The following is a 72,089-nucleotide window of genomic DNA, read 5'->3' as shown; positions in this document are numbered from 1 at the left end:
TTCCATCGAACTGTCGCTCGGCTGCTATCGGATCGCTGTCTGACGCCTACCGAGGTGAATCAGATCACCGAAAAGGGGGCGTTGGACAGCACGGTCGGTCGGTATGTGGAAACCGTGAGGGACGCTTGCGAGTTGGTCCTGCCGAAGGTCTCCAAGCGGAAGAGGACGGAATTGCCCTGGTGGTCCGAACAGCTCTCTCTCCTCAAGGCGGATGTCTTGAGGAAGAAGAGAAGGATCAGGGCCGCGAGGCCGGCTCGTAAGGAGCTGGTCTGGCGCGAGTACTGCGACGCGAAGGAGGCATACCGCCTTGAGGCGAGGCGCGCTCAGACCCATAGCTGGAAGCGTTTCTGTGAGAGACAGGATCGCGAGACCATGTGGGACGGGATCCACCGTGTGATGCGTCGCACGGAGGTGAGGCGAGAGGACGTCCCCCTCGTCCAGTCAGGTAAAGTGCTGGACGCAGCGGGATCAGCCAGGTTGCTGGCGGAGGTTTTCTTCCCGGAGGACGACCCCGGGAAGGACAATGCGGACCACAGAACTGTAAGAGCTAAAGCCGATGAAGTCAATTCGGGGGACCATGATGGAACATGCGACCCCCCGTTTACGATGGAGGAGCTCCGATGGTCCGTATCGACCTTCAACGCCAAGAAGGCACCTGGCTCTGACGGACTCACCGCGGACATCTGCCGTGCGGCCGTCGCCGTGGACCCCGTTCTGTACCTCGCGCTCTCCAACCGGTGTCTCGCGCTTTCCCACTTCCCCACGAGATGGAAGGAGGCAGTGGTCGTAGCGTTGCGGAAGCCGGACAAGGAGGACTACACGCACCCGAAATCCTACAGGCCCATCGGACTCTTGCCGATTCTCGGCAAGGTCCTTGAGAAAATGATGGTCCGTAGGATCCGGTGGTACACTGCGCCGTATATCAGTAGCCACCAATACGGCTTCATGCCGCAGAGGTGTACCGAAGACTCCCTGTATGACCTGATCCAGCATCTGCGAACCCGGCTGAAGGAGAAGGAGATCGCAGTGCTGGTATCATTGGACATAGAGGGAGCCTTCGATAACGCCTGGTGGCCTGCTATACGGTGCAGACTGGCAGAGACTCGCTGCCCCGCGAATCTGCGGCGTCTTGTTGACAGCTATTTTAGCGATCGCAAGGTGTCCGTACGGTACGCGGGGGCAGAGTGGGCCAGAGAGACCACCAAGGGGTGCGTGCAGGGATCCGTAGGCGGCCCAACCTTCTGGACCCTCCTCATCAACCCTCTCCTGGAGGAGGTGGCAAAGACCGGGACACACTGCCAGGCGTTCGCAGATGACGTCGTGCTGGTCTTCTCGGGGCAGAAGGCCCAGGACATCTCGAGTCGGGCCAACGCCGTTCTCGCCCATGTTCATGAGTGGGGGGTCAGGAACAAGCTGAGGTTCGCACCACACAAAACCAAGGTGATGGTGCTAACCAACAAGCTAAAGTTCGACTACCCATTACTGAGCATGGGAGGTGAGCCGCTTGGCCGGACTGGGGAGGTCCGGATACTAGGCCTCACAGTTGACGATAGGCTCACGTTCAACAGTCACGTGAAGAACGTGAGCAAGAAGGCACAGGGCCTCTATCGTCAGCTGTGCAGGGCTGCGAAGGTATCTTGGGGTCTGAACTCGGAGGTGATCAGAACGATGTATCTGGCGGTGCTGGAGCCGACGATTTTGTATGCAGCGAGTGCATGGGCGCCGGCGGCTAGGAAGCTGCTGGTCCGCAGGCAGTTGGGCGCGGTCCAGCGGGGCTTCGCGCAGAAGATCGCGAGGACCCACAGGACCGCGTCCCTGCACTCGGCCCTTATACTTGCCGGGTTGCTTCCCCTGGACCTTCGGGTCCAAGAAGCAGCCCGCTTATTTGAAATAAGAAAGGGTCATTCCCGGCAGGTGGTAAAGGACCGAGACCTGGAGGTACCGGTCAGCTACCTGAGACTACCGCACCCGTCTGGTCAAGTTGGTGTGGAGTTCTCCTGTCTGGGGGAAAGTGCGGAGGAAGTCCGACTTGCCACCGCGGCTGCCGATCTGGTAATTTATACCGACGGCAGCCGCATAGAGGATAAGGTGGGTGCGGCGTTCTGCGTCAAGCGGGGCGCCGTAGAGTCATACACAAAGAAACTCAAGTTGGGCAACTTCTGCACCGTATACCAGGCAGAGCTGCTGGCTCTAGCTGAGGCAACAGGGTACGCGGCCGGCGAGTCGGCGCAAGTCTGCGCCGTACTGAGCGACTCGCGGTCCGCTCTCGAAACTGTCGCAAGATCGGACACCCTCCATCCCTTAGCGTTAAGAGTGAAGGAGAATGTAATGAAAGCGAGAGAGAAAGGGAAGGATGTAAGGTTGTTCTGGGTGAAAGCGCACGCGGGGATGGAGGGGAACGAGAGGGCGGACCAGCTGGCCAAGGAAGCGGCCCTGAAGAGTAAAAGACGACCAGAGTACGAGAGATGCCCTGTTTCATTCGTCAAGCGGCAACTGAGACTGGAGTCGCTCGACGAATGGAACAGGAGGTATGTGGAAGGAACGACGGCTTCGGTAACGAGGATGTTTTTCCCGGACGCCGTCTCAGCCTACCGCGTGCTCCGCAGCATCGAGGTGGACGCGGTCTCGGCCCAGCTCTTCACGGGGCACGGGGGGTTCTCTGAGTACCTTCATAGGTTCAAGCTCAAGGAGGACCCCTCGTGCTTCTGTGAACCGGGCGTGGGCCAGACCGTGATCCACCTTGTGGCCCGGTGTCCCGCATTCGGGGGACTCCGGCTCGACTTCGAGTGCCGGTCTGGTGTTCAGGTCAAAGAAGACACGATACCCTCCCTGATAGGCGATAAAGCTACTAGGCAGGATTTTGTATATTATTGTAAAACAATAGTTAAAAAGATTATAGAAATAAATAAAACCTAGGTATAAGATAAAAGACTGTTATAAAATAAATAATAAATGTGCAAATATGTGATACCTAGAAAATAAGATATACAAAATAAAAAAAGGGATGAAAGAAGAGTAGTATAGAAGGGCACAAAAGAAAGAAATATAGCATGAAAGACAGACTAAAAGAATATGTGATGAAAGACTGATGAGTATGAAAATAAAAAAAAATATATGTGAAAAAATTACTGTAACAAAAGACCCTGTCCCACAAAAAGATAGGGGTACGAGAGACCCCCAATAGCGGGGGTCATATAAAAAAAAAAAAAAAAAAAAAAAAAAACCATAACGTTTGGTACTTGCTTACATGTAGTAACTTCTATAAAATCGTACATCTAGTTTATTTTATTATATATAATTAAATGTAATAAAATAGTATAGTGAATCAAATAAAAAACCCTTTTTCTAATAATTCTGTTTCCTTTTATTTATTCTACGAAATAAGTAATGTTTCGTGCTACCAAAACCGCTGTACGTAGGCCAAGGATGAGCGCCTCTGTCGCGAGCATCGACGGAATAGAGAAGCCTTTATTTCCGATATTCGAGATATTCATTAATTTATTCAAGTAATAGCTTTGTATAGCTATCATGGTTATTCGAGGCCACTTCAATCCTTTATCAGCCACTAGAATCACTCAAGCCGCAACTCCGAAGGCTCGATTACTGGTATCTGACACCACACTAAGGAGGAACGTCAAGAGGGAAGCCAAATCGCTGACAACGTCGTCTCCCAGCGGAACACAAATAGAATTTCTTTAATTGTATGTAACTCGTTTACGTATATTTCTAGGTTTTGTGACACCAATACAGAAATCTATTCGGTCAATTTTCTCTCCAACATTGTACCATCCATATAATTTTTGTATTAAAAAAGAAATACTTATAATGTCCTTTTTGTTTAACAGAATTTATCTCGAGGTTATCGGGCTATATTCGATTTGTGCCGTGCGCTCTTTCTGGCTTTTACAGCTGACTCAAAGCTCACGGTACCATAATACGCGAACTAATAAATTAAAAAAAAACATCTACGTCAGATGCGACGCCTGACGTATTATTATTTATAAATTATATAAAACGAGATAAAATATTTTTCGATAACAAAATAAAAGTTAAATATTGCTTTAATAGTTCATAAAATATTTGGTAAAATAATAATATCGATACATCATTCACGTTAGTGTCACAACACTAGCTCGTAGGATGCTCAATACTGATATAATGAAGTGTTGTCACGGTGCACGCCACACGCTATTATGATTCGCCGGCATTGTATACCGTGTGCACTCACCCTTACGCCGACAATCGACAACGGATTATGTAAGCACCCTTATTATACTCGCTATTAGTTTAGTTGGCGCGTGTTTTTTCTATAATCACTTGCGGCCAATTAATTAGATAGATTTTTTTTGCCTGTAAAAGTGCAACACAAATGGACGGTACACGTGATACTAATTAATCACCGTGGTATATATGCAATAGAAAAAAATAAAAGTTAGGTTAGATCATCATCAACAAACAAAAACAAAAACAAAAAGATAAGTAAAAATAAATAATATTAAACCGTGATAAAGATAAAGATAAAAATGTGATACAACAAAACAAGAAATTAAGAAAATGTAAAATGAAAAGAGGATGAAAGAATGGTAAAACAGAGCAAAAGGGAAAGAAGAAAGAATTGTGGTATAAAAGAACAGAATGAAAGATTATGTGAAGAATGAAAGAGAAGATAATGAAAATAAAATAATTAAGTGAATAAATTAAATGCTAATAAAGTCCCTATCCCACCATAAATAGGGGTACGAGAGGCCCCCAATAGCGGGGGTCATAAAAAAAATCACCGTGGTATATATTATCTACCGCAATGGTCTATATCTATCACACAACTATTAAGAAATTAAGTTTATATATTAAATTACTTTTAAAACATAAAGATATGTTTTTTATTATGCTATTATAGCCTGTAAGTACCACGCGGCGTGGAAAGGCCCCACATTAGGTATACCAACGACATTGTCAAGGCCTCGAGAAGTGACTAGATAGTAACAGCATAAGACTGGTCATTGTGACGAACTTTCAGGGAGATCTATGCCTTGAAGTGAACGTTTATTAGTGATAATAATATTGTTGAACTAAACTATCTTAAACAGGATTGTCAAACGTACATCCCGCGGGTCGTATACGCCACTAGATGAATATTTTTGCGAGCCAGTCAATATATCCATTGAGTTAATTTAAAGTATTTTAAAGTATTGTCGGTCAATAAAATCTCTTCCCAAAATAGGATAGAATAGAAGAGCTTAGGACGTAAATAATAATTTAACTTTATGTATATCTAGTAGAGTCTCTTTGTCAAAATAAAAAAAATTATTTCCATGAACACTGATATTCTATGCAGCCCATTTAAAGTTAAGTATTGTTTATTTGGCCCAAGTTAGCTTTTGAGTTTGACACCCCTGTTCCAAAAAAAAAAATACAAAAAAAAGTAAATACGGTTCGAAATAGACAACACAAGGTCAAAGCGAAAGGTGGATATTGCGTGTCATTTCAATTTTCACTTCTAGAACTTTTCAGTTACTTGCAAAATTTTCGATTGTATTGATTAATAAAAATAATAAATTCAGAGTATCGCGCCTGAGGATCGAATGATCGTACTATCATTGTAAATCAAAGTACTTCACTGGCCAACTACATCTTCTCTTTAATATCTGTATGTATAAAAGTTAAATAATGTTTGTTAGCAAAGCTGACATCGCTACCATATTTTAGGCGGCTATATCAAACTTATGCGACACATTTTCGGAGAGTTTTTTACTAACAGCGTAACTATCTTATAAGAGATCTATACGCTACGACTGTTTAAGCGACAACTCTTGTGTCTGTACTGTTGGCGTGTCGGTATTTATCTAATAGGTTCAGGCGTTACTTTGCGGAAGTCCATCCTAAGTAAGAAAAGGACTAATATATAGCTACTTCCGCTATGCCTCGTAGTTAGACTCGGTGTTTAGCACTAATCGGTGTAAAATTACTCTTGAAGATGCCCCGTGGAGGGGTGAAACACGTGTTGAGTGATTTAACGGTGGTAGTTGTGTAATTCGCATTGTTGGCCGCATGCGCATTTATCAGCGGGCTGGCGGGAGGTGCACTTTATTGCACGACTACTGCTACATATCGGAAGTAGCTATATATAAGTCCTTTTCTTACTAATGTCGGTATTTATATCCACCAAAAAGACTTATAAATATTCATCTGTCGTCTTTAACTAACTTTCAACAAACAGGCCGTAAAAAGGGTTTTGTCTTCATCAATTCAGCTATAGAACGACCGCTGCTAGGCATTAACTTCTTTTAGATATGAGGAGATTGGTAAATGAACTGAAGTAACCAATCTAGTGTTGTAGTTTGAAAAATTGAAGGGGTACTGTAGGGTACTGTAAAATTAAATTTATGTTTGTAATAATGTAAGTGTGCCAACGTGATTTTTGTTGCATCCCACATTCAGCAAGGCCTATACCGCAAGGAATAAATATTTTATTCTGGTTAGAATATTAAGAAACAAACTCTACGTATAAAAAAACCCTATTTTCAGTTTCATCATATAATAGTGATAATAGGTCTTAAAAAAATTTAAATTTGAAAAAAATAATTAATGATGTGGTGTTATAAATATATTTTTAAAAGTACTTCAAATCTGATTTGTAACGCTTTGAAACGATTGATCGCCGGCTCTATTGTTTCTTGATTTAAAAATCTTACAAATGTTCGTTTACCCTCAACAATTATTTTTTAATAATCAGATGCTAACAAAATATGTTTACTCTACAATTTCAACAATCGAATTAACAATGTTACAACGCGGACATGCCTACATGTACGTAATAACAATTTATTTGCCCGCTACCCATACTTAACCGTTCAAGGGGCGATCATTAAAAAGTAAATGTTAAAAATCGTGCGAGTAAATCTCCATTAATTGATGTAGAAGATTTATCTCTACCGAATAAATAACGAATTTCGTTTTTGTGAAGGACGAGTGGTGTGTAAATTAAAATTTGAATATTAAATACTCATATTGAATAAACAACAATACAAGTTAATCGGAGAACAAAATTTCTATAATATTGTTAAAAACCAAGAGTTACAGAACCCTCTAAACAATAAACACGAAACCTTAGGATCAAGATGTGCCATAAACACACGTGACCTTCAAGTTATTTAAAGATTTCTGTGTACGGTTCTCGGAAATTTTAACCGAGTACTATCACGAACTTATTAGAATCTTCTCCGTATATAGGTGTACTCCTCATGTCGTAAGTTCAGTGTTGTTTTTTGAGTTATAAGATTAAGATCTACGATCAGTGATGCAAAGTCACTATTTGGTAAGTTATTTGAACAGTGTATTTCTTGAGCAATTTGGAAGCGTAGATTGGATTAGGCGAAAATACACTTTGTGTAAAGTAGGGTGACCATCTGATAAGTGGATAGAGGACACCTTGTGCACCAGTGATGTTTCATTCCGAGTCAGAACCCACAGTACGTAACAATATTAAAATACTATTTAAAAAAAAAGAGTAAAACAGTTCAAATTATCAGACGATTTCAAATAATGACCAGGGCGAATCTCATGGGCTAAAGGTCCCAGGTTTTCTTTTAGGATACGCGTCAAATAGATGTTAGTGCTATATCAATTTCTCCGTGTTTTGTTCAATACTTCGACTTTATTCCTTCATTGCTTGTATTGCTTGTATCGTAAGAATCTTTCTCAGATTTTTTTTGTCACAACCAGAGGGAGATTCATTGTATCTATCTATAGTTTGCTGACTTACTATTAACCAGTGGATGCAGAGTTTAATATCGAAGACAAGGAAGCAAAACCAACGTTCCTGAAAATGTGCAGAACGATTACGGAAAACGTGATAAAAAGAAACAAGAGATGATGTAAAATTAAAAAAATGTATATAAAATTGTTAAAATAGGCAAGTAAATAAATAAAATAATACATGTAAAAATATATACATAGAATGTGCTATAGAATAAAAACAAAGAAATTGTAATAGTTAAGGTATGAGGAGAAGAAAGAATGGTATTGAATAAATGGAAAAATGGATATGAAAGGGAAAGAAAGAAGAATTGCAGAAAGAAACAAAATATATTAATGAAAGATCATAGGAAGAACAATAGAAGAGCGCGAAAAAAAATATTGAATAAAAAGTCCCTGTCCCACAATAGATAGGGGAGTACGAGGGGTCCCCAAAGAAGGGGCCAAAAAAAGTCTGCCTACAACTATACTCTTCTCCTTTTTTATCTGTGTAACGATATACATATAATATAATACAATAATTACTTTCTTAAGTTAGATCAAAGTATATTCGTAAATAGATTTATTGTTGATACAATTTTTATTTTCAAAGATTCTTTTTTAATTTTTGTCGTTTTTGATTTAAACATCTTTTTTGTTAACCTACCGCTTGTTATGGTTGTCTGTCATTAAAACTTCAATTAGTCTTGTAATTTTGTTGGCAATCCTTAATAAATAAAATTAAGAATTAAAATATGCCAGAAACACTGGTTAACGATGATTTAGTTCCGTATCGTGAATTCTGTGGCTACTTTCCACGTCTCACACACGTGTAGCACTGGTGTTATTTTGGATCTGACTATTCTTAGTTTAAACCTATAACTTAGTTTATGTGACTGCCATTCAGAACGAAGTTGCGTGAAAATCACTATGGCTTTGTTTATCCTAAAAGCGATGTTTTCAACCTGAAGTTTTTAATACGACAATGCCTATAAATCATTTTAAAGATATTGCTATTTCTTACTACGAATCCAAGCATTTAATTTGTTTTTTTTTTTTAATTGTATATTTTATATATGAAATAACTGTAGTGTTTTCATCAAATATAACTACATGGTTTTTATTATTCTGTATCTTAAATAATTACTTATTTTTGTGGTGTGGATAATGACTACTAAAAAAAGTTTACGAAATAACAGAGTTTCGCTAAAATTTATAACCATTATCCTTCGTTTTTTTACACAAAGCGAACATTCTTGTGGTATAAATAGTTCAAAATCGTCTCTTTCAGAGTGACCATGTATTTCGTGACTAATTTTTGTGATGATCCTACCTACTGTTTTTATTAATTGATAATTTAATTGAATATATTAAAATTCGATTTAGGTTTTAGTACACTGCACCAAAAAGAGAACGCTAAAACAGGTTAATCAACAAGACTGTTTAAAAGGACAATCAACTAATTATGCAAAATAGTTTTATAAACAACTCTTACCAAGATATGTATTGTATTTATATAATTTAAAGTATTAGTACATAAGAACAGAGAGTTTACCGCGGAGCCATTGAGCGCATAATTACTTTGTCAGGAATCCACGCCCGTCCGCAACCCGAAACCGCTGGTTAGGTCACTTCATTAACTAATCTGTTAGCTGACGGTATTAGCGTAATTCAGTCCGCGGACTGTAACACGTCGTGTGGTCACCGTGGTGCGGAGGTAAATATGAAGAAACTTGCATTATTAAAATATATAAATCAATTTATAGTAAGTAGTTCATACTGCATACCCACTGTAAAACTTAGGCCTGTCTAGGGCTTACAATACCGAACTAAAATCTTAATACCGGTATATGATATTTGAAATACCGGAATACCAGTATTAAAACCGGTATTATTAATATAAAATAATTAGTTATATTTTATACTAACCTCAGTTGTTATATTGATTGTCACACTTTATGTATTTGTATAAACGAGACCTATTCATTGGGCAAGTAGACTTAAAACTTAAACAATCGCTTTGTTTTGCCAACATCGCCACTTCTCAATGGTGCCATACTCGGCTCATCGGCTCGGTATATGTAACAAATGTGCTTAATATAGATTTTAATATGATCAAATTGTTCGTACATCTTAAAAATTTTGGAAATAATTGATATTATTTTAAATTAGATTTATATTGTGCATAAATTCAATTTTTTCAACTAATGTGTATATACTATGTACCGGTATTTTTAAACAAATACCGGTTTTTAGTAACGGACAGAAATCGTCCGAGATTCCGGTATTCGGGATTCCGGAATCCCGGTACTGTAAAAAATAAATCATCGCACTAATAAAATTTTTATAACGGCAATTTTTTTTAATGCTACCAACAGTTGTTTTGTAATTTTCCTAATAGGACTTATATATACTTATGTCAAAAACATTAATTCCTTATTATCCTCTTCCTCCTCCATCGTTTTTTATTATTGCCGTGAGTCATGATCTCCTAGTCATGGAACTATCTTCATCTTCGCTATGCTACGCTTTCTGTTCAAATGGCATCATAAAGCACAGCATGAAATTAAGCATTCAATAACTATCCATAGAATGAATTTTCTAAGGTTGGAACACGTGGTGGTCACTGGTTTCCTACCATGGCTAAAGTTTTAAGAGAGATTTAGACCCTTGTGACTATGAAACCGGTTCATGTTCACCAGACAAATTTAACCAAGTACACTGTATTACCCGAGCACTGGTTTATGGAGGATTCTTTAAGAACAATCTTCTTTTGGCCAATACGGTTATACTGCAGCATGAAGAGTCCCGAGCCGAAGCGCCCTAGGGAATCCTTAACCTTCTTTAACAGTTAAAGAAGTTTTAGACTAAGCATCGACTACTCAAACTCGCGGTATCTGAAAATGCAACTTGGGCGGTAGAGTTTGTCGAGTCAAAAAAAAATTGTTTTCCTAAAGTCATGGATATCGCTCAAGGTATTAAAGAAGAAATAAGGTACAACGTATCACAAAACCTTCACAAACAATGATTTGAAAGCAAACCAATTACCTAATTTACCTACCAGATGGATAATAAGAACATTTAATAATAGCAACCAAATATTTTCTGATAGTACAACTGGTCTTTGCCGCACTATAACTTTAAAAATGCAGTTGTTTCTTAATCACCTTAGTTATACTATTTAATAACCATCGGATTATTTGTTGAGTTATGTTAAAAATATAGCCTATATACATAGTCAACAAGATCGATAGCAGCCTTGAACCTTTAAGTCGTTATTAACGAAATAGATTGTAATTATCAAAATGTGATTGTAACATTTAAAATAACATCGTAGTAGTGGACATTTGATGATTATCATTTTCTATATTTTTCAAACTGTATTCTTTCCAGTACAATATAAAGTTGAATGATTTTTAAATAAACTCTATGTATTTGAATTTGCAAAAATATCTTATACAGTCACGTACTTTTTTATACAGTTTGATTAGTTATAGGTGTAAAAGTTTTAAAGAGGTGAATATTTACTGCCAATTAATGTAGGGCGTATACACCACCAAAAACCAAAGATTTTTAGAAATAATAAATAACGTAATGGTGAGAAACAATGTTTCTAAAATCCGTATTACTACATATTAAAATTAAACGAGCAGTGGTAGCGCAGTGGAAAAAGACCGAGGCTTCGTAAATCGCGGGTTCGATTCTCTGGTTGCTATCTTATGTTATTCACATTTTGTGTATTTATTACATAGAATTCCAGTTTCCAGAAGATGGTTTGCGTCATCTGCGTATAATAATACCACAAAGTGATCGCCTATCCGTCTGCTAAGAGTGGAGATTATAGTGTATCCATAGAAATCTATAGGAGAGGCATATGCCTCGCAGTGGACTTGTATGGGCTGAAACTCCAACGACGACATTTTATAATTAATTATTGTTTATCCTTGCAGATTATGTACTGCTAGAAACTACATGTCTATCGAATTCTAGTATAGTTCCAGGGCGGCGAGGATACAGGGTGATTAAAAACATGTGTGCTGTACATTAACTTCATACTTCATACAAGCTTTTAACGAATTACCCTGTATAACATAATGATATTATTAATAATTGACGCTATGTGGAATTATATCTTTATTTCTCTTCTATATACGAGTGTCCGAAAATAGGAACATATTCCAGTGTGTACATACGGAAATAAAGTTGCGCGTATGGCTTCAGCGCCGCATAACAAGCAACAAACAAAGCGATCTGCTGCCGGGGCACCGCAGCCGGCCGGCCTGCCGTCGGCACACATAACTAAAAGTGCGGAGGCACTACTACAACGGAGCTCCAGTTAATTGAATACCGCACCCCTAACACTGGTTCTCGAACGAAATTATAACTATCGAATTAGACGACAAAATCATTAATCTAAATCGAAACCTAAAGAAGATTGTTGGCGTTGGCGTGACCACTTGCGTACGTCATGAGAAGAATGTCAGAAGAGCGTAATTTGGTAGAAATCAAAATCAGATTGAACTCACGTTTAACGCACACGCACCCATATGTGAAAAGAGGTCACAACAAATTCTAACGAGTTGTTTTTACAATACCCTTATACAGTAGTTAGATAAATTCATTCATAAGCTTTATTATCGCATAAAAATCAATCACACAGGATCATTTTACAAGGTTTTTTTAATGCACTTTTTAAATTTACTAGTGAATTTAGAGGCATCACGTGAACCCAAAGAGTTACTGATTTTATTAAGGCTTTAGAAGGACATAACAATCTTTTATTTATTTCTAATGTTAACTTTATGCACATCTCTATTTTTCTTAAACTTATTAATATTGTTATGTACAAAGACCAGTTTGTCATGTATATCGCCTATGTATATTTAGTAATAATCATTTGTTATTAATATAACAAATGATTATTACTAAATACATACACACATATATACATACATATATATATATATATATATATAATTAGACATATATATATATATATGTATATATGTGTGTGTAATGCGTTGTTGTCGAATCTTCTTAGTTAGTGTATTCCACTAAGCGGTGACCCTTTCATCTGCTTTAACGGAAAACAACTAGCGCCATCTGTCGACGCCGGAGAAACTACAAAATAGTGACAAACTGTACACTCGCCTATTAATAAAAAAAGGTAAATAATAAAAGGCTGTTACGTTACTCGCAATTGGGAAAAGAAAGATCCTTGTCTGCTCGGCAATCCCTCTTCCAACTGTTGTAAATGTGAAGTGTATTAAATGCATGAATAAAAAAAATACATTGTTAGCAAAACAATCTATCAATATATATTAGGATTAAAATAAAAATAAAAAACCGTCGTAATATTTTTGGTCAGCGCCACAAAGTTATACAAGTGAGACCACAAAGTTATACAAAAATATACAAAATTAAGTAATTTTAAAACTTGAAAATAATTTCTTCTTATCAATATTATGGGCATTATTTATGAAGACATGAGACAGGTAGACTGCTTTATTGTACCAGTACGATAGGAAGTTTTATTCGTTCTCCTGGTAGCCAAAACCTCGTTTATGTGACATAGCTCAAGGGTTCCGGAAACCTCGGTAATACTCGTCATACTTTATTTTCATCTATCAGATGTACTTCGCCATGACAGAGGGTCATGGTCTAGCAGGTCAGATATCGCTACCATCTTACTCCGAGTGTTCTATTTGGAGAAAGTTTTAAAAATCCGTGTATGATAGTGCTGCACGCTTTTGAAATAGCGTAAGTACAGGAAGTATGTGTCCATCTTCTGGCCTTTTTACTTTATTAGCTTCTTCAGATTATCCTCCTCCGTGCAATACCAGAAAGAAATAGATGGTGGATTAAGAGCAGTGGTAGCCCATCGGTTGAGAAATGAGATTTACGATCATAAATTGTCAGTTCGATTCCCGGGATGCAATCTTACATAATTTACACTTTGTATAATTACATAGGATTGCCACAGTTCACAAAAAAAGGTAAGCAGCGTCCTCTGCGTACCATAATACCACAAAGTGATCGCCTACCAGGCGGGTTGGCGATGGGAGTGTGGTATTTATGTCAATGGCGATTATCGTATATCCCGTCATAAATAGCATAGTGAGAGGCCTTGCACTGGACGCTCATTGTTTTTATTCTTAACTTTGTAGACGAATTAGTGCGGTGTGGTTCGCTGTCCACGGAATTCTCAATATCACACTCCAACACCACATCCCAAATGTAGATGCATTCGGGATGTGGTGTTTCGGTTTGTGGTGTATGAGATCTAGCGTTTTGATTTCGCATGCGTACAGAATTATGGAGAAGAAAGAAGCAAGAATAATGCGAATTTCTAATTACTCAAAATATTTGTTAATAACTTAAAAAAACAATGCGCTGTTATGAACTGTAATCTCAATAAGTGCAAAAATTTTTGTTTAATTGCGTAATGTGTATATCCCTTAAATTGTATGTTTTAAATAACCTAACAATGTTTTAAATTTGCACAATAAACAACCATGTGGATTTTATTATATTTTTTTAATGATCCTTATTAAAAGTTAAGCATATGTTTAAATTAAAAATGCAAAAAAGTTATTTCCAATTCTGTCTTGAAATTTCTAAATCAGTATTCAATTATAAATAACATGCCCATGTGTACACTAATACATATATATGTATGGCGACATTTTTCTTTGCATTTTATTGATAAAAATAAACTTTTCTTTAATGTTATAAATATACGCGAAATCTTTGATTAATTTTACTTATTAATTATTGATATTTTATATTTAAGGTCTCCTAAATAGATTACACGAAAAATTATTACAAGTTTTGGTTTTTTCTACTTGGTAATGCAGTACGAAATAATGTGTATATTAACTCAAAGAGTACGAGTACACTGCTTGCAATACGTAAAAAATTAAGATTGCAAATATACTATGATATATTAAAGTACAAAACATTGAAAATGAACAGACATTTGCCACCATTTTACGTAAACCTATCCACTTATCTTGATCACTGGTTATGAGTGAGTCAAGTTATATTGGTAAAGAAAAAACACGAGTTAGTTCTGAATGTACAATAGTAGAGGCTGTCGAGGTGGTAGCATCGGCGCGGAAAGTTAAAACGAGATGCCTCCACCCCACCATCCCCGTATTGTGCACGCCCTGCCCCCACCACCACCGGCTCAGACAATGCGGGGATTGAAAATTTTGCCGGAATTAATTAAGGCACGCCGTACCTTGTTATTTAAAATTATATTTTAATAAATTGGATAATCTTGCTTTTATATTAATTGTAACAACTATATGACTTAAAAGTTATAAATACTTTACAGTTATCCTTAGGAACAGCGCCTTTATTAAAAAAATTATATCTTATGTCGTTTCAACTCATAGATGACATAATCCCCTCAAAGATGTCCATAATCGCCACGCTTAGCAGGCGGTTTGGCGATCACAATGTGTTATGTACGCAGAGGACATTATCCTTTTGAAACTTCTTGTGAACATTGTCAATCCTATATAATTAATGCACAAAGTGTGAATTATATATAAGACCGTATTCCGAGAATTGAACCCGCGACCTGATCGCAATTCCCAGTCCTTTACCGCTCGGCTACCGCTGTTCGCACCGCATATCTTCAGCATCTTTATAGGTTCCGCGGGTTAGAGGTGCTAGGGCGCAGGGTTCGCCTAAATTAAGGCTTCGTTTACAGAAGCCTTAGCTCGGGCTGACACTCCTCGATAATTGTCTTATTGGAAATTTTAACTTAGTGTAACAATTTTAAAGCAACTATAAATTAATTGCTATGTTTACTTCTACGAGTTGAGTTTGTTTAAATAATTTAAAACATAACGACATCATGAATGTTTACAATCAAAATGATAATAATATAAATTGCAGTATTGCAATAAATATATAAATAGTAAACTATTGGCTAATTTCGGCTTCGTGGAGCGTTATCTCTGTCGCACAACTGACAAAATGTCACATAGTTTGTGTGGGACAAAGATAATGCTCTACGAAGCCGAAATTAGGCAATTGTCTCTTTCCAAAGGTCGATGTGCAATATTTATCGCCAGGTACTGTATAATATTACAAAAATACTTTAAAAAGACAACTTGAATAAGAACCTATATAAATGTTCTATCTAGATTCCTATATTCCGTAATAAGCGTGTATATTATAAAAGTAATTTAGTGAAATTAAACAAAGGCTCTAAAAATGTAGTATTCATCGAGATAAATGTATCACAGCATTTATTAAGCGACATTCGGTTTATCTGGTAATGTTTTCACGCAAAGGCACGAAGAAGGTCTCGGCGCGGTGAGAAGACGGGAGGAGGTTAGGTCGTTTATCAAAATAACCGACGGCGCGGAATAACAGGGCGGCGTAAACAACCGACTATAGTTGGCAACCCATCGTGCCGACCTCATACATTTTTATGACCTTCCCATTTTATCCACCCATGTCTTGCCCGCCGTCTCCTGTGGCTACAGATTTGCACACAGCGCTAAATATAGTCTTTGTTACGTTACTTGTTGGCGAAGTAAAATATACAGGATGATTGATTATAATTATATACATAAATAATAAATAACGTAATTATAATATAGCGAAAAAGCGTTTCCAAATTCGAATTATATCGATTGTCTCCTACTGAATATATGCATCCCTCATAGATCTAAAAAGGCATCCAGTGTCTTTTGGCGACGTTAAGGTCGTCAGATCACATCTTGTACTGTAACACAAAACGTAAATTAATAAACGTATGTTATCATAAGAGTTGTAAAAAAAACTATGTATAGACATGCGAACAAACTATCCAAATGATTGTGAACTTAACAAATAATTGTCATAGTTATGACGTCACTGCAGCCGTACGACGAAAACACAGCACGTGCCGAACGAAAGAGGTTAAGCGAAATGGCCATTGTGCAAAAGTACCGACGGTTGTACAAATATGGCTGATTCGAGGAATTTCCGAGCGAGCCGCTTAAAATTTGCAGAAAAAAACATCACGCTCCGCTGGAGCTATTTCGTCGTGCGCAGGGCGCGGTAGGGTTACCCGCAAACTTATCTAGATTAATAATAATGGTGTTTGATTGCAGTTTTTATTACGTAAATTCTATTCGTTGCCAATTAACTGAATTCTATTGACAGCTGCCAAAAAATATGTCATCGCACTGCATTGAAGCTCAAATTGATTTTAATCTGTGCACTTTTACACAGATTATATATTTGACGGGTGACAGATTTAATTGGTATTAAATAAACAATGATTTTTTAGTTGTTTTAGATTTAATTTAGAATCTCGATATTGTAACAAACATAACAATTTTAATAACAATGTTTTTTTACAGTTAAAGTTAATTTAATTTAAAAACAAAAAGGTATCGAATAAAATGAACAGCTTATTCTGTACAAAATTATGTAACTTTGTAGAAGATTCTTATCGGCAAAAATTAAAAAATTGCGTAGAAAATTAAAAGAAATCGAGAATATAATGACCGTTGAACATATGTAGTACTGTTTCCATTTAATGGAAAAGATTACACTAACTTGTTCATAGATTTAATTTATTTATTTCACATATTTGACGTAACATATATACACATTTAGATAACATTAATTTATTTTAATAACCGACATAATCCAGTGATCTGGCAAGTTGAAGTGGCAGTGGTCACACAGCGCGCAAAACAGATGGCCAGCTGATGGATAGATGAGAAGGGTAGACAACCTTTTTAAGGTAATCATAAGAGGCAGGACGCTGGCTATCTTAAAGTGATCCTATTTTAAATCTTCAGGGAGGTCTATGTCCAACAGGGGACGTCTTTTAGATGAAATCATGATGATGCGATAGACCAAAATCTTCTAGCAATATAGTCTGTCTTATATTTTAATATAATCGTAAAATTTGAAAAGTTAGGTTATGAGTTTCTGATTTATATTCGAATTTCGAAGCTGCAAATGTTTCAGCTGCCAACCCTAGGGGTCCGTTGTTATTAATAACGGTGGCGTATTACAATTCAATTTGTGCGGGCCGACGGGCGTCTATAATCCCCGCCCGTAATCCTGCAACAGATAAACTACCTACAATTATATTAAAAGAGAACATGAAAATTTCACGGAATCACTCGACAATCGGTTTTTAAATCGCCTCCCCGGCCGAGTCAGCTTGTTCTGTAATGAATCGATTTAACTCGACTTACGCACTGCGAATATAGACATCATCGACTACTACTCTCATGTCTCCAATTAATGGACTTTATACTTCTGTCACCAAATACGCGATTTTCGGAGACCTCTTTTGTCACCCTGACAATGTGTTGTCGCTTGGTAAAAAAGATGAAGGCCAAGCTTTATTGAAAGAAAACGATATGCATTTTGGAGAGGAATGTATTAGTGGAAGTGGAGCCATGGGAGACTGTTGTGCTGTGACCTATTGGTAAGACAGTCACAGGCCTCACGCGGTAAAGTTCTTGCACGAAGATGGTTGGGTAATACTTACCATTATATACAAACCATTGGTAGATTGATTGTTATCATATGGTGATGTATATTGAAAGATAGCTTAAAGACTATGTTATAATGATTTTCTTTATTTAATGGTCCCTTTTATGGGGACTCCTCATACCTCCCTATCTATTGCGGGACAGGGACTTTGTTTTTATTTAATATGCATTTTCGCGCACTTCTATTGTTCCTCCTATGATCTTTCATTAATTTATTTTCTTTCTTTCTGCAATTCTTCTTTCTTTCCCTTTCATATTTATATTTCCTTTTATTCGATACCATTCTTTCTTGTCCTCATACCATAACTATTACAATTTCTTTGTTTTTATTCTATCTCACATTTTTGATCTATTCTAGATATACATTTTGATATGTATTGTTTTATTTACTAATTAATTTACTCGCCTGTTTTTACAATTTTATTTACAATATGTTATGATGATTGTGGTTGTGGTTGGTCTGTAGGAACGAGGGTGGAGGACTTTTTCGGATACGAGTCCGTCTTTGTTTGCTAATAGCCTAGTACAGTGGTTCTCAACCTTTTTTCACCTGCGGCACATTTTTAACTATTCTGAAATCTGGCGGCACATAAAGAAAAAAAACCAACAGAAGTTTTATTGTTGGCATGACAAACTGAATAAAAAGAACCATAAAAATTGTATTATATGTAAATAATCTAAAAATACAACAAAATGGCCAGTTTTCTTAACGATATAAAATTAAAAGCTAATTAACTAAACTACTTTAATGAGAAATTTGAGCTTGATGTTTTTCGATAATTTCATTTATATTTGGTCGTAAAAATGACAATGCTACTCTCATATCGTCTTCTACATTTAACAACCTTGATCTTTTTTTAGTTTTAATATTGGCTAATGCTGAAAATCCGAATTCGCACAAATAAGATGTGGAAAATTGTAATAGAATATTTAAAGCTTTTCTAGATAAAAGTGGATAGATGCATCTGATTTTTATCCAAAATGTATTAAGTGATTCTTCAGAATGTTTTAAAATTAAATCTCGATTAGTTGAAAGCAAAATAAGCTCTTCTTCTTCATTTAAAGTTAACTCAAATACAGCAGTGTCCGTAATTAGAAATGGGTTACGAACCCAATCAAACTTATTAATATCCAATTCCGGGAAATAATAAACAATTCTCTCCTCTAATGTTGTCAAATGATCAAGAACAATTTGTTTAATAATTTTATACCCGTCTTTAGGAACTGATTCGAACTTTTCTAAATTACCTTCTTGGGCTTTCTTTTTCCATAAAGAAATTTGTCTTTTTAACCCCACCAACTTATCAGTTGAATTTAAAATATTTTCATTTGAACCTTGCATACTTGAATTAATACTGTTAAAAATGACAAAAATATCTGACAAATAAGCAAGTTTCGTTGTCCATGTTAAATCTTCTAATATTTCAACAAATTCAATATTATTATTTTGTTCAAAAAAAGCTTTCATTTCCTTTTTTAATTTTAAAACCCGAGATAAGACTTTTCCTCTGGATAGCCATCTTACTTCAGTATGGAGTAGCAAAGATTCATACTTGGACTCCATTGCTTTACATAGTTCCTTGAATAATCTGTTTTTCAATGGTCTTGATTTTATGTAATTTACCATTTTAACACATTGCTCCAAAACTATCTTTAAATCTGGTGACAGGAACTTTGTTATAAGAGCTTCTCTATGCAAAAAACAATGTGTAACTATTATATTTTGATTCAATTCTTTTACATAAGATACAAATCCTTTAATATGCCCGGTCATTGAGGGTGCACCATCTGTGCAAATTCCAATACAAAAATTCCAAGAGACATTTGTTTTTTCTAGATATGAATTAATTACTTCAAAAATATTTTTCCCGGTTGTAAAATTTGACAGCTCCCGACAACATAAAAATTGATTTATAATATCATCTTCATAGATAAATCTAACAAATGCAATTAACTGAGAATTTCCTGTGATGTCGGTGGTTTCATCTATTTGTATTGCAAAAAAGGAATTTTGAAGATTTTTTGTAGTATTCTGCTCGATATTTTCTGATAGATCTTTTATCCTGCGATGTATAGTGTCATTAGAAAGGGGTATTTTGGAAATTTCAACATCGGCTGATTCACCAATCATCGTTTTGACTATTTTACGGCAAGCAGGTAATATAATTTCTTCTGCTAAATTATGGGGCTTCAATTTTACTGCGATCAATTCCGCGATTTCATAAGAAGCAAACTGAGCTTTTTCGGACACACAAAATTGTTTTTTAAAATTTTTTCCTTGTTTTACTTTTGTTGAAAGATACGTTTTAAAATAGTTCTTATCTTTGGTTGATAAAGAGGGATGATTGGTAACCAAGTGACGAAGAAGTTTGCTAGGAACCATAGCACTATTTGATAATTTTAAATTGCATATAATACATTCTGGGACTACTATGTTATTTTCTAACGATGAGGTGAATCCAAATCTTAAAAAATTGTCGTTATATTTTCTAGGAATTATATACTTTTTTAAAATAGAACTATTTTCACTTAAAACAGAGGAACACTCATTACTTTGGTCGTATATGTCATCATTATTGTTACTTGCATCATCATCATCATTATTCTTTTTTTTCTTTATCCATTTGTCCATTTTTAAGGGGTCTGAAAAAAACAAAAAAAATACTGTCAAAAAAATCGAAGAATATATAAATTTAAATTTATAAATATACAAATTCTGTAACCATTTGTAATTTATGAAAATGAAAAATATAACCCTTATGAAGTTATATAACTTTCACACAAATACAATTTTTAATGCATAAAATCGAATTTTATTTAAATAATTGCTGCCATTGTATTCGTGAAACAATTTAGCAGCAAACCTCGGGATTTTTTTAGATATAAACAGCAAACTTTTTTAATTACAGAAATATTCATCGAATGGAATAAAATCTGAAAAGTCTTAGATATTGTAAATCAAAGAATACGTGCATTGCAAAGTCAATATACCTCCTATTTTTTTATCGAAACTACATGCCAACAAATTAATAAGGATACGAATCAAATACTTTTCTAATTTTACAAAGGGTAGATTAGTATTACAATGGAAAATCATGTAAATTTAAAATATCACACAAACAACATGCTCATTTGGAAAAAGACAAGTGTGGTAGACTTGAGACAATTTTTAATACATAAACATGACTTTATCATAATTAGGGATTAAGAAAAGCGTTTTGTAAATTAAATATAATTAGCTGGTTCAATATATAAATATTTACGTTGAATATTTTTTTTTGTATATGTGTTATATATATTTTAAATTTTTCGCGGCACATTTTTAAAATCTCGCGGCACACAAAAGTGCCGCGGCACATGGGTTGAGAATCACTGGCCTAGTACAACGAGTCTACCTGTTTTACATGGGAGTCGTGCCCTAGTTTCTGGGATTCCTGGGTTAGAATAGGTGTCCTGTGGCAGAGGACACCTATTCCTTGGTTTCGATGTGCTTGGAATAGTGGGTTTTCCTTTTTTACATGGGAGCTATGCCCGGGGTTCTGGAACTCCTGGGTGGATCTAGGTGTTTCAAGATCGGTGTTACACTGTAGTGGTGTGAATTGGTAGACATCAGTGACTGGGGCGTATCTGGCTGCGGGCGTGCCCGTCCTTTGGTACCCGTGCACCGTTTGGTGACTTCCTGGTGCCTCCGCGAGTCAGTGCGGGTTCAGTTACATGTGTTGGGTCTTGATTTCTCAGTATACATCAAGGTGGTTTGCTATTGTCGACAAATTGATTTTCTATTTGAACGTAAACTTAATATGCGAAGCAGATTGTAGTTCACACTCTTTTTGTCGATAGTCTTAGTGTAGTTTCCTTATACAGTATAATATGTAAGGCGGCGACAACTTCGTGATTAACATGTCTTGGTGATATTTATATTTTTAAAGTTTTTAGATTGAAGGCGGTAGAACACCAAAGACGCTAAGCTTACACTTATTGTTTAGTAACCTAGTTGAAGTGCTATCCCGCAGCTATAGCCAATGCTTATATAAATCACTAGATTGTGCCCTCAAGGTCCTGGTGCAAGGACCACGGAGCAGCAAGCGCCGAGTAGGACATTCAAGCACAAGCCGGACATCCCTCATACATTTACAATATAGTCCTATAGGAAGCTTATATTCAGCAGTGGATGAAATTAAGATGATGATGATTACCAAAGACAGTCGAAATCTTAAGTTACATGGTCAGACTTTCTATGAAATAAATAAGAAAAAGGTTAACAGTTTTAAATGAAAATGCTAATGTTTTATATTGAAAATGTTTGAAAGTACGTTTTTATCCGAAGTCAATGTCTATACAAATAGCCTAAAACATTTTTTTTTAATTCTTATGCTAATTAAGTTACGTTTTGATCCTCAAAGACCTCAACATGAAGTAGTGATTATCGTAGACTGGATATACCACAAGTTTTTTGAACTTGTCATCCGTAATAAAGAATCAATGGAGCGTTTGGTGGTGCAAGGCAGAGTGAAAGGCAAGCATATATCATCAAGTGCCACTATAAACTCAATAAAAGTTCAGAGCAACATGGCGACGCATAGCGAGCAGAAGAACAGACCGGGACATGACCAAGACCACTCTGACAAGAGTGCACGACTGCGAAGAACTTAGGTTGGAATAATGACTATTTTTTATTATATAAAAACTTATTAAATACATAAATTGGTTGTTTACACAGATTTTTGCTTTAAGGATGAAATTTATTACCGAACATATAATTATAGCATCGGGCAGCGCCTAATCTCTTTTAACGAGTACGTAATGCTATTTGTTGGTCCGTCGGATTTCCTCGTAGAACCTCCCCGCCCCCATCCGCTTGTAGGTAATTAGAACATCGATTCGGTGGCATCCGGAAAAACTTCTGCAAAGAGGATTACTGTAAATTACAGTTGTCAGTGATCGTACATCCTTATTACAGGCGGTGCAAAAGTAATGTCATAATTTGAACCGGCAGTCATATTCTTATAAATTAAAAAAAATCACTTTTGTTAAAGTTTATCTGAAAGTGTAAGATTGAGAACATTAATTAAATATTCATATATATCGCCCAAGAGATCGCCTTCTGAGTTGATATATAATTGCACTAGTTTTACGGCATTTTGAATTGTTGTTCGCAAAACATCAGTCTCCGAATAGGCAATGTATTCTTCAATGTTAGCTTAGAAGGCTTGTAAGGTGCGTGGTTTGAAATTAAAATTCACGCTGCGTTAAAACAACAGACAGGAAATTGGTCAAATAAGCAATATTATTAATTTACACTCTTGAATGGAAATAATAGGAATATATATAGTAGAAGTATTTTTGAATGTCGTGGTACGGTCCAAAAATATCCAGGTCAAGCCTTGAAACAGTACCAATATACCACTAATACCAACACCATAATTTCAAAATATGATAACTTGTTAAATCTTCAAATCGTTATCTAAAAGGATTACAAAATCAGTCAGGAGTGAATCCATGGCATGGACCTAAAAGTGCAGCCACTTACTTTCACCCACGAGGTAGAAATACGGTAGATCAATAAACATTAAAAAATATCAGAAAAAGTTTGGTCTGCAGTGGGGCAGTAAAACGCAGTATTTCGCGACGTGGTTGTGGTGGGGCCTTTAAGATTTTGTCCATTTTGGTAACCTTCATTATAATCTCTAAATGAAAACCTACACTCTGTAGACGCTAGAAAAATTTTATAGAGAAAGAAGCTTAATGTAGAAAGTGATATAATTATTAACATTCTAAGTGACCACAACTTGATTTTTTTTAAAAAAGGCATCTGGTAAATAAAATAAGTAACATAAGATTGTTATTTATTATACTTGCGGTTAGTAAACACACTCAGTCATTAGAGTGTAGGCGTATACATAATTTACTTTTAAATACAAATTCAAGATTGAAACTAACCTAGATGCCCAAAGGAAGTCAACAACTTATCTACTTTGCGTCACTACCTAAACAGAATGGATATTTAAATGAAGGTAGCGCCATCTATAGTCAATAAAAAACCGTACCAATCAAAAAATTAATAAGTTATCCAACAGATGGCAGAGTGTATCTTTAATTTAACAAATTTTGATAATTCAATAACATAAAAATATTACATATAAATATATTGTGATATGATGAATTTATTTACTATAAAAGCCCTTAAATTCTGTCACGTTAAAATTGAAAAAGTATTTACACCTATGGCAATTATTCAACGGGACTACCCGGATGTAATAAACATTAGCGTATAAAGTTTGATTCCTTCCAATGTCCATTGTCTTAACTACGTTCAATAGTGACTAGTTAGTAATTTCTTAAACAGTGTCAGATTATTCACGAGTGTTTTGTGTTCATCTTGTATAGTTTACATGTACAAAGGTATCAAAATCATTAATTTAAATCTATTTTATTTATATGTTATTTATTTTCGTCTGTGATAAAAATGTTTTATGCTTGCAAAATGATTCAATTATCACAATGACCGCTACTTATTACATGAATACTTATATTAAAATATACACAATTTTGGCATCCTGTGCTGTGTGTTCTTCTGTGTGTTTTTTTCAACTGTCTGTAAAATTATAACGAAGTATTTAAATTACAGTGCCCAAATGATAAAATTTGCTTCTCTGAATAAGAAGTTGGTATCCTTCCTACTCTGTTTTATTTAATAAGTAGTAGTTTTTATCTCCCCACATACTACATATAGGACATTAAAAATTTAAATATTTGCTTTGTGTAATGTATCATCTGCACATTGATGTATAATTTTGTTTTCTTTAAAATTGTCTGCTTCGTTATAATCGTTACAATGAAATATTCAACTCGGAAGGATCAAAAAATGTTATTACATTCAAATATCTTTTATTATTTGACTTGTGTAAAACTTAGATTGAAAGTAATTTTTTTTAACAAATGATTACTATTACAGACTAAACTATGGAAAAGTTTCAATTTTCTTCCACTGGTGGGACAACAAACCGAAAAATCGTTCCTTTTTCTGGTCGAGTATTCTTTGGTGTTTACAAGGAAGCAGAATTTTTGAGACACAGCGACAATATAGAGACAATACTGTCTAAAGGTTATGAACTAAGACAGAAGCTCAAAAATGTTAAGCCTGGCCAATATGTTAAAATTGATGGGATATGGCTTGAGAAAAAGTAAGTTAAAGGTTTTTTATTAAAAATGGTACATACAAATTAGTCCGGGTTAAGCAAAAATTTGCCAAATATATCATTTCCATTTCTTACATTAATAAAGAGTCTTTGTTTATACTCATGTGCTGTTTTTTTTAATTTATTCAAAAAAAAGTACATTTTCTTTTTTCACCTCAATTTTTGTTAAAAAATTTAAATTTCAATTTATAAAATGTCTCTTTTAGGAGAAAGACATTGGCAAGGCAAAACTGCAATCTATCAATCAAATCTTTAAGAATAGGTAGTCAACTTTTTAATCATTCAGAAAGTTCTTTTTTAAAAACTATTTTAATCACTGTTGAACTTATTAGGGGGCGATTTTGGTACACTTTCTAATGGATAGTGATTCTCCATGAGTTTCGGGATTGAGTCTAAGCTATAACTTTGAGCAGTAATTCTGCTCGAGCCTAAGTTGGAACTGACTCTCTTTTCATCCGTAGTCCTTCACATTGTTGAGTTGTTTTTGGCTTTGAGATATTAACATTGTCTTCTTGACACCTTACCAGCCAAACGAAAATCTAAGAAGTACATGTTATCATTTGCCTATTGATCTTCGAAAAACCAACTGCTGTTTATAACTAGTTTATAATCAACGTCACGATGTTGACCAAACCGCACCAATTATCTTATTTGCATGTTTAAGAAAACTTTTTTTTTCAGTACACCTTTACTGGTGAAGAAGACAGGACCAAATGTCGAGGTAGATGATTATGAGTTTACTGCAAATCGTCTAAGTGGTTTAGTAGCGGCATATGCTTTTGAAAACCGCCACAGGTTTCCCATTGTGAATTCCTCTGAAGCCATTAGTCTAGGACTCAAATGGGATAATGACAGCATTGAGAAATGTAAGCTTTATCTGTCAGCTGTCAGTGGAACAGAACATTTTTATGACCAATTTACATACTGGCCATTAATTTGTGCACTGAGAAAGTTGTATTTGAAAAAAATAACTCTGGAGCCAGTTTTAAAGGTGGCAAAGATTAAAAACAGTGATGGTTTGATAATGGCTCATGATCTGATGAACAATCGTGCAACTGTCCACCGTCTCTGGCTGCATTTTCCGGGTACTACCAGCATTGATTTAAAAAGCCTTTTGGAAACTGCACCTGAACCTTTAGCAAAAATTTTAAAAACATTTTAAACCTAACATGCCTTTATTATTTAATCAATTTTTAGTATGTGCGCATAGTGCAATTTGACATTTTGGCCATTATGACAAGTTACTAGCCAAATTTTCTTATAAATTCAATGCTATTACTAACCAACTGCTCCTATTGGATATGTATGAATAAGGCTTATATCCAGCTGTGGATATCTTACAGCTAGTGTTATGACGATATAACTTTCCTATTAAATATGAAAATATATCTTGCAATGGCATAAATATAATATCTATGAGTAAAATGTTACTTATATTTTAAGATTTGTGTAATTATTTAAAAAAATGTTACATAAAGAAGTATTTATTTTCTGTGAGTAATTCAAGCATTGTAATAAAGGATTACTATGATTTTTAATGACACACTCACACTATTTTTAAGTAAAAATTCTAAATTTAGGATGGCTGTTTATAAGTACAAATCATTGGCTCGTTAAATTTTAATCAGGCCCAGCAAAGAAACACACACATCATTACTAAAATTGACAATAGATAAACATTATCTGTATACATATATATAGTTAATGTTTATATTTAATCATAATCCAACAATTTTTTTTATATATAACAAATATTGTTTTTAGTGTGTTACTAATTTATGTGTAAAAAAAATGTTTAAATGATTTTTGTGTTTTTGGATGTCTTCATTGGGAACAGGAAAACAAATATTAATATTATAATGGTGACGAATTTATAAATTAAAACAACAATTATTTTAAAGCGTTTTTATTAATTTCAAAAATATCTAGTACACAAGGTTTGCAGTACTATATGCAAAAAATCAATGACAAAATACACAAGATGTTACTGATAGCAAACTGCATAAGGACATTACAAGGACTAATATTTTGTTAACCAACTCAGTTCCTATAGTACACTTTGTAATTTATCCTAATGAAACCTAATATTATCTAACTACTTAATAGTCTAATAATTTTACAATGGTATCATTAAATGGACATTGCCTTATTTCACTCTATATTCCTTCACCGCCACGTTCTTCAACCAAGTCCGGCTTGACTTGAATGTCTTTCAAAGACATCAGATGCCAACTTTTGTGGTACAATGGGCGGAATCTTAAATCAAAGTGAATGGTACTCCATTGTAAAATCTTGAGAGAGTAAATAATGAAAACTTAATTATCCCAGAATATGCTAATGCACGGACTAGTCAATATTTAATATATAATCAGAGTATCAAACGAATGGATCATATCAAAAGTACATAATTGCATATGAATCTAAATGTTGACAATTGTACTCCTTTGCAATAAATATGTAAACAGTATGCACCGTTGAAGTCATCATGTATTCAATACAATTTGATGAACATCAAATGGATTCAATTAGTCTATATTCATTAAAAAAAATAGTTTTCAATCATCCGTGTTCATAAAGCACAACTTCATTTGAACTTTCCTTACCTATCATCACATAAAATTAAGAATTTTTATTTATATATACTTTATAGTGGTGGCTCTATCGTAATATATACATATATTTTGATCACTTGTAACCAAAACACATTGTATTAATATAAATATACTATATGTTTTTAAGTTCCACATTAATTTAATTTAATGATTAACGAAGTCAAATTTAAATTTCTTCCTAAATGCAACGAGAATAGAAACTGTCACTTTGTGCAGTCCAAGGATATGTTCAGGTTTGGCAATAAGCATCTAATTTTATATCTGAAACGATCACAGAGTATCAAATTACCTAAGAAATGTTGGAATTGAAGCGTCATTTTGAAATAGGAGTTGGTTTTGAGCGTATAAAAATATTTTTAAAGTATTTTCATTCACTAACTAAAATGTCGAATAAGATTTTTTTTATTGAAAATAGACGTAATAGTGGTAGGGAGAGTGTAATATTTCCACCGGTCTCAGTGCGTTATGACTGTTGAGTGAAGGCACTGCGGTACGACGTGCCTATATGGCAGCTTGTAGTTCTTGACAGTGCGTGCAGCGAGACACTTGAGGGTGGTGTACTTCAAGGGGTTTACTATTGCGCTGAGGCTCTGTTGGCTTGACTTCAGTATTTGCTCCGGCGTCTCGCCTTCGTAGTTGACGGTGTCGATGTGAGCTCCTTGAGACAGCAGCGCTCGCACCACGTCCGCTGGACACGGGTTCAACTGCAGCACAGAAAAATTATTTATAAAAGTTGATTGATTATAGGTGTATTATCTTTACAGTGGTTATTATTGTATGTTACAGATCGTGTCATACATCCAAAAATATAATGGTTTTAAAATAATAAGTACAATTGTTTCAAAAATTCATCACTATTTTCATTCATTTCGATAACCTGCTTTCGTGGGGTCCACAGGCTCGGGAAATAAGCCATAAACTATTTGCATTTGCATCTTAACTACATTTTACCTGCTACAACTAAAATTTCTCTTGCACAGTCATTCCTTCTCCCCATTCTTGATTACAGCTATCTAGACCTCACTGAAAATATGATCATGTTTCGGAATTTCGCATTAAGTTCAATAGGTTATCCATAAGGCTATGCCGGAATGCTCACATTCTTTATCTACTCTATAATATTCTTTTCAACCCGCTCACACCCTCTAATCTCAAATCAAGATATCAATTTTTCACAATACACATGAGTGGCCTTTGACATTATCAGAGAAGCTAAATTAAAATCGCCGACGCATTTTTCTTCTTTCATGGTTAAATCTCACACAAGAACTATTTACCAGACCTATGACTATTTATCCATTAATTCTTTTTTTTTTCTTCCTCTGTTTCATATTCATTCTGAGACAAGTGCGATTCAAGTCACTGTAATGTTTTTATTTATTTATTATAAGTATGTTATATGTATGTTTATGTATGTTCGTTTGTATATATGAATGTTTTGTACACGTTAACTGCCCATTATTTCTACCATTTTCCATCCTATGGTTGTCTGAAAGAAATTAACTCGTATGATAAGACCGCCCATTGTACTTTTTTGGTTATTATTATGAAATTATTTAACACGTTGACTGCCACGCGCGTTTACAGTGAAATCCACGCCAGCCCACTTGTTGTTGCCCACTATACGGGGTGTATTCCGATATTTTAAAAATGCGAATCGTTTATTGTCGCAGGAACAGCCGCCCACCCCGTTTGTTTCCATGGTATGATACTCATTCATTTATTTTCGAAACGCACTTGTTTCTTATTTCGGTATTGCATAGGATTAGTTTAACTTTTTGCCGAGTAGCGAGCGGTATAACTGAAAATCTCTACCCTAGTAATTCGTTGAAATGTCCAAAAGGAAAAGGGAAACTTATTTGTCTAGTTATAGAGAGGCGATAAAGATGAAAATATTAGATTTAGGGAAATATTAGGTTCAAAATCTGGGTTTTAGGGTTGTCTGACAGTACAACAATTGTTCTAAGTTCTCATCGAAGACAGCATCATATCGCAGTTCGAAAAAATCATCCGGAGGAAGCAATAGACGCGCGTGCAAACAGTGTTATGCAGATAAAAGTCGTCGAATGGGCAGATCAACAAAACGAAATAATGTAAAGAAAACAACAACTTACTATCCAAGTTATCCCAACAAACTCCAGCTTTGTATAGAATGTTTCAAAATTTGGCATTCTCAATAATTGTATTAATAAACCATTTTCATATTACTTTTATAACAATAGTTTATACTTATGAATATCCTTTTATAAATTTAAATTTATGTTATTAAATTTGTTTTATATTAAATAATATTCAATAGTTTTGTTACTTATTCTGTGAAATATCCTTTAAATTACATCCGAATAACTGCGCAAATAGTCAAATAAGCGTCACTCCAATACGGGTGAAGTGGCAGTCAACGTGTTAAATGTATCCTTAATGTGTGTGTGTACAATAATTTAAAATTAACTATTGCTTTCTGTCTGCCTCTCAGTGGCGTACCTAGGGGGGGGCGGTAGGTGCGGTCCGCACCGGGCGGCACTTACCTTGGGGCGGCATTTTTTATATTTACTTATAGTTGTAAAAAGCAACTTTTTCATTTCAAATTTATTTTCTTTCTTGAATAATAAATGATTATTATAAGTTTAATATTTGATTTATATAAATTATGATTAAATTTATGATTTCGAATATTATTCCTCGGTGTATATAAATGCATTTTAGTGTAAATTTGGGATTCTAATTCAAGAACAAGATAATAATTTTATTTTATTGTATTCATTAAAATTCGTTGAATTCGTAAAAGGATCTTTACGACTTTGTTCGGCAATTTTTCCTAACTAAAATTTTTTGATGTCAGTTTATAAATGTCATTTCTTTTGAAAAGTTTATATGATTACTTTGAAGTCAATATTTTTTTTTAAATCAAAAACTACTATTTCATTGACATATAATAGAAAGGGCGGCAAACTGGAGATCGCCCCGGGCGGCAAAAGTTCTAGGTACGCCACTGCTGCCTCTGCAGATTGTACTGCCAGGAGTAATTAGCCTGTGGCATACCAAGACTGGGATTTTTCAGGGTACGTGATCGATGATAAGGAGATCCACGAAAGAAAGTAACCGGTAGAGTCCAGCAATTGGCCTGAATGGTCTGAGCAAACAAATCTCGAGTTAAGTCAATTTAAAGTAAACACTCAGATAACCTGTCTAAACCTAGCCGGCGTCGTTGGATCGTGGTGATGTGAACCCGACGACCTATTCACCTTCTGCGTTATGGGCCTACGCAGTTGAGCACTATACGCGGGGATGAAGGGACCAGCGGTGGGACAAAGTTACCTAACCTATACTATCGCCGCCTAGCGAACACACTTGTCGCGTTACTGACTTCTGTGGACCTATAACCACGTGGTAATCTTTACCGGATACTTTAGTGTTTAGTGCGAATTGCTATTGGGGCCTTAACGTTTTACAGTGGAGACCTCAGACCGGCAAGTTCGGTGTAGGTCCTCAGAAGACTGTCAGAGTGATGCTAAAAATCGAAAGGTGAAACCTATCCCACAGAGAAAGTCATAACACTAAAATTATGATGATGAATGTGTTACTGAAAAGACTTGATGTACAGTTCACACACCAGCTACATTTAAACCAGTAAGTAGCAACACTCATCTACTACTGCTGAGTAGCAAATGTTACTCAGCCTATTTCTAGAAAAAGAGCTACGAAATTGAACTAATCGAAGTGGATACACCAATACCTCACTTTGCGTCGTGATTAAGTTTAAAAAAAAAACGTGACGCAAATTGAAACGACGCTAAACGAATTGTTGGTGAAAAATTTTTTAAAATATTTATCTAGTTATTGCTTGCATAAATTTAGTTCTGATATTTTTAAGTTATCAAGCCAAAATAACCGAATATGTTTTTCCCCCAAAAATTTTTACGATTAATTTTGTTTGTTCACATGCAAATAGGTTTTTCCCTTTTACTTAATAATTAATTTTTGTAAGTTTAGGATTCATAAAGTGCAAAAGATGTTTTTTTGTTTAATAGAATGGTATATTTACAGAGCGCAACAAGCAATCAGGGTCATTAGGGAAAGGTTTGAATGTAAACAAATATTAACTCTACTGCCACTACTCTGCTATTATATGCATTGCAGTTAGCGGCTATTGTCTAACATTAATGAAGTTAAATAAATTGTAGTCAAAATAGTTTTGCCCAAAAAGAACGTTTATTATAAAGTTTTACTACATTTGTGGCCGGCGAAGGTATCGTTGTGTTACATGTTTGTGTAGGTGAAGTCTGTTTTAGTATTAGCGTGTTACCTTGCAGGCGAGGTGCAGCGGCGTGTTGCCGTCGGCGTCGCGTGCGTCTGGTTGTGCCCCCAGCCGCAGCATAAGAGCTACGAGCGCTCCGCAGTAGGGCTGCGCCTCACCCGGCGCCGGCAGCCAAGGCCCGCTGCCGCTGCCGCGACGAGCGCGCGCGCCTTCGCCCGAGCACGCGATATGTAACGCACTCCGTCCTTGACGCACCTGTCAACAATACCACATGAACATATACGGAAAAGCCAGAGCTAGCGACAGTAGCGCCTCCCTAATGAGTGAGGACGCATGTCGCCGCAGTCTTAAAGTGTTAAAAAAAGGGATATATTATAACAAAAGATAAAGAACGGTAAAGAGTGAATATATAACTGGTGGAGACTGTGATATATATATAATAAAAATAATAAAAGACAATATAGTTAATGTTATTTAATATTGTAAAATGTGGCAAAGGGCGATGCAAGAATGGTATATAAATTAGAGTGAGAGATAGATGTGAAGAATGAAAGAAGAAATGCGAAATAAGTGAAAGACGAACGAAGTGAAAAATAAATTTAAAAAATATTAAGAAACAAAAGGTTTCTCTGTCTTAAAATTATGACAGTGGAACGAGAGATCCCAAAAATGGGATCATAAACAAAAAAATACACATATATCAGGAGTGGCCAAGCTTCTTGATAGTTCCAGCTCGTTAGAAATTTGAAAATTTTCGGGGTGAGCGGGGGAGGGTTCCCAACGCTACTCTCGCATCTGTCTTTCAGAACCTTAACGTCCCAGGGGCCATTTGTTTTACGTACCGTTATATAAATTCTAACATTATAAAATGTTTGAAGGCCCCCAATCAGATATCTTTAGTCTCTTACTCTATCTCGTTTTTACACAACAGTCTATCAATAATCTAAGTACAGTACACTCGAGCCTTACCTTAATGTCTAACTTAACAAGCGAGTAAACAGCCTTGTGAATCTTTTCGGATACTTCCTCGGTGCATTCCGGCTCCTCCAGCAGCCTGGCCATGAGGGCAGCCAGGTGCAGGGAGATCACGAGCACCCTCTGCAGCGTGGTCAGTGTCTGTTCTCTGTCTATGCTCAATTTGGAGTCCAACAGCTCCATCCCCCGGTCGATCTCGGAAAGGGCTTTGGCGAAAACTGGGTCTATGTCCTCTATGACCACTGGTGGCACGATGCGACCTGGAACAGGTAATTACTTTATAAATCTATGTAACATATTACAGAGTGGTCGGAAAAAAATGTACAAACTTTAAAGGGGTATTAACAATAACCCGGTGTATTCGTCTAAGCACAGCATATATTTTCGAAAGTGAACTTTATAAGGGTCCACCCTATATTTAATATAATTAAAGATATAATGTTGTAATTCAACGACAGGTATTTGTTAAAGAGCTCCCAACCGCATAGTCACCCAACGGGTCATGAATAGAGCGTATGCTCCTGATTTCTCTAAATCAGAAGCATACGCCCGAAATTCGAATTAACTCAACTAGCTATTCGAATAAACCAGAAAAAGGACGTCCGTTGACGAACGAAACTGCCGGCACAGCCCAGCGGATAGGCAAAGCTGAAATGGACAGGCCTCACAGATGGCTGCTTGGACATTAGAGTCTCAATGAAAATCTATGGAGAAGGCTTTTGTCCATTAGTGGAGAGCATGGATCGGCGAACGCATTATAAGACGCCTGCTCGATGGCTCACTCGGGGGCCTTAGTCTCTATGTATAAATTGATCACAGGCTTGTTATTAAATTGTCAAATATTAGTCTTTTGAACACGAATAACTAAACATTTTATATAAATTCGATGTTTTGCCTTAAAGTTCTAGAACAGTGTTTCCAAACCTTTTTTGTGCCATGCTCCAAAGCCTTTCTTAAATTCTTACGCCCCCCTAATGTATGTTACATTATTCGTATGTTAAAGTGAAAGGGTTAAACTCGTAGCATGTCTATTTTTGCCCCCTTTAATAATCATATTGCTACCCTTGTAGGGTGTGAGCCATGCGTTGGGAAACATTGTCCTACTAGTCGTCCTTCCAGTAGGTGAATAGATGAGCTTGTTCAAGTCATCGGAAGATGCTGGTTGTAAGCCGCTTGCTACTAGTCTTATTGGAAATCTACGTCGGAGGCATATCTAATATATAAAATTCTCGTGTCACGGTGTTCGAACTCGAACTCCTCTGAAACGGCTTGACCGATTTTTACCAAATTTTATATGCGTATTTAGTAGGTCTGAGAATCGGCTACTATCTATTTTTCATACCCCTAAGTGATAAGGGTTGTTCACCCTTAAATTTTTTTTTTGATACAACATACAAAAATACATACAAACCTAAGTTTTCACCCCTCTACGATCAACCCTTATTTTTAAATTGAAATTTAAATATTTTTTGCAAAACAACGTTTGCGGGATCAGCTAGTGTACATGTAAAATGATGGGAGGTGACTGACCACGCAGCGGCGGTCTTGCCCGCTCGGCGAGCATGTAGGAGAAGAGCTCCGCGAAGCTATATAGGCTGGATTGTGTGAGCGGCGACAGCGGCGGCAGCACGGCGCGCTGCATGTCGAGCGCGTGGTGCCACAGCTGCCGGCAGCGCGCGAAGCGGCCGGCGTCCGCGTACACGGCGCCCCGGTACCGCACGTAGTACGACGTGTCGGGGTGCGCCGGTCCTGCATCGAAACAACGCAATCAATAAGCATTCTCGAAAAATCAACACAGTGATATAATGTACAATTAATATATTTTTATTATTTGATACTCAAAATCAACCAAATTGCAATGTTAGCGGTCACATTACTCATGGCGTCCGAATTTAAATTCGAACGCACAAGAACGATTTAAACTAAGTATTGTGGTGGAAGTATAAAAAATACTTGGCATATTTAGTTTTCTAGTGACCATATGGCAACACTGTATCTTATTATTTTTGCATAAAATACACAATAAGATATTAAAATTCAAAGTTTATTTTCAGTTAGCTGACCTGTTTTCGAGACAGATACTATTGCATTTCTTCAAATTAGTATTTATTTTAAAAATAATCATTTGCACACGTGGCAATAAAAGTCTTAATACAATGTTTAATTACAGCAAAGCAGTGAAAAAAAAAGTTATATCCGATGCGCCTTGCTATGCACTTTCGAAAAGTAAGGAAACATTGATATAACGTACATTTAAATATGTATTTATACATGAACTGTTGCCAGGTGTTGATTGTATGGAGAAGAATCTGGCAAGAAACTCTATATTTACTCTTTTAACGTTAATTTATTTAAAATACAATTTTTTTGTGATAAATTGTGAATTCGTCATATAAACATCAGCATGTCACCAACCACCATGTTTAGCCTCTAGTCTTTGATACAATAATGTGCTTTATTAATCAATGTTGCCATAACATAAGCTTTGAATTTTTTCGTCGATAAATTTAAAGTTGATTCTGCATTTAGAGTTTTTTACACATGCTCTTAGACACTCACATTTAGTATCGTACACCGTCTCTTGTATACTTCAGGTTTGTATACATTTACAGTTACAAAATACATTATATTTATGAATTAAAAAGAGCCATATGTAAATATATAAAGGCCTTTTAATTACTTTTTTTATTTTATTTATTTATTTAACAGTTTATTGTACACAATAAAAACACTAAAGTAACAATACAAATATAACTGACACAACAGGCACTACTTATTTCTAACCAGAAATTTCTTCCAGTAGGCCTACGGAAGGAGATTCATAAAAAGTATGGCAGACACAACGTGCACAATAATTAAATTGAAATATTTACAATAGATACGACTTTTGACCATAATTACATACTTAACATGAACATAAATGTATACTTACATATTATATACTTACATAAATAAGCATAATAAATAATATATATACATAATATAAGCATAAATACATATATAACATATATAACTAAAAATATTATATATACTAGACAACTAGCGATAAATAGTGCTCTTTGACTCGCTTTTTAAATACAGGTAATGATGGACAATCACGTACTTCGTAGGGGAGAGCGTTCCATAATCTTGCAGCATGGACAGTGAAGGAATAGGAAAAGAAATCAGAGTGATGGGTGGGGATGGCCAGTGACGTCCTTACGTTCGTACGACAAGGTTTGTCCTGGGCCCGGGAGAAGTGGAAGAGGTTACGGAGATAAGAAGGAGCAGAGGGATTGTATAGGATGTTATAGAGAGTAGAAAGAACATGAGCGTTCCTGCCTTTATTACTTTTATTACCTTTGTTGAAATGCAAGTTTTCTTTTATATATAGAGAGCTAGCTTTGCACGGATCACACCAGTACCACCATCATCATATCAGCCAATAGACGCCCATTACAAAGCATACTTCCTCCAAAGATCATCACAATGATCGGTCTTGCGCTGACCACATCAAGTATTTTCCCGTGACTTGGATTACGTTGTCGGTCTACCTAGTGAGGGGTACCCACGTTGCATCTACCGGGGCTCATGGTCGCTACTCGAGAAACTTTATATACATATGCACGTGTCCGGCAATGTTATTTTTAGTTGTTTTTGGGTTCATTAATCTGGCAACTTTCTTCTCTATCGGTCATTGTGCCTATCTAGTGGTGTAATTGTGTATAAATTTAGACAATTAACAGCTTGTTACTATATATACGCTTGTTTTACTTAAATGCACGTGTGTAAAAAAAAACACTTTTTGTCTTCTTCAAAAGGAACACGTTTTATGACATACTATTGTATGCTAAGTTGTCGATATGTTTGTTCATATATTGTAGATGAGTTATAAGAGTTAGTCCGGCTTATAGGAGCTCACCTAGTATCCTCTCCCTAATGACTAAAGCCTGCATTCTCATCGCGTCAGGGTCGGCCAATAACTCCTCCAGTTCCGTGGCGTCGCTTGGTTCCACCGCGTAGTCGTACGCTTCTATGCGGGGGATGTCTGTAGGTTTAGGTATCGGTTCGCTGTCGTCCGCTGGGAACCTGGAAAAAATACAATAATTTCTTTACACACAGGTTAATTGCTTAGTTATAAAAAATACACTTTACACCCTGCATATATTTATCACTCGGAAATATGATTTTTTTTTCTATTTTAATACGACAGTAACCTCTGGCAATAAAGTTAGCGGACACAGAAATTTAAACGTAATTAATTTTAAAATGTAACTCGAAATTTAAAAACGCTACTCCTTACTACATATATTATTATTATTATTTATTATAACTGAAATTAATGATTTATTGATATCAATTAATTGACAGCAAATGAGCTATATCTACATCTAGAAACAAACACTTCTATTCTAGACAGGCGTGCACGATTTATAAATTAAAAAAATAACTACTGTTCACTTGCGTTGATAATGATCGACTGTTTAACACTAGACGCAAACAGTACAAGTTGTATCGTAGCAAAAACGAGTTGTATTGGTTGGTTGCTATACATCTAAGTTCTGTCTGTTGCGCATTCTCTTTCAACTCCACATGCATCCCGTGTTAAATCCAATTTATTTTACGATATATTCAAAATTCAAAGTATCGTGTATTATTTCATCATCGACTTATCACAGGACTGCAAATACAATTGATGTATCACACTAATATAAATGATATAATGTGATATCAGATGGTCTGGTGAGATTAGTGCATGTATGAGGCGCTAATCCATATACAGGGTGATGTTGATGCCGCGTATATGCAGCGCTAGTATCCAAAGCTAACACTGTTGATGCTATACATATGAAATACTACATAGTACCCACATTTCAAAAAGTTGGTATCACATATGATTGTACACACTGATCATGTGTTACGAGGTGACCACAGGTTATGAAGTAAAGCCGCATATATGACATGCTGGCACCTAAAGAATGCCATATATTCGGTGGTTAGTGAGACAAGAGAAATAACCTATTTACGGAAGGTTTTTCTTCCAGCGTGTTTAGGCAATGAGTGAGCCAAAGCAAACTCACCGGTCGTCCATTGCGCGTTTCCAAAGGGCCAACGCGCCGACCATGTCTCTTCGCTTATCAACGTATGTCGCACCGAGCAGCTCGAGGGCGTCAATACGCTGCTGCCTAGTGACCAGCCCTTGTTCCGCGCTGATCAAATGCTCCACTATGTGCGTGTGCCCCGTCACGGATGCGGCCAGCAGTGGGGTCATGCCTGAAAGGTAACAGTACTTCATTATCAATTCAGGCGTAACATGTACATTGCTGAAAAAAGACCTCCCACATAGATCGTTCAAGAAATAAATGGAGTGATGAATTAGTAACAGTAGATGGAATGGAATGTAGAAGGAAGGCGAAGGATATCCAAGTTTGAGATAGAGCTACACTAAACCCGAGGACGGACTGTCGTTAGAACTTATATCTGTCTCAATCTCCCTTTAGGATGGACTTTCCCATTACAACCTGTACCAAGTGCGGAGTTCTGTATTATTCTGATTTGCCTTACGGAACTAAAGATTTTTTAAAAAGTTTATTGTAGGTTCTTCTTAGATCACGATGGAAAAACCCTTATTAATATTCTAAGTGGAAAAGGAAAAATTTTATGTCGGGTCCGAGGCTTTGCTGTTTATCATCATCATAGGTTCAGCCACAGAGCCCCTATTCCTGGCCATAAGCCTCCCTCATTAATCTCCAACAGGACTAGTTAGAAGCGGCTAATAACTAGTGTTCTCCTAATTCCTCAATAGGGTTAGTCCGTCCACCTTGTGGGTGGAAGCCTTCGCTGCGCTTGCTGGTCTGTGGTAACTATTCCAGAACCTTAAGGCCCCAGCGGCTATCATTTCTGTCCACTGCCATTTCAACTTGCTAATCTGTTAAACTGTGTAGATTAGTTTCGTTAGTCTAGTAGTAGAGAAATCCCAAACATAAAGCTCTCTTCATGCCTCGTTGAGCGTTAATGAGTTTGCCTATGAGGCACAGAGAGGAAGACTACGTTATGCTGAATACTGAATTATGAGAATAATGAAAATGAACTTTATGACACTCACCATAGGAGTCAACGTCCATTGTCGCGCCATGTCCCAGCAACATCTTCAGAATGTGCAGCGAGCCACTTTCTGCGCAATCATGTAACGCTGTGTTTCCCTTCACACTTTTCCTGTTGACATCCGCGTTGAGAGAGAGTAGGTATTTCGCGATTCTAATGTGTCCCTTGTAGCAAGCGATCATCAAACACGTGTGGCCGTGTCGGTTCGCTATTTCTATGTCTGGAAATATATTATCGGAAATCACAATCTGCGCCTTAAGAATTGGTGATAACTAATAAACATTTGTTTCCTTCTTATATCATTGACATTGCTATATGCATTACTTATGTTTGCAAAAAGCGAAAGAAAACGTAGTAAGGAAACCGGTACGTCCAAAAGTTAAAATGATGTGCTGCATTCTACAAATTGTGGATAGTAAAATTAAACATAAATAGGTAATTTTTATCATTTCAACCTAACATATCTACTACTGGGCATAGGCTTCCATCATTTCTAACAGAACCAGTTGGGTCATCCAGCTTCTCCCGACGACTTTAACAAGTTCGTCTGTTTCATGGGCGGACATACAACCTCGCGTTTACCAGTGCGCGGTCTCCAATCTAGAACCTTCAGGCCCTAGCGGCCTTAAAGTTAACAGAATAAATTTTTAATATCAACCTGTAATTATTTTTTCGTAGTCTGTTTGGTAAACATGAAATTATATAAGTTTACTAGCTGATCCCGCAAACGTTGTTTAGCAAAAAAAATATTTTTAATTTTCAATTTAAAAATAAAGGTTGATCGTAGAGGGGTGAAAATTTAGGGTTGTATGTATTTTTGTATGTAGTATCATAAAAAAATAAAAACAAAAAATTTCGTCAAAACAATAAAAAAAAAATTTTAAGGGTGAACAACCCTTATCACTTAGGGGTATGAAAAATAGATAGTAGCTGATTCTCAGACCTACTAAATACGCATATAAAATTTGGTAAAAATCGGTTAAGCCGTTTCAGAGAAGTTCAAGTTAGAACACCGTGACACGAGAATTTTATATAATATATTAGATAATAGCAAAACAAAAAGAATTATTTTCGAAGTATCCACTTGCACTAAAGCTACCGTAATAAGCGAGTGAACGTCTTACGCTTAGTTTGACGGCCTATGATCTCTATTCTAGAACTTATAGATCCCAACGGGTAAGTAGTGTAAATATTTGCACGCACCAGCGCCGTTCTCGACGAGGAACTTGACGATGTCGTAGTGTCCGTCGAAGCAAGCGGCTCGTAGCGGCGTGCTGTGAGTACGCGTGGTGGAGTTCACATTTGCTCCAGCGCGGACCAGCAGTCTCACCAGCGGCATATGCCCAGCCGCTGCTGCACACCACAACGGCGGAGCGCCCTCTATCGTCTCACCGTCGAACGTCACTGCAGACACATATGCAACAGGTTAGTACATAAAATCTATTTATTGCTGGACTAGTTTTCCCTGCCCGCTTCTGTCAATAAAGGAGCATCATAGTTCATCATCATACCAGCCTATAGATACCGAGATCGCCACGACCGACCTTGCGCTTCCTGCATCCGGCAACTCCCCCCGACTTTAACTATGTCGTCCTCCTAGTGTGGGGGGGGGGGGGACATATCTACCGACTACCACTTTAGATGCGCAATTGTTCAAGCTACGTCGGTAACCTTGGTTCTTCTGCGGCTCCCTTCATTTTCAATTCGATCTCGCAGCGATTACGCTGGATTTTAAGAATGCTGAAGTTCGACCGTAGAGTTATTATGAGGACTATGCTCAGAATGACGAATAATATTGAAAAAAAAAAAATTCTATTTCACATTATTTTTAGTTTTTCTTACGACAATGAAGGGATATACATTTTATAGAATGGAACGACAAACGAGCGATGCACGCGATAGTGCGTGACCTAGTATAATAAGAGAAGTCACAGTTATTTTTTCGACCTTGACAATGTAACATATTCTTTATGATCCATAGTACAATTATTTGCAAAATATTCTAATTAAAATTCACAAATTACATTTAGTCTACGGACTATATTATCTGTTAAGTTGTTCTAGAACATTCGTACATTTTTGTCAATAAGCTGCCGGCAAGACGTCGGTCATCGCCATACACGTCCGCGGCGTGAGATATTTCCGTCGGACGTTACCATTCGCGTATGAGAAATGAACGAGTGCCAAAACAGTTGGCGCAATAGTAATATAGCGAGAACAGTAACAAGATTTTTAAATCTATTTATGTAAAATAATATAGTCTACACTGGGTGATAGGTGTAAAAGCTTTAAAGAAGTGAATGTATAACTCATCTGCTGTCAAATAATGTATGGCAAACCCTATCCTAATATCAATGGTTGCAGAAATAATAAATAACGTAATATAATATAGTACAGTAAGAAACAGCGTTTTTAAATTTGGAATTACTATATATAAAAAATAATTATTGGTTACGATCTATCCCCGCAGACTTTTTACTGCTAAAAGTAATTGGCCAGTCACTGAATGAGACTCGTTTCAGAATGATCACATTGTACGGAATGATTGGAAATAGGTTTAAATGCTTTACATAAATTGCAGATAAATGAAGTTATACATTCACCCTTTTAAAGCCTATAGCCAATCTAGCTATATACCTATAGGAAGAAAACTTGTTTACCTGAGCCAGATTGTTCGATGTCCGCCTTGCATCTCTCTATAAGGTACTCGGCTACGTCATAGTGGCCGTTCCTGCAGGCGATGACCAGCGGCGTAGCACCCCCGACCTTCACACCCACCAACATGGTCAGCTCGCTCGCGGAGCGCCAACTGTGTAGGTACACCTGTCAACAAACAACACAAGCATATTAAACCAGAGGTGTTCAGACTATTTTGTCATAGATAGGAAGGCCGTCTGCGGCTCTGTGAAAGATCATTTGATTAGGTACAACATATTTATGTGAATCATTACATTCCAAATTCGAATTTTTTGAACTCCAAACATGGATCAGTATTAACTCAGCAGTATCTGAAAGAATCATCGAGAGAGGTAAAACAAAAGTGTTTAATATTTAATACACATGTTTTCATGAAATATAAAATACATATTTTATTGCGGCTCGTACAAAATGTATCTGGCTATCTTAGAAGTCTGGCCACCGTCGTTACACTTAACCTATATTGCAGGGTGTGCAATGCAAACGGGGGCCCCCTGAGACGGCTAAGAGCATCGTCTTAGACAATCATGGCCGTAACTAATACCATACTGTAAGTTGTACCTACTTATAAAATAGCTTGTTGGAATATGAAAAAACTTTCTTATTACGGTGGCAAAGTTAATAGTTATAGCCGCGGCGGGGGGGAGGGGGGTCAGGCCTAGAGGGTGCCAGGGTTTCATTGCACACGGGCGCTACAGGAGCTAGAGCCGCTCCTGGAAAGCAATCTACATCCAGTATTTTCATGCGACCTTAACAAGGATGACTTGATAATTGGAAGTCCTACGCTTCGCTTGTCGTTTACTTTCGTTCATTTCTAATTTTATTGGCGCTCCGTATTGGTAAGTAACAATACGATTACTCATACGACTAACTCTATATATGTATGTGGATTTCGGCATCCATTACTATCATTCGAAAGATTCTTTATTTGAACAATTCATAACTCTGCAATAAGTGAGTTCAAAAACCGTGCTATATGAATATCAAACAATAGTAGGGGCGAAGCGCGAGTTTTGCAACGCACCCGGTGCTTGCAAAACCGCTGCGTCGGTACAAGTTTCACTTCGGCTGATCTCGCATTCACTGCAGTTGTCCTAACAAATTTTAGATTGTTACACAGAATTGTGGTTTATAATTGTATAACATTTTTTAATGATTCATCGTCATAGTAACCTTCTACTTTGGGGCTGTGAACAGTGTTAGTTTAGTAGTCTCTCATATCAATAAATGCCCGGTGTAATACTTAGCGGCCTCTCCCAAACATTGGGACGATGACCGGTCTTGCGTTACTTTATAGTTCAAGATTGCGGAGTACGGTCGTGAGTCATGAGTTCAAACTGCTTGCAAACAAAAAAAGAAAACATCGCCTGGAAACAGGCATATTCCTAGAACTAAAATCCCTAAAGTCAGTCAAGTCCACTGACAATTTAAGAGCCAATACAATTCAAAAATAACTAATACAAATATAGATATTCAGTCCAATTTGTATATAGAATCTTTTCCACTCAGTCCGTTAACCTTTTAGCACAAAAATAATTATTTAACATGTAGACATGTATTTTATGCGCTATTAAACAGTCATAAGTTTTACGTAATATTGAGGCAATAGGTCTGTGTGTCATGTACCGACCAACGGGAACAAAGATGACACTACTCCGCAGTAACAAAGAAACAATATAAACAATTATTCAGGTCGTGTTACAATATCATATAAGTCTGTAATACCAAATAGAGACAATTGCGATAATATGCGGTTAGATTATAGTATCAGGGGGACCGGAAAGTAATGTCGTTTCTGTCAAAATATTTTATAGAAAAATCGATTGATTTTTACCACTCCGGCATTAAAAACTTGTAAACTAGATGGCAAAAGGTTGTTGGTACAACAACAAAGGTGAATACGTTGTTGATTAGTAATATATTTTTTTTAAATGTAGTCGTGTGAAATTGAAGAAATTTAAAAAAAAATATGCGAAAGCCACATTACTTTCCGGTCATTTTTATAGTTCCAGAGAAGTCTCTGGCTTCCATTCCTTTGTGTAACTAAGAAACTTAAAACACTATGATAAACTTTTCTATTGTGCGAAAATCTCTAGCGCTCTTTCAAATGCTCAATAGCAATTGATAATACATAGTAAATAAATATAAAGCTGCGTTTATATGCAGATAATTTTTAAAAGTTGTAGTATAGATTAAACAAGAATCAATCAAATAACACATCAATCATCAAAAGACTGATATTTTCTTCCCGTGGAAACGCATTCTTACTTCATTATTACATTCCAATGAGATAAATACTGCACTTACTGGTATTTTGTCTGCAGTATAGAAACTTCGCTTCTAAAAAAACACTTTATTTACACTCCCAACTCACGACAGTACGAACACCTTGATCAAACTGGAATTGCTGACTCAGTTATTAACCCTTTCCTTACCGCAGTTCGTTCCGCCGAAGTGACGATACTGAACCGGAAATGTGTGCCGCGAAGAATTCTCATTTCTTTTACTTATTTAAAAATTTTACGGAAATATTAATTAAAAATAGAAGTAACGATAATTCTTAATAATATATTTGATAGTGATAAATCTTTAAACAAGGATATACATAAAAGCCCACATTACAATGTGGATATCGGCTAACTCCGGCGCTGGTAACGAAAGGGTTAACAAAGGCGAATAATAACATATAAGATTACATAAGTAGAAAGCAGAAGGAAACCATAAGGTAGAAGTTTCACCCGAGTGTTTTATTTTAACAGCATTAATGCGGTTTCGCGGTACACTTGCGCAATGCGATACACGTGGAACCGAACCTGCATGAGCCCCGGTCACAGCCGTGACTCATCTAGTGCGAAATCATCTAACAATTTGGAAACGTTTCGTCGTTGCCAAAAACAAGAACGCACGGCGTCATATATAGTCGAATTATAGCCTGGGCAGTTTGAAAATAATTAATTAAGAATTTTAATTTTTTTTTTCAATTAGAATCAAATACAGTCATCATGTATGTAAAAATATTGCCAGAAGTGTACAATTTGCCATCCATCAACCAGCCTCTCAATATATTAGGGGGACCGGAAAGTAATGTCGCTATCTTAAGTTAAATTCACGACTATATTTTTTAAAGTTTTTATTTCTAATCAAAAATATATTCACATTCGATATCAAGAACATTTTGCCATCTAATATACAAATTTTTAATGCCGGAGCGGTTAAAATTAAACGTTTTTTTCTGTAAAATATATCGATAGAAACGACATTACTTTGCGGCCCCCCTAATAGATTTCTATTCTATTTCTCTCCTAGAATTTCCAATAGCACCCGTTGGGAGCGGCCCGTCCACCTTTTGTTGTTTACCATTGAAATTTGTATAAACTAGAATCTAATGAAAATTTCCTATCCATCAACTTAAAGATACAAAGGTTCCAAACACGCCCAGAAAAGTCCACAATAAACACAGTCCCGTTGTTTTTTTTTTATAATTACTTTCACTGGTTTCTTTAATACAGTATTCCATCCCTATTATCAGTTAAAAATCTTTAATAGAATTTTATTACGACAATCAATTTTTAAAACTTTTTAAATTTATTGCATGATAATTGAAAGGCATTATATAAGTAAGTTTATTGTGAAAGCCTACACAGTTATCTACAAATATTTGACCATAATATTTGACCTAGATGAAGGTATCTGCAACTTATCTTTCGTTCCTTGTACTAGCCTTGTGAATTTAATTATTTTTCTTACATTTATCTATATTTATTTATACATAGTTAAGGTTTTCGTTTATTGTATGTTGACGATGTAACTTATGAGGTTAATAAGGCTTCTTAGTGAAGGTATTTTTATTGTTATTTAATAGATAACATGGTGCATCTCATTACTATACTAGTCATTTCAATAGGAACACCGGTTTTGAAACCGGCAATCTCTATCTACGTATAATTTATTTCTATATATATGTACCTCAAGCGCTGTCTTGGAGGCGAAGGTAAAAATAATAAGGTAAAAATAATATGATTTTTAGTAAATGAAGATGAATAAATTAATTCGAAAGAATTTGCCGCCTTAAATGTTAGTAGCGTATAGGCCAGGGGTGGCCAAACTGCGGCACGCGAGCCACATGCTGCGGCTCTTAGGACGATTATTTTTAACTTCGATTGATGTCGAATTATTTCAATATTTAAATTCATATAACTCAAGTCAGCTCCTGAGAAATCGAAACAAATTACTGGTGTAAACAATTATTATTATTCCGCCATATAATTAGCGAAATCCAAACATCGGTCATAATTATCTAACCGGCATCTTAAGAATTATTAGGAGTGCTGTCATATACATGTACCATTATATCTAACTTCAATACTCATATTTTGTAGTTTTGTCATACTATTTCAATAAATGCATTTTTCGTAAAAATATATTTTTTAAATATTCCCTGGTATAGACAACGCAAACACAAGAGGAATTTTGTGACTTGGTGCTCATTTAAAGATATTAATTATTTTCTTTGGCCATGAATATAAATCAGGTTAAAAATATAAATGAATAAAGATCGTAAGAATTACGAACTATTTAGCTGCATATTCAAAAAATAACGCGAGATACGAAACATGTTAAAACACATATAAAGCAATTAAATCAATACACATTAACACACGAGAGACTGATTTTTTCGAAAACTTGACAGGATCTAATTTTATCAATGTTACTTTTAATATGTTGAGATTTACTCAATCCATAAATTTTCTTATAAAAAAAACTTCTTTACTCCATCAGTTCCCTACTAAGACAAAATATTTATTTAAAACGCACTGAAACGAGGCAAATCATGTTATCTTAATTTTCATATTATTTATATATCAATTAGAAAAATTGATATATTAATTCGTGTATATATACATACATGAATTTAGTTTAAGTAAATGAGAGTAGAATAGGTCACATCGACCTTGTAAAATAAATATTTTTAGTGAGAAAAGATCACTCGATAATATGCATATCATTACAAATAACTAGATACAGACATATTATTTTTAAAATACAGTAATATTATGTCTGAGGCATTATAGCATGAATTGGGAATGGTACTGCGATGACCTGCAATAACTTAGGATAAGACAGGCTGAATTAGATTGTTATAGGAGACTGTTCAAATGGCGCCGACTTACGGTTAAGATATTGCTTATGTAATGGCGGCTAACTTAAGAAAACTTATTTAACTAACTTACAATGTGAATTATGATTACACTGCCTTGTTTTAACGTTATTGATACTGAATAAAGTGGATTAGTGTTTAGGTGGACTCGGATTTATATTATTACTAGCTGATCCCGCAAACGTTGTTTTGCAAAAAAAATTAAAGTTTTTAATTAACAAATGTAAGATAAGGGATGATCGTAGAGGGGTGAAAATTTAGGTTTGTATGTATTTTTGTATGCTGTATCATAATAAAATAAAAACCAAAAAAATTGTCTAAAAAATTAAAAATAAAATTTAGGGGTGGACCACCCTTATCACTTAGGGGTATGGAAATTAGATAGTAGCCGATTCTCAGACATACTGAATACGCATGTAAAATTTGGTAAAAATCGGTCAAGCCGTTTCGGAGGAGTTCAAGTTCGAACACCGTGACACGAGAATTTTATATATTAGATAGTGACTCGACAGATAGTATTGTGAGCGAGGCTACAACAATGGAGGTTTAACAATACGAATCTGTCGTTAGAAACTGTCTTTATAATCACGTAATTGATACCGTCCTATCGCATAAGTGCCGTTAAAAGGCAATTACGAGTAATTACAAGGTGATGTTCGAAAACGCTTACACTGCCAGATTGCAATAAAATGCATCACGTTTAGACATTACATGACAACGCATTGAATATATAAATACATATGTCATTTTTAATTTGAACAATCACTATATTTAACGATAAGAACACGATATACGGAAATAAATAAGATATAGTTGTTTAAATTTCGAATAAAATTAATATTAATAAAAATATCCGGATGTGAGTTTTAAAATAACGTATTTATTCAATATCATTTTAAGATTACATAAAATGAATTTTGATGCAGTTAAGTTATTAAATTTTTATATAGAGATTATTATTGACATTAGGAAATAATCAAAATGATAAATATATTCAAGGCACTTTGTACAACATATGTACATAAATATAAAAACAACAGTAAATCTTTAAAGCAGTTGCAAGTGTATATGTTAATTATATATCTGCGACAAAAATCTTACTTAAAATTATAAACATAGTCAAAAATAAATCAAAGACATATATATATATGCCAACTATTAACAGTACAAGGGGACGACGTAGGAGACTTGCGTTGTGCGATAGTAGATTCATTTTAAGAAGTCGTTGGATACAGATTTGCTTGCTTGGTTTCCGTTGAAGTTGATGCTGTTAGCCCAGAAGCTTTTACAGCTTCATCGGAACTTAGTTCACGGAGCGGAACGGTCTGTGAACTTAAAAATAAAACAGAAGTTGGGCAGACGCATTCCAGTTGTATGATGACGTTCGCACTTAGTAAACCTATGTGTGTATGCGGTATGGGACGGCAGCGTGGACCATCATAGGCGAGCCAAGAAGGGATAAGGATCTAATCTCGGTTCAACCATGCTGTTCACCATCCATATGTTTTGGTGTGATGAGTAGTGTTTTGTTCCATTATGAATCACGCGATGTCCTGTCCGGACTGTGGGAGCTGCAGTAATTGTTGGTGCACTGAATGCAGGCAGTACAACCCCGGTCGTCGAGGTGATCTTTGGGGGAGGCCCATGTCTTGCAGTGGGAGTCTATCGGCTGACATGTTTACGATTCGTTTGGGGCACGCAGAGTTCAATGCGATCCAGAATTCCTGACCTACTTTCGATTTGTTGAGTAAGTACAACGTGTTCCTTTTGGAAAACTACTATTTGTTCAAGGAATTAAAAATTCCAGATGCCTAGTAAAGAAACGTTGGAAGGATTCAATCTGCCGCGATTGAACTAAGCAACATGGTACTTCATTAATAAATAATAAAAAATAAACTAACCATAAATAATCGACGTGGAGTGTTAAATGTAAAGCGCCCTGTGCAGCACGCCAGTCGACTTTGTTTGGAACACTCGTACACTGAGCTCTCTTATATGGAAAATTCGAAACAATGGGACCAATATATAACTACAGGTTTCACAATTAGCATTGTGCGTTCCCTAGTTCGTTGACACGTTCGCGACGTCCTCTCGCAACGCAGGTCACAGGTTCAATGTCGGTGACTAAATCTAATCGAACTATTTATTCAAGGTCGTGCGTTACACAATTTTCTACTTAGTTTGTTTAATTAACACGTGGGTGTAGCATTTGTACTTTTGTACCATGTAAATATTTCATCATCATTTTAGCCGTAAGTAGTCCACTATCGGATGTAGACCGTCCGGGGTCTTTGGACGACTTTAACATGGTAGTCTTTACTTTTTTATTCGTGGTCGCACTTCAGAATCTTTGAACAAATCCAGAATGATATGTAAATATAATTGCGAATGTGAATAAATCCACTTAGCGAATTAAAATAAAAAATATATACTAATGTACACGTATACATACATGTACATATATGTGTATGTATGCATATATACGTACATATATGTAGGTATTTCTCCGTCACCTCTTAATCATTTTTAATAAACAGAACCAAGAGAAGAATAAAATTATTCTTTGTTGTAATTTCTCGAATGCGGACTAAACTGTTCGTATCATAGGGAAGGAACATTCGCCTCGTTATTAAAAGAAGATGAAAGACACCAAATCTTTCTAGATAAGTCGTGATTGTCGGGTAAGAAACAAAACAGGAGGTACAAAAATTATGATATGAAGTGATATAGTATTTAAGATAATAAAAAAAATAGGACGGTAAAATGCAATATAATGTATATGAATAATATCAAGGAAACAAAAATCAAAATGTAACAAATATAGTATTCTGGAGGGGTGACGAAGAAAATGAGTCGATGTATGAAAAGAAAATAAAGAATGTAAAGAATTTTTATAGAAAATGTGAAGTATAAAAGTAGAATGAGTGAAAAACACTGAGTAAGTGTCGAAAAGAGTATCAAAGTAAAATAAACAAAGTGAATAAATTATTTAGCAAAATATTGTCCTCGTCAAACCATGATAGCTTGCTGCTTGGTTTCGGTTGAATTTGGTGCTGTTAGCCCGGAGTTTGTTTACAGTTTCATCGGAACTGAGTTCACGAGGTGTACAAAGGGCAATAAAAAAACTGTTTGCATCACCGTTCATTGTATAAAAACTAAGGAAACTGTCTCAATATTTGGTTATGGGAAAACGTTTCAATTTCAAGAAAATAACATACGGTGTACTACAAGTACTTGTTTTGGGTCCTCTTATACATGTACTATCTTTATGATGCAGCAAAAATATTTAATAATAGTTAATTAAAACACAGCTGATTTAACACAATAAACGCTAACGTAAGCAAGCATCGTACTACATTCGTACAGAAACTGCATTTAAGTCTTTATCATCAAATATACGTATCCAGTACTTGTAAGGAACAAATCGTAAAATAAACGTTAGTTTATTGACCCTTTCTAGAAATTTTAATGTAATAAAGTATTTACCTACAACAATCTTGGATTTGTTCTACGTGACTGCATACCTTACCATGATATCTACGTTTACTTTATGTCACGTATTTGAGAAAAATTGTTATAACGTCTTATTTATATACAATATAAATCGTTGTTTCAGGTCATATATCATAATCGCCACGCTTAGCAGGCGGCTTGGCGATATCAGTGTATTACAGTACGCAGAGGGAGTTGTTGAGCAATGGCAATCATGTATAATTAAAGTACAAAGTATAAATTATATAACAAATAATCCCTGGAATCAAACCTGCGACCTACAATCGCAAATCCCAGTCAGAGGACTAGAGACTAGAGAGCGGTAGAGACCGCTGGGCTACTGTTGCTCGACAATAAAAGTAATGAGCTATAATACGAATCATAATATCAAGTAATAAAGAATTCTCCATTTCTTTACACCAAAGATTACCTGAGGTTTTTTTAAAAGATCTCATTCAGTATTTAACTAGTACCTGTGGACTCTACTAAATTTGTATCATATTGTATATGTTTACAAGTAACAGTGTGTGATCTTTTTAAAATTAATCCAAAAATTCGGTTTTTTTTTATATCGAATGCAGATAAATTACCGTGGACACCGCTTACGCATGGTGTACACTTTTTTGTCACGCCATTGTAAGACCCACATCAAATGTCCCGTGGAACCCAGAGGAACTAAAGCTCTATAGCAAAAACTTCATTTTTTTTCGTAATTAAATAATGTATACGCTGTGCCATTACATTTGTTTATAACCTGTTTTTACTTATATCTGTTTTAATCTCAAACATAGCATATTTTGCGGTTTTACTATTAATTATTATTCAAATAAAATTTAAATTCTTAACGATTTTTTCTTGACCAATATCATAATGACCCGTCATGAATCTCTATACTTCCATGAATAATCGGATATTTCGACTCAAATTTCGCAAACCACAAACAAAACCACTGAGTTATTTCCTCAAATCGTGGAATCAATACAAAAAATGTTATACGGTTTAATTTACTATTTTACTTACTTTATTACTACTACTACTACTACTACTTACTACTATTAGTGGTGCGTTACTCGCATCCAGCGACTTCCTGTGACCTCTAATGTTGTAGACCTCGTGGTCGTTAGTATATATAAATAAATGTATGTATATTTATATATACATACAGATTATTATTACTGGATTTTTTGAGTACATTATATAAATAAATATTACTTATTTATTTGTGTCATTCACATATTTGTAATTCTTTGACTTAAATCAAGAGAGAAATCTAAGATCGTCGTATAATTTTTTACTACATTGTCTTTCTCATAAATTTGAATTTGTTTATTAATCTTTATGTTCAAAGCGTTCTACTTTGGTATAAACTTCCTCTCAGTGCTAGACAATCAGCCAACCGTTATACATAAAAAGAAGTATAAACTGTGTGAAGTGAATATACTAATGTTATTACCTTTTTAATTCGCCTAAGAAGTCGACGTTGGCGTCGCAGCAGTGTCTTCCCGCAGTGCCTCAGAGTCTCAATCCATCGACACCTAACCGGCACTAAATCCCACATTGCAATGGACATAACGCCTTAGCACATCACACTGTTTATTTAATTCACACTTCACTTATTTCAACCTTGAACTTTAACGGTAGTAAACAACTTTGGTCCGACAAAAAAAGAACAATAACATATCATAATTTTTTCACTTTCAAAAAATCCTTTGTTAAACATTTTATAAAGCTAGCATAATTAACTGTCCAGACGGTATTTGGAGATTTCTCAGATTCGAGGCGGCAGGGAGTAGAGGGCGTCTTGCCTATGACCCCTTTTAAAATATTGACCTTAAAAGAGGTCATAAGAAGCTCTAGAGAGCTTCGGCTCGGACGTACTAAATAGTTCGATGAAATCATCGAATTGGAAGGTTGTCGAGTTCTTAGATCGCTTCGGCGGACGCTCTATAGAGAAACTAGGCTCAAGGGTCCTTACGAGTGAACCTCGGCTTAAGCTGTAACTTGTCGATAATGACTGCTAATCATAATACCACTCGATATGTTTTTACAAGCGAGATACCAATACAATAAAACAAGGTCAAACAGTAATTCAATTTTTGCACAAACATATATAATACGCATACTATAAGAAACGTATGATTAAAAAAAACAGGGAAGCGATTGTAGATTAGTTTTATAGCTGAAGTGGATAACATATGATGTTATTTTATACATTAATCACCAATACGTGTTAATTTGGAAAATTCCCTGCGTGATGCATCGCAGAACCGATTAGAATGTTCTATAAAATGACAAACAAATTAAAATAATAATGACAATAAAATGAAGGAAAAAAAATTGTATTTAAATTCGAAGGCCATCTATATATAGCAAGTTTGGTTTGGATCAAAATCTTTAAATGGGTGAATATATAGCCCAATTTTCAGAAATAAAAACATGTAATTTTAGGTTCTTACATCTATTTCCTATCACTCTGTATAAAGTGATCACTTTGAAACATGTTACATTAACTTATTATTATATAACTTCTAGCAGTACAAAGTCTGCAGGGACAGACAGTATATGTTGTATGTTTATAACATATCAAAATATTAATTTTTGGATAAGATGCACCATACATGAATTGACAGCAAGTAAGCTGTAGATTCACTACTTTTAAGCCTTTAAATCTATACTGTATGTTCATATTTTACTAACTTACGTCCCCTTGTAAAATTAAAGAAAAATATTTTATAAATTTTCGTAATAGATTTTAGCGCTTTCGATAATTTTAGAAGGAGAAGGAAAATATGTAGTTTTACGAATGTATGACAGAGATAGCAATTTCTACTATTATTTAATTTATTGTTTATATGCGTAAAATCACTAATAGAGTTTGTGTAAATAACGAAAGGTCATATTTGCGAGCCAATTTAAGTAAGCAAATATTTGACAACGTGACATTTGACGCGTTTCACCGAAATGCTTTTCAAATAACGAACTAATTCCTGTATTTGTACAAAGATTGTTTAGTTCAGGCATAATTAAACCTAAACCCTTTACACTAGGATTCATTTTATGTTGAACGTTGTAGTTTAAAGTTAACGCACAACCTCCACAAGCTCAATTTTTAAGGACACAGCCGGACTTATTTGTACATTACATAAGTATATATTTACGATTCAAAGTGTTACATTGATATAAATGCGGTATTAAATTACGGAATCATCTTGAAAGTAAATTCGCGGTGACGTAATGTTTGACATTTATAAGGAAATCGGAAATGGCGAAATATACATACAATTGCGAAATAGTCGAGTGAATCTCGCTTAGTGTTATAATCTTCAACAGGCTTCAAGGTTCAAGATTCCATTTTCAAATCGACGTGTTTTAATTTGTTGGCCTATATGTATAAAGCAACTAATGTAATTTATTTCATATCGCCATTATCGATATTCAAACATTTAACAAGGCCAGGGACTTGGTTTTTTAAATCTTTAATCGTATATTATTTTACTTGAAAAATTCTTGGACCATTTTTTTTTCGTGATTTACACGACTGCCCAAGGGGCATTTGAAGATTCTGCCAGTTAAAGGACGGCGTAGAAGACGGTCAGCCTAAAACCTGATAAGGTAGCGGATCTCTCCAAGGATTCTGGGTTATATACTAGTTTCGTCAGATTGAAAGATCTCTTACACGACTGACTGATATCAAAGGACCTCTAGAGGACGTGGTCAGCTTAGGCGGTCGCACATCGATAGCGTCCAAAAGGAATGTTTGGACTATATAAACAACAAACTAACTAAAACAACACAATAAAAATAAGTCGTAATTATACAAAAGAAAAGTAAAAAACCGTTCTAAATATGAAACTTTCATTCTAATATTAACATCTTTATTTCTCAAAAGTATTATATTTTGCTAATCGTAATTCAAACGTAATTATAATCGGTCGAATACGAGTTACTATAATCGTATTATACAAGCAATGTACACAATGACCAGATTAACTCGTGCACGGCGACTTCGCGCAAACAGTATGACATAATATTTATTTAATTACATAATACGAGTTGCGTATACATTTCGATGGTGTGATGAACAATTGGGTCGATTTAAAACGCGATATTCATTTTTTGAGATGTTAAGACTACGTAATGACGTACAAATGTAAGGCTGCGATTCCTTACCAAACTTATTGAATCTTTAAAAGTCCTGTATTTTACATTTATTAATTTATTCAAATTATTATCAATTGGGATCATTCAGTTTTCACTTTTGAACATGAGAAGAATTCTACAAATTATTAAATGAAATTATAATAGCATTCTTCGTCTATGAACTACGTGGGTTCCAAACGCACCTTGACCTATAAGCCTACAAAAATTCAGTCCGATTTTTATGCGGTCACTTTTAAGACATCCTTATAAACAATAGCAGAGCAATTCATTCACAAGCTTTATTTTTACAAAAAATCAAATTCAAGATTGAAATTGTATTTTTACATGTTTTTTTTAATGTTTTTCTACTTTCACAGAAGAGTTACCAATTTTGTAAAAAAAAACTCATAAGCTACCGACTACTATGTTTCGTAAATATATCAATGTTGTGTCTTTTTAATGAAGATGTATATACGCTTAACGATCATCACAGCTAAGTTGCATGGTGTAAAAGCCTTCTTCATTAAGCCTTATAGATGCCAGACTATGCTCACTTCAATTGTCTATCTAATAGACTAACATAAATTAGTTTGAATGGTCACCGACATAGCTCGAAGAATTGCTCGTTTAAATAGTGGGTGAAACACATCAAATGATGCCGAAAGTTTCTCGAGTGGCGGCCACAAGTCGATAGACGCGTCGCAGGTAAGCCTCCAACTGGGTGGACTGATGACTGATGAATGGTGAACTTTACAGGAGGCCTATGCCTTGCAGAGGCGAAAAAGAAGAAGATAGAAAATGTCTATACGAAATTAATTCCGCAATAACCTAATAAATATACCGTATGTTATTGAAATCCGAATGGCTCTTACGACGTTTAAATATAACACAACGATTAATCACTATTGTAATAAGGTGTCGATTATACAGAGAGAAATAATTATAATATTACTAATCGGAGCAAATTTTATTTAACTATTTTTCACTTTAACTATGTTTCTTTTTATTTCATATTTAAATTGAATTACAAAAGAAATCTCTAAACATGTGAAAGACGTAGAAATTTTGTCAAATCAATAATTTTGGTTATTGGTTACATCGATTGAAATAAAAAAACTACAAAATTTATCAGCGATTAAAAATATGAAACATCCATGCAACATTGTTCTTATTCACCACTTACGAAAATAACATTAATGCCCGCGTGAAAGTACATCGGCCGCCGTCAGTGTAGTCACTTCGCGTTCATTGGTGGTTACACTACGAAATATAGATAATTCCCTTTACTTTTCACAGCGACGCCGAGAGGACACTGCGATTAATATTCGACCTCAATATAACGTGACCACCAAATTATATAATTAATGAAAGTTGCACAATCATGTCTATTGAACTGAATTTATAACTATTTTATTGAAATATAACACCGCTAAACATAACGCAGCTTTGAAAACACGCACTTGTCCAGTAATATCCTAATTAATACACTCGCGATACATTTAAGTATTTCAGATGGATGGAAGTATGTAAATAAACAAAAACGATGTACTTTCTAATTGAAGAAATATTTTCATTTACGAAAGCTTTATATTATGTTTAAAATGTACGTGGTGAGATTGTAGGTATGGGACAGTTCCTGGGGGACACTTAGTATATATATATATATTTATATATTGGACGGTACCGTCGCGATGGTAACGTGACAGACGGCAATCTCGCGGTCGCGCGAGGTACAGACTGACGATCGGTCGCGTGGATCGGCTGGCGGTGGTGGTGGGACAGTTCTTTGCACCGTTGTGTTACACAAGCCGTTATGCAATTAGGCTTATGCCTTTCCAGCGCCGGTGCAGCATGAAGCAACTTCTGTTTGATCGATGATAATAGAAGTCGCTTATACCTATTCCTTGTTTTGATTATTGGGTTCATGTAATTGCATATTCGTAAAATCGCAATTGTTTATTTAGAAAATCTCATAAAAAGCAGATGTATTAAAATTAAGCGTAATAACAATTACAAAATCGACGTACATGCTTATTTAAGGTGTGTACAACATTTCAACAGCTTGTGAAGAAGAGTAGAATCAAAAGTAAAATAGATTAAAAAAATAGATATATAATAATGTGACGATCTGAAAAGAGTTCTGTTAAAAGTTACAAAGTTGATTAAAGAAATTTTATCTTTTTTTTGTACAATATCACAATATTTATTATAAACAGTAGCAAATAAGTAAAAAAGTTGGTTAAAATTTGATAATTATACACATTAAAATAACGCGCACGATTACCAGAAACACAATACATTAACCCATTATTATAAAAATAAAATAACCGGCTAAGTATTCACTTGATATTCGCTTAGTCTTCTTTGTAATTAGCATAAACCTTCTCATCAGTTAATGACCTTACGAAATGTAATGTACATTTAATTAAATACACTTTACAATGTTCCTAACAAAAAGACTAACATAATAACATAAAAAGTACAATGGGATGTTTTACCCGAAGCAATTTCTGACAGATAACAATAGTATGGAAACAAGATAAGTAGTAGGTGTTTAACGTGTACAATGTATGAGATAGTTTAGAATATCATAAATATATGACGTATTCAAAACGGCAAATAATAATATCTATGTATACACAAATATACATACATTTATTCATATATATTAACGAGGACCACGAGACCTAGAACACAGTCAAGGTTGCGGGAATTCGCTGGATGGGTGCAGCCATACATCGGTCAACGTGTCGATCTTTAGGTAAGACTTATGCCTTACACTAAGCGTCTATCAGCTGTTACGATGATAATCAATGATAAATAAATAGTTATAAATACAACAATAAATTTCACTTGCCTGAAAGCAAAGACAACGTCATTTCTGCTAGCCACCTTAAGATTTAAACACCAGTATATATAGTGTGTCATGAGCCAAGAATTATTATCAAGTTATGGTAGGTTTTTTAGCGTCTGGAATACACGATATCTACTAATTCAACATGCTCTGCGCTAAACAATGAAACATTACCCAACAACATAATTTGCTGGATGCTATTGACATATATAATCACTAGAGATAATTGATATACATTGTTAAGCCATTTTGTCTTCATTTGGTTTAAGTATTCCCCCATTATTGCTCAGGGATTCTTGGGGCAGACCTGGCCTTGCAGTGGGCGTCTATCGGACACGTGACGATGTACCTTCAATTTTCATTTGTTAATTAAGAACTTGAATTAATTTAATTAAATAAATAACAAATTATTAATTAATATATGCTCAGTACGAAGTAATAAATTTATAATTAAAATCTTTATATGAAAAAATAAGTACCTGAGTACGCTACGTAATTCAATTTAACGAATTATTGAGAGAAGAAGGAATGAGGAAATCTGTGGACGAACAAAAATGACAGATATATCCCAGAGTACGGCTTCGAGTGCCGGTCTGGCGTTGAAATCAGGGAGGAGACAATACCCTACCTGATAGGCGGAGATGACAAACAGGCATTCATATCCCTTTGTAAAGAGATCGCCAAAAGGGCGATAGAAAGAAATAAAGCAAACAGAGTATAAAAAGATAAATAGATTAAAAATGTAAATAGAAACAAAACTGTGATAGAAAATAATTATAGAATAAGTAACAATGTAAAATAAAAATCGAAAAATGTAAAAAGAAAAAGGGAAGAATGATAGATGAACAGAGCAAAAGGGTAAGAAAGTAGAAATGTAGCATGAAAGATAGAAAACGGACCGAAAAAGAATGTGAAGAATGAAAGAAGAGAGAGAAAATAAAAGATAATGTGAAAAAATTAAATGCTAATAAAGTCCCTATCCCACCACAAATAGGAATACGAGAGGCCCCCAATAGCGGGGGTCATAAAAAAAAAAGATAGCCCAGAATTTGCAAGTTGAAGTGACAGTGGACAGGCCACATGGCGAACAGAACAAATGGCAACTGGAGTCTTAACTTTTTGGAGTAAAGATAAGCCGGCAAACGCAGCGTGAGATGTCCACTCACGAGATGGACAGACGACCTTGTCAAGGTCATTTGAATTCGATACAGACCGCCTCTAACCGGTTCTCTTGAAAATATTTGGAGGTCTTTGCCCATTAGCTAAATATTTGACTTGCTCTAGGAGCTAATGTAAAATAATTAACTTTAATCTTTTCAAAAATACATTTAGAAATAAAAACTTCACTTAACACCAAACTGTAAAAAACACACAAAATGAATTAAAGAACACAAATCTTTAACTATAAAACTGCATTAACTGGAGAAGTCAAACATGCACGAGAAATATCTAACACGTACTTATATATACAAGTGCTTAAGGAATTGTCGTGACATTTACACGTCCGAAGTTTTCTCGCTTTAATGAAATAAATACGTAAACACAAACTATTATTGCTTTAGATACATTAACAAATTGGACTTTTATAAATTTTATGCTGTTTTTAAAACATGAAAATTCTAATAATCACGTTACAAATGTTTCAGCAGATGTTACATTAAATTTAAATATTTTCTTTTCATACGCGTATTGTTTTTATTTCTGTTCAAACATTGGCGTGTAAACAATTCGCTCAATGTCGCACATGATCCCGTCATTCCTTAGATATAACCTTTTTCATAAAAAATGCGAACTCTACATTACCATCCAAATCTATTAATAATTGCAGAGAGCAACATTGGAGTGTTAATGGAATATATATAAAAGAAAATTTATCCTCAAATGTATTACTAAAAGTAAAACTCGTGATCGGCTTCACCATTACGGCTTTTTAATTTACTTTCGTTATGTCGTAAAAGAGATTCTTAAAGAGAAAAAAAAAACAAACATGCTTTTCTTCTACGATTTAGAGAATAATAATTTATCGTTCATACATGTATATCAAATAGTATTATACAATTATATAAATGGTGTCACGGTGTTCGAACTTGAACTTCTCTGAAACGGCTTGACTGATTTTTACCAAATGTAATATGCGTATTCAGTAGGTCTAAGAATCGGCTACTATCTATTTTCTATACCCCTAAATGATAAAGGTTGTTCACACTTAAACTATTTTTTTATTTTTTTAACGAAATTTTTTGTTTTTATTTTTTTATGATACAGCATACAAGAATACATACAACCATAAATTTTCACCCCTCTACGATCAACCCTTATTTTTTATTTATAAATTAAAATATCAATTTTTTTTTTGCAAAACAACGTTTGCGGGATCAGCTAGTACAATTATATAATTTCTCTTCAATATTTGCACATCTGCCTATTTGTTCTCTGCACCACCTTGCATTGACTCGTAGAAAATGCCATGGCATTACGTCAGCCATTACACAATGTGTAAAAAATGAATAATTAAACAGATAAATAAATTAAAACACCTGTCCTCAGCTGTCAAATAATTAATGACAATCAAAACCAAAAAAGGCGCGTTAGGCGCGTTATAATGTAAGATTTTTTTTGTAAATAATTAAAATTAAAATTTAATCACATTTTTAAATTCCAAGTGTTCGAAAAATAAAACTCATTTTTGAAGTAATATTAACAATTAGGACATTGAATCAATAAATAATATTTACACTCCAACTTCGTCATCGTGGTTTAAGGCCATTGCTAGGCATAGCCTTGTCTAGGGACATGGGGTATATACCATAATCGGTACGCTTGCCAGGCAGATTAGCGATAACTATGTTTGCACGCTGTTGCCCATCTTCTGGTCACTTGTTTGTGTGCAGTGGTAATCCTATATAATTAATGCACAAAGTGTGAATTATAGAAGAACGTATCCCGGGAATCGAACCCGCAACCTACGATCGCAGAGATCTCAGTCTTCTAACACTGGGATACTACAGCTAATTCCAGCTTGGGCTGCTTTGTGCACAAGCCAATACCTATTGATACAGTCTGGAACGGTACAGCTACAGTTTTGGTCGGACTGACGTACAGGTGCATGCTTTTATAAAATAATAATTTGGCCATTGCATACAAATAAGGTAAACGGCTGAGAAGAAATCGAAATTTTCTGAGAACAAGTATATAGCTCATACATTTTCTTGAAGAGGTTAGCAATAACAAAGAACCCTATTAAATTTAATTTTATTAATTCTTATTAAATAAAGATATACATATTTACAAGTGTACGTTGGAGCGTAAGAGCATAGCTCTAATATCTTATCTCAATGAGATATCTCCTAGCTAAATGTATGTATAATGCAATTACCAACAAAAAGTTTAATATGTGTACAAGGTATTTCCTGTACTGTATAACAAATGCAACGTACAAGTATTTTATTATAATAAGACATAACTATGGTGGCCATCTATTTATTTACACTTAGTTTAAGAATATGTTTACTAAAAATATTATTAATATATAAACTAATACAAATCTAACCAGAACTGTCAGGTCACATGAGACTCTTAAATGGAGGGTCGGAAAAGTGTGTTTTTATCCAATCCTACATTGGACTACCAAGGGGATAATAACCACGTATCTATATCTATGTATTTCTCCGCATTGAAGAAATAACGATTTCTGCTAAAAAAAAATAATATATTTTTCATTTATTTCCTGCCTGAGTAAAATTTAATCACTTTCACTACGCATTCAAGTTTTGAAACGTAAGAATACAGGCGTGTACTTAGTTATAGCATCGCTATAACGCATTGCAGTTGCGTTTGAAATAGGAAATATTCTAGATCGAAAACGAAAGTTCTAGATTACGTAAGACGCTGATCTCGCTCTGTCGCTCTTAGTCTGACAATATTATACAAATCATTTGCATAAGTACATTTACGAGCTTCCAGAAAATAAAATAATCTTTCGAAAGCAATACCTGAATCACATAGACGTTTACTTATACATGGTGATGATAAAGGTGTATAAGGCTTTGAAGAAGGATGAAAGTTTAGGTAATTTGTCAGCTAAACGCTTTATAGCTTTTACACCTGTGCCCGATCACTCTGTATAAAGTGCTCTCTCTGAAATATGTTGTATATTTCTTTTCTGCAAAAATGATAACGGCCCATAACTTCTGATAGCGTAAAGTCTACAGGAACAGATTATAAACAATAATTAATTTTAATATGTAGTAAACCGAGCTCTGAAAAATGTTTTTGTTTTTACTATATTATCTATAATTACTGAAACTATTGAATTTTTGGTAAGTTGTACCAAAATTAATTTAAACCAAATTAGCTGTACATTTACCTCTTTAGAGCTTTTATACTTATTTCCAATCAGCATGTATGTATATAGATATTTTTATTAATCAGAGAATCGACCACAAAACACGTAACAAAGACATTGTCAAAACGGAGTCAAGGTAGCCAAGACATTTGCTCAAATATCCAAATAGCTAATTAAGTGTCGGCTCACAATTAAATATGCAACAAGCAAACGAGTGCAAAAGCATGTCATATATTAGATATTGTTGCTATGTGGAATAATTTTTACACTGGTATCTACTTCAATGAGTCCTTAACAATCGAAAACCTTACTAGGTCATTGTCATTACTTTATTGAGCGTCTAGAAACGGAGGGAACAGTAGAGCGGGTGGCGGCAAGGAAGGTCATTTATTCAATAGGCTCCAATATTCGTAAGGCATAAAACAAATTTCATAAGTGTTAAATAATAAAAGTTTTTGAAAAACTTCCAAATGCAAAGAAGTGATTAATAACGACGTAATGACGAAAATGCGGACGCGAAGCAAACGGAAATTATTACTAAAAGATACCTTCCAAATTCCGTTTCCTCTAATGATAATCATTAGAGGAACCGGAAAATAAGGTAGTTTCTGACGTCATCTTTTACAGAAAAATCGATGCCTTTGTACCGCTACAAAATTAAAAATGTATGTAGTAGATGATAAAAGGTCGTTGATAACAAATCTGAATATATTGTTGAGCAGAAATAAAAACTTATTAAAAAAGTAGACGTGTGAATTTAAGTTAAGAAAGCGACATTACTTTCCGGTCCCCCTAATATAATAAACCAAGACCAACACCGCTCATTTAAAAAGTATAAACTTAATAGAAGTCGTACCTTAGAATAATAAATAATAAAGTTACAGAAGAACGTAATAACTACACAAAACCATCAGGCGCGTTACTTGTATAAATGAAGCGCAAGTAAATCTCTGACGTTATTCCCATATATATGTATATATATATATATATATATATATATATATATATATATATAAGGCTTTATGATATATATACATATATATATATATATACATATATATATGTATATATATTATAGAAGCACTTTCAGTTTTGACGCTTATGATAGACACGTATGTGAAGCAATATAAAATCCCTGAGGATATCCTTGTTTCGTATTCTACACCTGAGTTTTTTTATGTTTTCTATTTAAAACATCGAAACGTAGTTTCCAGTACTTGATACATAATCTTTTATAAAGAACATAAATATTTGCTTGTCTACTTTTATTTGTTCATGCCATATCATAATCACTCTCAAAGTAAATAAAAATATTCTTATCAATAACACCAAAGTTCTATAATATATACGTACTTTATACAAAATCAGTTAAAATATTCGAAATAATCTTTAATCACAAACACACTTATCTATTGTGGCGATCTTTGACCTATGCCTTGTAGTGGTCGTCTGTCGGCTGGCGTGATGGCAACGATGACACTTATGTTACCTTACGTTCGCTTGTTAACATTTTACGGAGTATTGACAGCAAACATGAGACACGACGTTTGAAGAAATCACACAATCTCTGCAAGTCATACTCAGAATGCACTGAACGGTAGCTTTCGATTACTTTATACAGTCGTATTTTTTATCTGACTTACACTGCTGCATAAGTGGCATTTTCAAATTCCATGTGTTCGAAGAAGAACCTCTTTTAAGGTAGCAAAGCTCAAGAGATCCTTGGGAAGCTACAAAGCTTTTATATAGCTTAACCCGAGGTAGTGTGACATAAGTTAAATACTGGATTATTAAACTTAACATGTTGTAACATGATTATAACCAATAGAACATTTTTTTTGAAATATGCTAAACCATACTATTAATATTTATTCCAACTAAGCAACTTGTTTCGACAAGATCATTTTATTGATTGCTTGCTATTTAATATTAAAATTTAAACTACTCACTTGCCACATTTTAATTTTACTTTAGTTTATTACCATACATAATTAATAGTTTATTACAATAACAATTTTAAATTTGACAGAAATATTAAAAAATAAATATGCAATATTTAAGACTTAGATCAAAGAACCAATCTTGGAATTGGTTGGCTTGGCTATGGCCACGATTTTTACGTAAATAAAAAGGTATTAAATAACGTATTAATTTTTAACAATTTAATTATGATATTACACGAAATACTAAAAAATACCCGGAAAATGTACAGGCATAAAAGTAGTAAACTGTACGCCATTTTTAGAAGTGCGTGTATATTTATTTATTTATTTATTTATTTAATATTCTTTTTTGTACACGATAAGATACATTTAATAAGTTTTACAATAATACACAGAAAAGTACAATGGGCGGTCTTATCACACAAGGCAATCATACAACCATAGTAAGGAAAAGATAAAAGTACTTACGAAGGGTAGTTAGCGTGTACAAAAAAATACATATTCACAAATAAATGAACATAAATATACATAGACATACATACTTAAACATAAATACAGACGTATATAACATATATACTTATAATAAAAAAGGTTTAATACATACGTGTATATCTACAAAACCTATAGATAACGGTGTGATGTTTCACCGAGTTTTTAATTATGGTCATCAACATCATTTCTGTCGGATCATTCCTGCTTGATATAAGCCTCCCTCACATATTTCCAATAGGACCGGTTTGAAGCAGCCCGCGTCCAAAATATACAGACAAAGTTCGTCTGTCTACCTTATGGGACGTATTTCACTACGATTGTCGCTTTTTAATTTAATACCATAATATCTGAGACGAGTGAATGCACATCTCAATTGCATAGCATATATTATCCACTTCGTAAAAAATTAAATTCTATATAATCCGTAGCATTATAAGGTATGCCGTTAATTGGTAACTGTGAACTTGAATTTTTAATAAATAGCGTGGCTAAGTCGGAACAATGTTGATTAACTATATTTTCACGCAAACTGGCTGTAGCTACAATTTGATAAAGAGCGGTATGCATTAATTTAAATGCACTTGTTAAAAAGCAGATGTATACGCCATTCAGGCATTTACAAGGTCTCTTTAAAAGCTGTTTTTGTTATTGATAAATGTTATATGATCTTTGGCATTTACGTCTTCATTGGTTAGTTGAGACAGATCACTACAGGAATTAAATACTCGAGGAATCTAACGGAAGCCCCGGTTTTGGACTGAGATATTAAGTTTCACCGGATTAGGTAGGCAGCCAAGTAGCGTGTACATAATATATTCTACGACTGAACCTAAACGTAAGAAATTCATTTCTATATCGAAATCTCTGAATTTATATAATACATGAAGCACAATGGATCGTACCGAGCGAAACAGCCGCCTCTTGTACTTGTATAAAAATTGTTTCCTTTTTTTAGCAATTTTCTATGTTATTTTGTTTCATTTTCTTTTCACTTTTTTCTTTAGAGTTTTGGTGTATGATAAATTATAAGGTAAAGAGATAAATGTAGTCTATAACAATCGTTCACATTATTGTAGCCGTAGAGCGTCCACTTCTTGATATCCCCTATAGATTTTAATAGGACTGGTTGGAAGCTAGAAGCTTTTATTCAGCGTCTTCCGACGACCTTAAGAAATTCACCTACCCACAGGTGGCTTGCCTTTTGTTAGTTTGTGGTCTCCACTTCAAAACCTTAAGGCTTCAGCTACTATTAGTTCTAAGCGCCTATTGTCCACCTTACTGCCACTTAAACTTTCTGATGCGCTGGGTCATGTCATTCACCTTAGTTCGTCTACCGTCTCCCCATTCGTAATGACCGTTACATAAACGTAATTAAATGTCCTTTACATTCTACAATCAGGCTTTAAATTTATCAACTCCGAAATCGGAACATTGGTGAATCGTCAACATTATAACTTCAGCTATATATTTATCCAAATATTTAATCTTCCGTCGCAAGAAAGCTAAGAAAAAAAGAGATAAGTCACTCAAATTAGGGTTGAGGCAATTGATAACTATGTATGTTGAAACTGTGTGTGTGTGTTGATCAATAGCCAGAAACGCTGGGAACTTTCTAACGTGCTCTGCGGTTGCGTCACACACAAATCCAATTGCGTGTGACGTCGCTCGTACGCACGCGTGCAAGTAATGTTTGTTTGAACAAATGAATGCCTATTGTGAATAATACGGCATTTATGTAGCTATCGCCTTGCTATCGATCTGCGACATGCTACTTCAAAATATACACACCTCTATTTTCCGACATAAAATCTTATGCACCCAACCGTAGTTCTTGATCAAGTTATTGTCATCTTTATAATAGTTTGTTGGTAGGTTACATTTTCCATTAAATATAATGGTGTCTTTGTGTTATATACGTTGTGTTATATACGGCTTTAAATTGTGACCGAAAAATTAACAAAACCCAAATATTACACCATTTACACATTTTTTTATTGAGGTCACTAATATTAGGGAGACCGGAAAGTTATGTCGTTTCCTTCGACATGTTTTACAGAAAAACCGATTGATTTTTACCTACCAAAGGTGTTGATAAAAAAAAGGTGAATATATAGATTAGAAATAAAAACTTGTTAAAAATGTAGTTGTGTGAATTTAATTAAAGAAAGTGACATTACTTTCCGGTCCCCCTAATAAAAATTAAAAGATTTATTTTTAAACCCAAAATTTAAAGAATAATTATCAAAATAAAATACTAAAGGAATTTTTTAACACCTTAAAATACAATATTGTTATTTTATAACTAGCATTTAATATTGAAATCATGTATTAGGTATGTCATTTATTTCTTCAACTTTTGTTTATTTATTGTAATCACAATGTACAAGAATGTCAGAAGAGACCAATTTGATCAAATTTAAATCAAATTGAGTTCCACTATAATAGCATCCTTCAACTTATAATGCGTGATACGAAGGTTTTAAACGCAATCTCGAAACGCCCACAACAAACTCAACTGTATTAAAGCAATTCATTATTCCTAATGTTACTATCGCTTAAAAACCCTAACTGTGTTACGATTTCCTTTTTAAATATATCGCATGATCATAACATAATTTTACAACAGATTACAAATATACATATATATATATATATATATATATATATATATATATTTATATATATATATATTTATATATATATATATATATATTTATATATATATATATATATATAAATATATATGTATTTATATATATTGTAAAATGTATATTTTTTACAAGACAAGTTATATGCGCGTGTGAGTGTATCTAAAATTTAATAATCCCATGGCATAAACAGTGCAATACATTAAAGCAGTGAAGTTTGGAACAAAATTAGCTCTCGGTCATCGATGTCCTAGTTGATACGATCTATTTTAGCGCTAAGATCGTTAGAAGTTTCTAGAAAGCGCAACATATTAATGTGTTTTATATCTGCAATCGCATTTAACTAAATACATTAGTCTATAGGTTATAAGAACTTTTGGACTGTAAACAAGATATGCAATTTTAGTCTTTATCATAACTTTAATTAAATCTTCTTCTATTCAGCAGATAGAAGCCTATTACAAGGCATAGGCTTCTCTTAAATATCGCCACGATGACTGCTCTTAATGCGTCTCGCGCTGTCTGCATACAGTGTCTTCCTACAACCATAATTATGCTGTGGGTCCTCCTAGTGTCGGTTGGTATATCCCCTACTCCACATCGCGTTTACTGTAAATCTGCCTGAAGCTTTTAAACATGTATGATTGGTTATAAAGCGACCACTCTAAAATACGTCATTCATTATTTTATTTACTGGAATACGACAGGTCAATAACTTCTGGTAATACGTAGTTTGTAAGATCAGACAGTTGTGATTAAAAATAAAACATTGTTATTCGAATTTAAAAAAAAACTTTTTATTTATTATTTCTAAAACCATTGATTTCTGGACAGATACAATACATTAATTGGCAGCAAATGAGCTATACATTTACCGCTTTAAAGTATTTACACCTCAAACTAATCATCCTTCACTTGGTCTTTTCTATTTATATATGGAAATATTACACCGAATTTTCGCTATGCGTTTTGAAGTTAATTGTGAGTTCACTTCACACACACTCCTGTGTTCTTACATTCTATATCACACCATTGATACCTGGTTTAAAACATGAACATATCAGCATACACTATACGTTTTAAAAGAAACATTAATATTACATAAAAGATGCCTCCATTATCGTAACGCAATAGACGCTTCGGCAAGGACATTACTAAATTCATTCTTAATCCGAATTAGACGACCTATGAAAATACAGTTAAAGTTAAACTTATAAGTAAAAATTCAACGTTATGTATTAGAAGTAATTTAATCAATATTGAAGCATTTCACGGTTAGAAATAAGGATATTACAAAATAAGTTTTTCCACTTAGTCTGTAGGATATTCTTATTTTAAGTGATATACTCAGCAGGCATTTAGAATTCATAACATCTGCGAAGGTATGTCTGCTATCCCACGATTGAGTTTTGACAAATTTGCGGTCTAAGGATGAGGAGAATGTAATTATACTGTATTATACATATGAATTTCTTTCCTAAGCTTTATAAAACCTGCATATCTTAATGACAGGGTGAGTCATCCTGTATATCAAAGATGAGCTATCTCTCTTCGTAACCTCAATAGCGTGCGATTGAATTAGCATGTCTCGCCTTAGACATTACCGAACTGGGTAACTGTACCGCGCACTATAACCCGCCCCGGCATCAATTCCGCTCACCCAGTAGCCAACTTCTCCTGTTCGACTTTCGCGCGCTCTCGAAATCGCTAGTGAAGAGACGCGAACGAATCGATTTTATTTACGTATTTATTTACACTTTTTAAAATAAAATAACAAACTTACACTCTAATATACACAAATATATACAATTAGATAACTCACGCACAGCCGGTAAAGAATTTGTAGACCGTTTAACTATGCTGGTTTTATCGATTTATTAAATTAATTATCGAGTTATTGAAGAAAAACATAAAAAGGCATAGAGAGGACATTTCAAACATCATTTATTTTTTATGGCGCCTCTTTATGGGGACTTCTTGCTCCTGATAGCCATATCCCAGATATGGACACACGCAGGGATGATACAACACGGCTTAACTATTTTTTCTTTTTATTCTTCTATTTTACTTTCTTTTTTCATTCTTCAAATTCAAATCGTCTCTCGTACATTACCTTCCTTCCCTCATTTTCGCTCCTAGACCAAATTGCATATTATATTTGTAAATCTTACGTAACGTGTTACAGTTAAGCAATTCTATAAATATTATTATTCCTTCTGGTAATTGATAAGATAATAGCTTGTTTTTGTTTATTTAATTAATTTACTTACGGTTGTTATAATTTTTCAATACTACTCACACTCTACGACGCACTCTAACCTCAGGCAGTGCTAAGTATTCTTTTTATTTGTACGTTTACTCTCATCCTTCTATTTAATAGATAAAATTGAAACAAATTTACGAAACAGATATGGATTTTATTAACACACGCAATTATAGTAGTTAAAATAATAAACAGAAAATTGCCGATTAGTGAAATGAATTAGGAGACAATACAATAAAATGAAACCGACATTTGGACATTAACGACATTTGGACGGCCATCGATGAGATTTTTAAATTATTATTTAGATATGAATTACAACTCAAGTTGTACTCTTAATATGTTTCTTAATAGTTTATGTAGATCAACGATTCAAAATTGCGTGTAAATGCCTACTCGAAATAAAAAAAATTTCAATTAATCTATATTCGTATTAATCTAATTCTTAATTAGAATCATTATCAAAATAATTAATTGTAACCTACATATTCCCGCCAGGGTATAATGTCGCATCACTAGCGGTAAAACAATTACGTAACGAGAACGAAAAGACGCATCGACGAATTCATATTGTCGCGCCGTACGACAACGTAATAAATAAATGAGGCCACTTCGTAATACCACTCTCGCTTTTTTAAATTCGCGAAATCTTTAAATATCGCAAAAACTGTATTTCAATTACTTCTACTCCTTTAGGTTTTTTAAGTCTATTTAATGCGCCATTAATTGTCTATTTAAATAAAAGAAAAATGAGTAGTAACATGACTTGTCTATTTAAATGAAAAAAAAAAGTGAATTTTAATTATATTTTACGTACTGGTAGTAATATGATTAGCCTATTTAAATGAAAGAAAAACTATCTGAAAAAATAAAGTGTTAATGATGCCGAAGAAACAATACGTAATATTGTATCAATGGCTAATAATTAAAGTAATTGATATAAAGTAGTAAAATAAAAAAAAATGACAAAAAAAAACTGAACGATCATATACTTGATAAGTCAAGGATTGTTGAAGTATCGATATCAGCTCCTTGAGGCCCTAATCGGTTTCCCAGTGATCGACTTGAACGTCATCAAGGTATAAAAATCGACACCTATTAACTAGACACCTATGAAACTAGTTTTTCTAATCTAGCAATTGGTATAAATTGACCTAGTTTAACATCAATGCGAATTAACATTTTATTTCGGAAAAAACAATGATATGTGTATTTTTATGTAATTCGTATCAACTATAGTTACGACACAATATGCAAAAGTTTTATGTATATTTTCATAAATTTTGACAAAATTATGTCAGCTTTAATTACTTAATCAACCGTAAAGTATTTCATATTAATAGAACAATAGGGTTCCCGGGATTTAATTATAAATTCATTTAAAATATTGATGACATTTCCAAAATAGTTTAGAAATCTATGAGATAAGTAAAACGTCCCGTAAATTTCAATTTTTTAAAGGTTTTAAAACACAAAACATTCTGCAGCGTCGCCTCGATGAATATCATCGTAAGACAAAACGATATGTCTCGCTAGCCCAGTTATTTTATAGCTAAGATGTCTTTCAATCAGAAATACTAATACTTAATACTCCAAGTCAAACTCGAGTCGCGGCACCCCGGGAGCCCTCGGGCTTCGTTGTTACCTTAAAAAGGTCTTAGGCGCCCTACAGCCTCTGACCTGCGGAATCTGCAATTGCTACTTGGGGAGAAGTTGAAAGGTAAACAAAATATACTTTACAGAAAGAATACTCGTAGTGTCCACTTATTGAGCATCATCTTTCAGAAAATAATAAAGAAAAGACTATTAAGATACCATTAACAAGCTATATGGCGTTAGTAGAAGAGAAAAAAAAGTCAAGCTCTGGTCTATAACTATAAAAAGTGTAATAGTGCAACGGTAAAGTTGGTGCAACGCTTCAGACACCTCTTCAGCTATAGTCGAGTGTTGCGGGCTAAATCTGAATATTTATCTATTTAATATATTTTTTTCTGTCTTGATATAGACTGACTTTTTTCAATAACCACTATTTTACATTAAAAAATTTAGTTGCTTTCGGTGAAGCTACTTTAGCTGCAGGAGTTACATTTCCAACATTTACCCTATATTTATACTATGGAAATGAATTTGCGATACGGCAAAGTTACAAGTACGAATCGATAGTTTTCGATAAAAAAAAAAAAACTGAAAATTGATTGGTCAATTTCATTGATTACTTTTTTAACTTTCTTTTGATTATTCACCGCATTTTTCTTTGTTCACCTACATTACAGGGTGAAAGACGAGCCAAATTTTAATTTTTCACTATCGGAAGCAGATAAATTTTTATGTACCCCTATTTAACGAATTGCGAACACCTATTTTCTTGTCACATAAATTTTGACCTTTGTCGAGTCTCTCATGGATCATTGGAAGGCTTTTGAATCACTTTGAAAAGGATTAATTTAGAAGAAATAGTGAAATAAATTAATGAATTTTGTTATGAGTGCGGATCAACTCTATTTATCTTGCCTAGATGGCGTCCTAACCAGTATATATTGTGTGTCTGTAATAATTGTCTGAAGGTATTAAAACACCCAGCCTAATTACTCCAGTTTTCTTATTTATATACATTGCACCGACCAATACAAATATGTTCAATAAACATAAGCGTAGTAATATTTTAGTGTTATATA

The 72,089-nt window shown here is 34.8% G+C and overlaps 2 protein-coding genes across 2 annotated transcripts; one reads left to right on the top strand and one right to left on the bottom strand.

The window, feature by feature from the left end:
• Nucleotides 1–24,548: 24,548 nt before the first annotated feature.
• Nucleotides 24,549–27,356, top strand: LOC137923315 (uncharacterized). The gene is made up of 3 exons (XM_068766533.1): nt 24,549–24,659; nt 25,213–25,441; nt 26,138–27,356. The coding sequence occupies exons 2-3, from the start codon at nt 25,221–25,223 to the stop codon at nt 26,616–26,618; spliced, it is 702 nt and encodes a 233-aa protein (XP_068622634.1). The 5' UTR covers nt 24,549–24,659; nt 25,213–25,220; the 3' UTR covers nt 26,619–27,356.
• On the bottom strand, nt 27,333–56,284 carry LOC137923316 (protein fem-1 homolog CG6966). The gene is made up of 11 exons (XM_068766535.1): nt 56,053–56,284; nt 52,183–52,377; nt 42,043–42,205; nt 40,586–40,786; nt 39,384–39,602; nt 38,359–38,551; nt 37,200–37,366; nt 34,829–35,047; nt 33,293–33,558; nt 32,372–32,578; nt 27,333–28,772 (listed from the first exon to the last, which is right to left on the bottom strand). The coding sequence occupies exons 2-11, from the start codon at nt 52,297–52,299 to the stop codon at nt 28,524–28,526; spliced, it is 2,001 nt and encodes a 666-aa protein (XP_068622636.1). The 5' UTR covers nt 52,300–52,377; nt 56,053–56,284; the 3' UTR covers nt 27,333–28,523.
• Nucleotides 56,285–72,089: the final 15,805 nt, after the last annotated feature.

This window comes from Battus philenor, unplaced genomic scaffold, assembly GCF_028537555.1.
Source record: "Battus philenor isolate CCGP_79_NKW_IND1 unplaced genomic scaffold, ilBatPhil1.0.hap1 SCAF_21, whole genome shotgun sequence".
Classification (NCBI taxonomy): Eukaryota; Metazoa; Arthropoda; class Insecta; order Lepidoptera; family Papilionidae; genus Battus; species Battus philenor.
The sequence above is the reverse complement of the archived record's forward strand: the minus strand, read 5'-3'. Positions and strand labels throughout refer to the sequence as shown.

Bases quoted from the DNA above. Each gene is read 5' to 3' on its own strand.
- LOC137923315 (XM_068766533.1), top strand. From the start codon at position 25,221: ATGGAAAAGTTTCAATTTTCTTCCACTGGTGGGACAACAAACCGAAAA. The intron at 25,442-26,137 runs GTAAGTTAAAGG...TTTTTTTTTCAG, and splicing joins GGGATATGGCTTGAGAAAAA to TACACCTTTACTGGTGAAGA.
- LOC137923316 (XM_068766535.1), bottom strand. From the start codon at position 52,299: ATGTCCATTGCAATGTGGGATTTAGTGCCGGTTAGGTGTCGATGGATT. The intron at 33,559-34,828 runs GTCAGTCACCTC...TACCTGTTCCAG, and splicing joins GGCAAGACCGCCGCTGCGTG to GTCGCATCGTGCCACCAGTG. The intron at 32,579-33,292 runs GTAAGGCTCGAG...TATTGTTGACAG, and splicing joins TTGTTAAGTTAGACATTAAG to GTGCGTCAAGGACGGAGTGC.